General features: G+C 45.5%; 5 protein-coding genes, 2 long non-coding RNA genes and 2 pseudogenes across 7 annotated transcripts; 4 read left to right on the top strand and 5 right to left on the bottom strand.

The window, feature by feature from the left end:
* The first annotated feature begins 9010 nt into the window (after window positions 1–9010).
* On the top strand, window positions 9011–12570 carry LOC120693382 (protein EARLY HEADING DATE 2-like). The gene is made up of 4 exons (XM_039976807.1): window positions 9011–9506; window positions 9645–9903; window positions 9967–10140; window positions 11635–12570. Exons 1-4 carry the CDS (start codon window positions 9317–9319, stop codon window positions 12359–12361), a joined length of 1350 nt encoding a protein of 449 aa, XP_039832741.1. The 5' UTR covers window positions 9011–9316; the 3' UTR covers window positions 12362–12570.
* Window positions 12571–30518: 17948 nt separating this feature from the next.
* LOC120690527 lies at window positions 30519–31600 on the bottom strand. Its single transcript, XR_005681796.1, has 2 exons — window positions 31463–31600; window positions 30519–31293 (listed from the first exon to the last, which is right to left on the bottom strand). It is a non-coding gene; the product is annotated as an uncharacterized LOC120690527 (long non-coding RNA).
* Window positions 31601–32846: 1246 nt separating this feature from the next.
* On the bottom strand, window positions 32847–38176 carry LOC120690525 (annotated as a pseudogene).
* Window positions 38177–39249: 1073 nt separating this feature from the next.
* Window positions 39250–40791, bottom strand: LOC120688934. The gene is made up of 6 exons (XM_039971279.1): window positions 40607–40791; window positions 40273–40527; window positions 40002–40192; window positions 39727–39920; window positions 39512–39647; window positions 39250–39359 (listed from the first exon to the last, which is right to left on the bottom strand). The coding sequence occupies exons 1-6, from the start codon at window positions 40789–40791 to the stop codon at window positions 39250–39252; spliced, it is 1071 nt and encodes a 356-aa protein (XP_039827213.1).
* Window positions 40792–43084: 2293 nt separating this feature from the next.
* LOC120693270 lies at window positions 43085–56449 on the bottom strand. Its single transcript, XM_039976685.1, has 18 exons — window positions 56192–56449; window positions 56027–56092; window positions 55741–55914; window positions 54357–54431; window positions 54151–54277; window positions 54009–54073; window positions 53813–53886; window positions 53581–53690; window positions 47515–47552; window positions 47111–47261; window positions 46849–47019; window positions 46115–46189; window positions 45871–45980; window positions 45281–45356; window positions 45154–45200; window positions 43922–44161; window positions 43683–43817; window positions 43085–43592 (listed from the first exon to the last, which is right to left on the bottom strand). The coding sequence occupies exons 1-18, from the start codon at window positions 56420–56422 to the stop codon at window positions 43455–43457; spliced, it is 2103 nt and encodes a 700-aa protein (XP_039832619.1). The 5' UTR covers window positions 56423–56449; the 3' UTR covers window positions 43085–43454.
* A 1516-nt stretch (window positions 56450–57965) lies between these two features.
* LOC120688933 lies at window positions 57966–58436 on the top strand. The gene has a single exon (XM_039971278.1). It carries the CDS (start codon window positions 57966–57968, stop codon window positions 58434–58436), a length of 471 nt encoding a protein of 156 aa, XP_039827212.1.
* Window positions 58437–62115: 3679 nt separating this feature from the next.
* LOC120687634 lies at window positions 62116–64142 on the top strand. The gene is made up of 2 exons (XR_005680792.1): window positions 62116–62758; window positions 63620–64142. It is a non-coding gene; the product is annotated as an uncharacterized LOC120687634 (long non-coding RNA).
* Window positions 64143–66046: 1904 nt separating this feature from the next.
* On the bottom strand, window positions 66047–67064 carry LOC120688932 (annotated as a pseudogene).
* Window positions 67065–67727: 663 nt separating this feature from the next.
* Window positions 67728–68558, top strand: LOC120688931 (BTB/POZ and MATH domain-containing protein 2-like). Its single transcript, XM_039971277.1, has one exon. It carries the CDS (start codon window positions 67728–67730, stop codon window positions 68556–68558), a length of 831 nt encoding a protein of 276 aa, XP_039827211.1.
* Window positions 68559–70418: the final 1860 nt, after the last annotated feature.

Genomic DNA, 70418 nt, shown 5'->3' with positions numbered 1-70418 from the left:
CTTTTATCGCTAGTAACTAACCAGTTATTCAGAGATCTCAATATCTAGAAGAGCTGCATCTGATCCAACAAACCGGCAGCAGGAGTGCCCACACACTGCCAAAGGGAGGAATTAAGGGAAAGAAGGGGGCCCAAAATTCTCATCAGTGGGGCTAGTTTAGCACACCATCTTTGGGCCAAAAGCATGGATGGAATAAGAAAAGGTGACACGCACAAAAGAAGGAAAAGTTTAAAGCAGCAAGCAAGGAATTATAATTCCAGTATCAGCCCTCAAACCACAAAAGAAAAATAAAACATGCATGGGCAGGCTAAAAGAGCATGCAACAGAGATTCAGACAGATGGAGGAAAGAAACCTTGTTTAAGACTGATCAAGCCTGGAGAAAAGAGAGGCCTTAGAGAGGGACTAGAGACAACAACAATAAAGAGTGGATGTCTGGTCTCATCTGATCTGACTTTGAAGCCCTAGACAGCCTTTCTAAAACACCCCTACACTAGATACACTAGATACCTGCAAGTAAACAGAAAGTAGCCTTTGAACATCAGTCACAAGGTGTATGCAAACAAACTCTGAATGAACAGTCCTGGTGATGGGTGCTCAGAATAAATCAAAAATAAAATGGAGAGGTTCAATGAGTAGGTGTGCTCTGTGCTGGAACATATGCTTTCTGTGTAGGGTGAGCCTGATCCCTTGTGTGTGCAATGCATACTTGGTTTCGTCTCCCTCCTTTTTCAATATCTTCTCGTTTTGTTTTCTGTCTGGTCCTTGATATTATATTCCAATGGTCTTCTCTGACTACAATGCAGCGTTGCAACAAGAGGTCCAGCTGGGATTAACAATAGGATAAAGTAGGAAAAAATGTGTGCTACTTCAGTATGGCAATGTATTTATGCTAATTACTTAAAATCTGCACCAACCAGTTCATTCCACAAATAAAATATAAAAAACATAACACCAATCATACTGATCTTTATTATGTTACTGGCCTTTCTCCTGTGAAAGAGGGGAACAAATGTTTCAAAAAATTATTGCCTTTAACACATCTATCTGAATATTAGTTTGTGGTATGAGCTTGGTTGCTGAAAATGAAAGTTGGAGTTGGAGTGTTGGACTAATCCTATCTATGTAAAAGAGAGAAACTTGGAAACACTACGCAGACCATTTTTCTTCAGTAGCACCGTCATGTCCTCATCAGTTACCATAAAAAACATGCATGGGCAGGCTAAAAGAGCATGCGTGCATCAGACATACATTAATAAACCTTGTTTAAGACTGTGACCAAACTTGAAGAAAAAGAGTAGAGACAAGACTGGACGACTGATCTGACTTTCAAGCCCTAGATCACTACGGAAACAGTGGGTTTGCCGACCCAAAAACACTCGGCAAAGGATTTGCCGTGTGTTCCACACGGTAAACAGCACACGGCAAAGCTCGGCCGGCATACAGGGTGTTTGCCGTGGGCCCTTTTTCGGGCACACGGCAAAGGATTTTTTGGGCCCACGGCAAAATAAAGTTGCCCCATCGACCCAGCATGCCACGTGGGCAGTTTGCCGTGTGCCACGTGGTCAGGCACACGGCAAACAATGCCACCTTTGCCGTGTGCCACGTGGGCAGGCACACGGCAAAGAATGGCAGCTTTGCCGTGTGCCTTGCCATGGCACACGGCAAAATTAATTTTCAGATTTTTTTTGTTTAATCACAAATATTTCAGATTCCAATCAAATTAACATCACAGGTAGTTTACCATGAGGGGACACCTTATACACAACATCCCAACCTTGAGACGATTGTCGGTTTGACACGGGTATGATAGATAATAAACTTGTGTCGCCTGTTGAGCTACAACATACACATCGTCACCTGGGTACATGGATGACCGCTGAATTTCGACTAGCCCAATATTCGGGGTACGTCTCACAGCTTGAGGATCAAACCAATGACATTTGAATATGACAGGTTTTAGAGGTACGGATCCATGAAACGACAGTTCGTATATTTCTTCAAGTGTTCCGTAGTACTCGAGCCCATCATCTCCTGGCGTGAAAACTCTGGTATGTGTTGTTCTTCGATTGGGCCAAATCTACTCGTGCTTTGTTGTATGAAAGCGATATCCATTCACGTCATAAGCTCCAAACGACTTGACCCTATAGGCACAGCCATTGGCAACCTGCCGCAACTCGGCACTCATCGACGCATCGTTTTGTGCCTGCAAGTTCGTCATATTATTCGCACATACGAGCAACTTGTAATGCCATATACTACAAATGAGCAGAATTGGACATTATCTTCTGTTTGAACCAAGAAATGAAATCAGGACTTCCATTTCCCGCGCCCTGTCTAAGTAGGGTCTCAGTTTCATGGAGGCTAGGCGCCCTTGATCGACGCCAGAATTGCATATGAAATTCTCTGTACAAAAGACGAACAATAGGATTGGATGCAGAAAAGAGAAATGACTTGAGAACTAAATGAATGCTGAGAACTTACTCTATGTAGGGCAAAACTTCGAAAAGGTTGGTCAACACATATAGCATGATAGCACGCCACTCTTGAATATCCAAGGTCTTGATGGTTGCAACACTTGCACTTCCGAGTTGGCCTCGGAAAAGGCTCAGGGTGGAGTTAGATTCCGCAGTATTGTAATGAGGGAGTGGATTGTGGACGCCGGGAAGGTTGTCAGCATAGTATTTTGATGTGAAGTTTGATACCTCCTCCAGAATATATGCCTCTGCGATGGAAGCTTCAATTTTGCACTTATTTTTACATTTAGTTCTAAGTATCTTTTGATATCTCTTAATTGAATAGCACCAACGGTGCTGCATGGGCCCACCCATTCGTGCCTCGTACGGGAGGTGCAAAATCATATGCTGCATCGGATTGAAGAAGTCGGGTGGAAAAATCTTCTCCAGCTTACAGAGCAACACAGGCGCCATTCTTTCCATTTCTTCAACTACTTTTAGAGATAACTCCTTAGCACAAAGCTGGCGGAAGAAAAGCTCAACTCTGCCAGCACTTGCCAGATTTGATCAGGGAAGTAGCCTCGAACCATAACTGAAAGTTGCCGCTCGATCCATATATGGTAGTCATGACTCTTGAGCCCGTTGATTCGCATAGTGGTCTAGTTCACTCCCCTCCTCAGATTCGCCGCATACCCATCAGGGAACATCAAGGTTTAGAACCATTCTAGGACTTGTCTCCTCTGGGGCCTCGTCAGAACGAAATCGGCCTTAGGCTTTCTCCACGCCTTGCATGATCCGGGAGGCCTCATTTCTAGCTTTGGTCTATCGCATAACATTGCCTGATCCACTCTGGCCTTAACATTATTCTTTGTCTTATCTGAAATGTCCATGATTGTTCCGAACTATGCCTCGCCGACATTCTTTTCGGAGTGCATCATATCAATGTTATGTGGAAGAAGAAGGTCACCCATATAGGGGAGCCTGCACAAGCCCAACTTCTGCGCCCAAGCATGTTGCTCACCATATCCCACAAAACCCCCACCTTCAGCATTGATCACGAGACCATCTAATTGAGCATGAATGTCGGCACCCGTCATCATCTGCGGTGGATTGTCTTTAACTTCAACACCTTTTGTAAAGTTCTTCTTATCTCGTCTGAATGGATGGTCAAGAGATATGAATTGTCGATGTTTGTCGAACGAAGAATACTTGCCACCCTTCCGCAACCAAATGAACATCAATGTTGCCTTGCATACTGGACAAGGGAACTTCCCATGGACACACCAGCCACAAAATATCCCATACGCCGGCAGGTCATGCAGGGAATAGTGGTACCAAACATACATTCTGAAGTTTGCCTTTGTAGCTCGATCGTATGTCTAAACCCCATCGTCCCAAGTATGGAGCAAATCATCAATCAGGAGCTCCATGTACACACTCATATTATTTTCAGGGTGTCTTGGAATTATCAACGACAAGAATATGTTCTGTCGTTGAAAAATAGCGCCAGGTGGGAGATTCAGTGGGATAACGAACACAGGCCAACAAGTGTAAGGGGCAGCCGACATTCCATAGGGATTGAAGCCATCTGTCGCCAGCGCAACACGTACATTACGAGCCTCCAAAACATTGTGATGGTGAATCCCGTCGAAATGGGTCCATGATTGAGCATCGGATGGATGCACAAGCTTATCAGAATTGTAACGAGTTCCCATTTTGTGCCCTGTCATCTGCTTCGCGGATTCCTCGGTCATGAACAGACGTTGGATCCTTGGTATGGGCGGCAAGTACCGTAGGACTTTCACGGGGACCGCGAGCTGCCTCTTTTGACTATCACCAGAGTCTACCTCCACGAACCTAGAGGATTCGCACTTTGGACAGTACTTTGCTTCAGCGTGTTCTTTTCTAAATAAGATGCATCCCTTGGGACATGCATGTATCTGTTCATATTGCATCTTCAATGCACGAAGGAGTTTCTACGCCTCATACATGCTCTTTGGAAGAATGTGCCCTTCTGGAAGCATGCTGCCAATAACTTGTAACATAACATCAAAGGCGTCTCGACTCAAGGTAAACTGGGACTTCACAGCCATTAGGCGGCTAATGGCATCCAGCTGTGAAACCTTGGTATGACCGTGAAGGGGTTGCTGAGCTGCAGCCAACCTATCATAGTACACCTTCGTGGTTGCCTCTGGCTCCTCCTCCTCCCTACGTCCTTCATCAAAGTGTGCTTCATGAAAGTCATCTAACATGTCTGCAACCCCGGCATCAGTGTCATGTTCTTCGATGTGTTGCCTAACGACCTCGTTTCTCATACGATTGGCTTCGCCATGGTAGGTCCACCGGGTGTAGTCTCTCGTAAATCCATAATTGCAAAGATGATTTGTCATGACTTCGCGTGTTTGTCGACGCGTGTTCCCACATTTGTTGCACGGACACCAGGTGGTATTGCCTCTTTTTAGCTTTGCAAATACTCCGTCCAAGAAAGCCTCGGTCTTGTCAATCCACTTCCCGGACAACTGACCCCCACATTTCCATCCAGTATACATCTACGCACGGTTATCCATCCTCTATCATATCAATGAGTAATATAATATAAAAGATCATCCTTGCATCTACACGATGTCTACCATTTATAATAGGTTAAGATAGGTCCTAATCCCACCCGAGAGGATGCGTAGCTGGGGTTGGTTCTCATGCTCTACACCCATCTGAGGCAGAATTTCGGCAGCACCTCCCCGCTGTTCTCCAAATACACATCCCGAAAAAGGAGATTGTGTATCCGGAGAACAACGAGGAGATGATGCCGAGACTCCGTCTCGGATCGGCGTAGATCATGAGAACTAACTTCATCTACGCACCCTATCGGGCTGTCCAAAAAACATGGACAATTCGAAACAGATACGGTCATACATATGCAAAGATCTGCATATTTCGAACCATATCTCCTTCGAACGGGAGACGCCTAACTTGGTTAAAGGAGCTACGAACAAGAGACGGAGCGAGGGGCCTTTCGCGCGTGCTCACCTAGGGCTTGATGGCGGGCGAGGCGATGACGCGCATGTCGGTGCAGACGGATTGCGTCACGTCTCTACGACGGCGTGCCACTTGACACTAGGCTCTCCTGCAAAAAAAATGACTACAATTGTGTCACTTCAAAATGTCGGCAGCAACTACGATTCTCTACAATTCGGCAACCAATTGACAATCTCTATAATTCTACTCAGCAGATATGAATAGGATGAAGTAAATCTGCTAGGGCGACTAGGCCGAACCTTCCTCCCCGTGGGCAGGGACACAATGACGGCGGCCGCGACGACGATGGCTTCGACGCGGCGGAGAGGGCCGAGGTAGCCAGGCACGGCACGGCGAGGCGTCGGAGAGGCCGGCCGCGGCCGCCGCTGCGGTGGGCCGGGGCGGCGCGGAGGGTGGTGGGCAGGTACTGCGCGGTCGGGGCGCGCGGCGGGCCTTGCGCCGCGGGACGGCGTGGCGGGGTGGGCCGGGTGGAGGCGCGGCGGGTCGGTGGCACCGGCCTCCCGGCTGTGGCCCGCCTAGCCGTGCGCCGTGGGCGGGTGGCGGCGGCGCGGCGTGGGCAGCGGCTCGGCGTGGGCGCGGCGGGGCGGTGGCACCGGCCTCCCGCACGCACGGCGCAGGGACGACGGCCTGGCTGTGGCCCGCCTGGCTGTGCGTCGTGGGCGTGGGCGACGCCTCGGCGTGGCGGTGGCTCGGCGTGGGCGGGTGGCGGCGGCTCGGCGTGGGCTGGTGGCCGCGGCGAGGAAGCGAGCTAGCGGCGAGGAGGCGACGGCGGCATGGTGAGGCGAGGCGCGGGTGGAGGCAGCGCGGAGAGGCCGCGCGACGAGGCGGCGCGGGTGGGGGCGGGCGCGGGTGGAGGCGTGAGCGTGTGGCAGTGTGTGTGCGCGGTTGGGAGCCGCACAACAGCTAAGTCCCTAGGGACTTCTTTGCCGTGTGCCCCGATCCAAAGCACACGACAAAGGAGGGGTTTGCCGTGTGCCCCGATCCAAAGCACACGGCAAAGTTTTTTTACCCTAATTTGAGTTTTTATGAACTAATTAATTATTAAAGGTAGTTTTATAATATTTTATCGAATGAACATTAAAAATACGTTGCCAAAAACAATAAAAAACTCATGTTTCATGATTCTAAGAAAAAATTGTATTATTTCATGTGTTTCAAATTGTATCACCCAAAGCATATTTCCATAACGTTGAACCAAATATGATTTAACGTAATTTTAAAACTTCTTTTTTTTCCCAAAGTTCATAAACATTAAATGTTTGATGAGGTCTTCGAAAACATCCATAATTTCATGTACATATAGCTCAATTTTAATGTATACCAACATGATATAGTTTAATAGCAAAAAAATTGAAATTAATAAGTAGGTGCGAAAAATCACCAAAATTTTGCAATAAGAAAAAAAGCTGGGTATTGCATCTAGAAAAAGTTTTGAAGTGAAAACATTATTGGACCATCATTTTGACTCGAAATATGAACAGTTTCCTCTCGACACTATGGATCTTCACCGGATATGCTTCACTCAGTAAGGAGCGTATGTCAAACTTTCGCGAAACCTTCTCCATTTTTTATCATAGCCTCCGCACAGTAAAATATGATATCACGATCAATTTTATGATTTTTAGACTTTATATGTTATTTATAAAAATTTAAAACGATTCGCCCTCATGTTACCGGTCATGGTTCGGGAAAACAAAACTCAATATTTCCTCTCATTTCATGGATACGACCTCAGATTGGACTTAGCAACATGAATATGATTTTTTTTGATGAATTTTAATCTATTAATGAAATCATTAGCAGTTCAAATTGGACTTAATTCCAAAAAATATGTTTACTGAAAATAAATGACTAAATATAGCACAGAGATAAGAAAAAATATTATATGTTAACATCAAGTACCAAATGTAATAAGTGTATATCTGAAAAAATTTGGATTGCCAAATTATAGTTTTGAAAATTACTTTGCCGTGTGCTTGGGCAGAGACACATGGCAAAGTAAATATGCACACGGCAACACATTTGGTTTGCTAAGTGCCTTGTGGGACACACGGCAAATGTTATGGGATCCTGGCAGCCGTTACGTTTTCAAGTGTTTGCCGTGTGCTACGTGCACGACACACGGCAAAACCTGGAATTTGTCGTGTGTATTATCTTGCCGTGTGTTTTCTTGCCAAGCACACGGCAAACAAGCTAATTTGTCGTGTGCCCTTTGTTTGCCGTATGTTACTTCTTGGGCACACGGCAAATGATCTCTTTGCCGTGTGCCCGTTTTCTTGCTCACGGCAAACGTGAGACACACGGCAAATTAGCAGTTTCCCGTAGTGGATGACAGCCTTTTTAACACAAGATACACTATGCTGACTGCAAGTAAACAGAAAGTACGTAGTCTTAACTCTTAAAACATCAACTCAAAAGATATTTGTGCAAACAAAATCTGAATGAACAATACTGATAAAATCAACATCAGAGATTGGCAAAAAAAAATTAAAATTAAAAGAAGAGGATCAATCAATGAGTAGTGGGTGTGGTCTGGCTACCACTTTTGCTTTCTTTGTAGGGTGATCCCTTGTGTGTGCATGCAGCTCGATCTATGCCCTGCCCTCCTTTTTCTTTTAGCCCTTGCTATAATTCCAATGGTCTACACTCTGACTACACTGCAACAAGGCCAAGTAGAAAAAGGAACAATGTACTACCTCAGTATTGCCGATCAATTCATTTTGATGACTTCAATTCTGCAACAACCAGTTTAAAGTCCATGGAAGTATGATACAAAATGAAACATATAATATTATTCGTCCTCATCTTAGTATGTTAGTGGCCTTTCATCTTTTGCATGGAAGGAAAATCAGTGCCTTTGACATATGCATCTACATGATCATTAGCTTGTGGTGAAATGCTGAGTAAGTTCTGCAGATAGAAGTTGAACTAGCCAGTCCTCCTGTCTACCTATGTATATAGAACATAGACTATTTCTTCTTCGTTTTACCTCAATTTTGTACAGTCCAAGTCAGAAAGATAGTGACATGTAGCTAAGCAACCATACACAGAAATGAACTATTTTTCCCTCAGAAGATAGTATGTGGACACCGTGTCATATAAAAGCTCACCATGCATTTACTTAGAAAACTAAAAGGGGTGATGCTAGCTAAGCTTTTGTATGTCATCAGTAGCTTATATATGTAGTATATCAGGTTTTAATTTTTACCACATGATTTATTGTCTGCTAAACCAAACAAACATGCATGATGGGTAGTAACTTGCTGAGATGCAGTGATCAGTGATCTGTATGTGTGTATCAGTGTGTAGCTCAAGTTTTTTTTTCTTTTTTTTTTTACCACATGTTCATGCATGCATGCTTGCCGCACGCCATTGAGAAAAAGGGTGTAGAAATTAAAGGCAAAAGATGGCACGGCTGGATGGCTGTAGCTTTTTGGCCCTGACGGGACCTGCAGCAGAGTGGCACTCGATCGCAGCATCTCTACACGTAGGCCTTCTTATTCTGGCTGCTGGCTGCTGGCTGCAGCCTGCAGAGGGCAACGCCAAACCCACACACCACAGTACTACACCTCGCTCCTCTCTGACGCCTTTTTTTCCGATCCGATCCCCCTGCTGCTGCAACTGCAATAATAATCTGATTGCCCCCTCCTCCTCCTCCTGCTCGATCGAGATCTCTCTCCTCTCTCAAATATAATCACACTTAGCTCGGACACAGCAGCCAGCATTGAGCTGAGACCACGCACAGGGGGGTGAGAGAGAGAGATAGAGAGAGGAACTGCAGTCCAGACTGCTGCGCAAGAGAACACCAAGAAACAGACAAGTGATCATGATGCTCTCTGATCTTTCGTCCGACCACGAGGCCACTGGATCCAGCTCCCATGGCGGGGACATCGCCAGCTACGCCCTGAGCCCTCTCTTCCTCGCGCCGGCGGCCTCGGCCACCGCGCCGCCGCAGCAGCCGGAGGCGCCCAGGGCGGCGGGGGCAAAGAGGAAGAGAAGCCAGCCCGGCAACCCAGGTAACAATATATTGGCCGTGCATCTTTCTTGCGCGGTTCTTTCTTTCGCTGACCGTACCCTGGTCGGCTGTGTCGTCTACTCTTGTCTGACCACGGTGATCGATCGACGCGACGACGCGCGAATCAATTATATTGAAGACCCCGGCGCGGAGGTGATCGCTCTGTCGCCGCGGACGCTGGTGGCGACGAACCGGTTCGTGTGCGAGATCTGCAACAAGGGCTTCCAGCGCGACCAGAACCTGCAGCTGCACCGCCGGGGGCACAACCTCCCCTGGAAGCTCCGCCAGCGGAGCCTCCCGTCCGGCGCCGGCAGCAGGCAGGGCGACGCCGCAGCGCCGCCGCGCAAGCGCGTCTACGTCTGCCCCGAGCCCACCTGCGTCCACCACGACCCTGCAAGGTAAATTGTGGACAGCTAAGTTGTGAAGCCGACGACGACGAGAAGCTAATATAAATTGTGCAGGGCGCTGGGGGATCTGACCGGGATCAAGAAGCACTTCTCGCGGAAGCACGGCGAGAAGCGGTGGCGGTGCGAGCGCTGCGGGAAGCGCTACGCCGTGCAGTCGGACTGGAAGGCGCACGTCAAGGGCTGCGGCACGCGCGAGTACCGCTGCGACTGCGGCATCCTCTTCACTAGGTACTGTATGAGTAGTATGACTGCTCCTGTGTGCGTGGTTCTTGTGAGCCATGGACACCACCCTCATCTCATGAGCTTGGTACTAATTAATGTTCATTCTTGCCCCGATCAAAGCTAAGTGCCGTCCTTGTATATGCTGTCGTTCTTTGGAAGAAATTACAGTCCCTTTCTTGTTGGATCGATGATCTTCAGCTAGGTAGAGCTTGAGTTGTGGTTTTTATTTATGTGTACTTTTGACAAATAAATTAAATCATGTGGTTATGCACAATCTTGGCTACTCTGGGTTCAGGTTAACCATTTCCTTTTTTTTAGCAATGGTTACCATATTCTTGAAGGTTTTCTAAAATTTAGATCTGAATTCTGAAGTTATATATTAGCACCAATTCTTGGGGTTCATGTCTTTTTGAAGAAAATTTCTCGGGGTTCATATGTGGTGGTTCTTGAACTTCTGTTTGTAATGCCACCAACGTAACCGCATGCGACTTCATTGAGAATTTTAAGGCTTTCATGCCATAAACCTCTGCACGATTACACCTCAAGTACATATCTTGCTACTGTTTTTACACACAAAAGGCCACCATATATGAACCCCAGGCAAATAATACATTATACATGAGTGGTAATCTTTTCCAACAGCTCCAATTTTGAAAAATGCAACTGTGGGGAAATAAAGGTGATAAAATAATACCACCATCATATTAGACCATGTTTTCAAAATGCTAAGTATAGTACTGTGTTGGCCACTCATCATAAAATAACTGTGGGGAAAAGTTAGAACTCTTGCTGCGAGGGAACTTGCAGTGCCATTCATACTTTTGTCAAAAAAAATAAAATCCCTGGTCAAAGCAGCAAGCAAGCGATATATACGCTTACATATTTGGAAACCTCCAGCCTGCAACTGCTTTATGGTTGTAGTGCACACATTTCCTTCAAACAAACTAATTTGAACCTGCCCATACCCATCGAAGCAATTCAGGAATGAACACAGAAATACTGCAACCTGCTGCTGCAGTGCTCTGCAGTAGGATCGTTTTCACATTCCCATTTCCTGTTGCACATGCACTTCCTACTACACTGGAGAGTGAAGCTGAAGGTCCCCCACAATCGATAACATGCATGCATGTTCATCTGCAGGTCTTCAAGTCTAAGATGAACAACAGTTCATCACATCCTATGTGGCTATATGTTACACAAGATAGAAGAGACTACTCTTTGATTTACCAGCTAGTGCGTTTAATTACCCTACACGTACACGCACGCCCTGACCTAGTGATGATCACAAAGGAAACTGGCAAAGGAACCTTAGCTTGCTAATCATAGGACTCAACTTTTTCGTCGCCAATGTTAAATGTAACTTTTACATGCATGGATTGCATTTGAGTACGCACGCATGTGCACATCAATATTAATTATTAACCAAAACTAATCGTTGACTCTTTTCCTCTGATCCTTTTGTTTAACACGCGTACACATTATTGGTCTGGTGTCGTGCAGGAAGGACAGCCTGCTCACGCACAGGGCCTTCTGCGATGCCCTAGCCGAGGAGAGCGCGCGGCTTCTTGCGGCGGCCGCTGCAAGCAACGGCAGCGCCATCACCACCACCAACAGCAGCAACGGTGGCAACAGCAGCAGCGACCTCCTCTTCTCCAGCAGCATCACCACGGCAACGCCGCTGCTCCTCCCGTTCCCCAACCCGCCTCCTCCTGCCGCGGCGGCGCAAAACCCTAACGCCTTGTACTTCCTGCACCAAGAGCAGGCGCAGCAGCAGCTGCTGGCTCCCTTCCTGCAGCCGAGGATGGTGCAGCCCTCGCCGTACCTGCTTGACCTCCAAGCGGACGCCGCCACCATCGCCACCGCCGGTGGCGGCGGCATCGTCGTCGCTGCCGACGCGGTCAACTTCGGCGGCCTCGCCCCGGACGGCTCGGTGGCTCTGCGCGGCGGCGGCCACCGGCGCCTCACCAGGGACTTCCTCGGCGTCGATGGCGGCGGTCAGGTCGAGGAGCTGCAGCTGCCGCTCTACGCAACGACGGCTGCTGCCGCCGCCGTCCCCCGAGCTGCCAGCTGCGCCACCGACATCACCAGCAGGCAGTGCCTCGGCGAGCGGCTGCCGCCGGTCAACGAGACGTGGAGCCACAACTTCCAGACCGTACCTACTTCAACTTCAAGTAGCCACGCGCTCGAACTGCAATACTCCATGTCCATGAAGCCAAACTATAAGTGATGTAGCGATCGTCGAGCGTGTCAACTTGTGCACGTACGCGTTGCTGTTAATTAATTTCTTGATCTGCATTATTTCCTTGTTTAATTAATTCTCGTCGTCTAGGGTAATATATATAAGGTGAATTCGACCTTGGGAAACTTTTGATCAGTGTACCTTATCGAATTATTTATGCTGGGTTTTATATTAATTAAGATTTGTTTCTCGTTACAGTTATGGTAATACATTGAAGAATCTTGTGTCTTCTTCTATGTTGGATTGGATATGAACTCCATCACATTCTAGTGTGCAATAAGCATGCATGCTAGCTTTCAGATCATAAGTCGGAAGCACAAGCAAATTTTGCATGTCACAAATCAAGATTTGTGTGTGTGTGTGTGTGTGTGTGTGTGTGTGTGTGTGTGTGTGTGTGTGTGTGTGTGTGTGTGAGTGTGTGTTGCTTGGAACTAAACTTTTGGGTCCTGCTATATTGGAAAAATCTAATTAATAATATACTACCTCCATCTCAAAATATGACAACTTTTAGATTTGCCCAAACAGTTAAAATTGAAAAGGTTTGACTTGAAGAAAACCTAAAAATAGCTATATTTTGGGATCAAAGTGGTATATATGTCATAAACTACTGCTTTGCCACTCCCGCCACTAATGATTACAAGGGCCCAGCCGTCATCCTAACATCAAAGTTACTGGTCATCACATTATCATAATAATAATAATGTGACGGTTGATGACACCCTGATTCGGGTGCAACTACATGTCTCACCTTTGTATAAGGTTTCTTTTAAAAAAACTTTGTATAACATGTCAACCAACAAAGTATCTACTATAGTTTGATGGAATGTTGTTATTATTCATCTTAGATTAGAAACTGGGGCAGTTGGATTCCACAGCATCTACGTACGTCAGTAAGACAAAATGTGGTAAAATGTTTTTTTTAATCCATGCTATAGAGTATACTATATATTATAGTGACAAAATAGTTGTAGCTTTTTGAAATAGACTCCAAGATATGTACACTAATACTACTACAGAAAATCTTATTTGTGCTGGCTCTTAACTCTCTTTTTTTCCTTAATTAGGGAGAATGGCAACAACTAACTATATATGCTTTTTAATTAACAAGGAAAGAGAGTTTGCACACAACACAAGTGACCCTTAGCCGCAATGGTCACAAGAGAGGCGTCCCGCCAAACAAGCAACACTCGGACCTAATTCATAGTTTCATAGTGAACTATACATTGAATAATATTATTGTATAGAACGACTCAAATTCATACTAGTGAACGACATTGAATATATTGTATATGTTCCCTTGACGTGCACCACCCTTATTTGAACACCGACTTCGCCCCCGTTAATTTATACTCCCTCCATCCTGAAATGTAGCGCATTCTAGAGTTTAAATTCTGTACTCAAATGTAAGGCATTCTACGTTGAGAATGGATCAAATCATTTTAATTTTACATTGTTTTCGGGTTTTTTCCAATAAAAAGATGTGCATGCAGCCATGTAGGGGGAGGTGCATGTGGGAAAGGTGCATGAGAAAGAGCATGGTACTTTAATTAGCACAAATTTAATTACTCAAATAGAGTCACAATGTTTAACAATTAGGGGTAGGAGAGTCTTTTCTCCATATCCATAATCAGTTGGATAAATCCTAGAATGACCTACATTTCAGGACGGAGGGAGTACTCATTTAAGCTTTCCATTGTGCGTGTGGCTCCTAATTCGTACCAGAGTTAGCTACATAGAAAAAACCCATATTTTCTAGACCCGGAAGCGACCCTCGAGCTACCCACACTCATGTTTTTCTTTTTCTGAATAGGAGAGCTGCACGTCACTGTATTAAGACGAAAAGATGGGCGGCCATAGTGGCCACGTATTTAATTCCTTTTGACCCTTTGCTATCTAAAATTATGGTAAATTGTGTAGACATCTAAACAACTGCTTCAAACTAAAAAAAAAATCAACTAGAAACCTATAATATAATGTTATATATATGAAATTTATCTCCATCCAAGTCCATACAAAAAAAAATCCAAACGAGATGAAATTCATATTAGCAGCATGGAAAAGTATCTGTGCTTGCTCCAATTTTAATGGTACTGATAAGTGTTTCTTTTGGACGCAATTTTATTATTTTACTTAAATACACACATTAGAATCGATGAACAAGAATCATAGCATTGCTACAGAAATGGTTATTAGTACCGGGCAGGAATCCCCGGATAATACCGGCTTCCCGCCCGGTACCGCCTGGTTGGTACTAAGTGGACGTGCACTTGGTACCGGTTATGCAGTCCGGTACTAATTGTCAAGTTTAGGACCGGTTGGTAACACCAACCAATATTAAACTGCTCGTCACGTAGGGTGTCAAGTTTAGGACCGGTTGGTAACACCAACCAATATTAAACTGCTCGTCACGTAGGGTGTCTGGTGCAACATATATTAGTACCGGTACCAAATGTGTTCTCTCGGTCCAATACTAAATTTGTCAGTTAGTACCGGCTGAAAATGAGCCCGGTACTAACATCGTCCACGGATGAACATGAAGTTTTCTAGCAGCGTAGTCAAGGCCAATCTCAGTGGAAGTTTCATGGGTACAGTTACCTAGACTAAGAACTACGTAACTATGCTAGATGAGTTTCATGGTGATGAAACTCTCCTCAAATACCATGAAACTCTATCGTTCTCTCTTCTTGTCATATTAGCAAAATTGATGATATTTAATACTATGAAATCATCCAGAAAACTCCCATTGAGACTGGCCTAACAGCACACACCGATGAGTTTGCATATGCATGAGATTTTATCTGTTGCAGTATTTATGTGCTAGCATGAGAGTGCATACCGTGCATGCATATGGAACTACGAGCTGGGCTGGGGACCATATATATTTATCTTGATATATATACACATGGAGAGAGAGATATGTATACATGTATATATGCAATCCCGAGATAGGGCCTAGCACAGTTTGAGAAAGATGCATGAGGTGGACCGGTAGTGGAAGAAGGAAAAGGACCTGTGCGAAATGTGTGCAGGCTTCTTTATTGTCGTGCGTTGACACGCATCATGCTCCTGCCTGTAGGGTCGAGATGTCGGGCTAGAGGGGACGAATAGTCCTTTCTAAAACTAATTGCGCCGGTTAACCGAAATTTATGCGGAATTGAAATTATTCGCTTAGCCAAGACTTCACCCCTCTAACTATGACTCTAAGGCACCTCCAAAAAGATCCTACACAAAGCAAATGGAGTGCCAAGCTAGCAAGAGCTTTCCTAACAATTCTAATGCAAAGCCACACAAACCTAAGCACTAGTACTTCACAAACCGGGGGAGCTCCTACACAATTCTAATGAGTAAAAGCACAAAACCAAACATAAGCTCACTAGATGCTCAAGGACAAGGATACACAATCCAAACCCAAGAGCTCAACTTGCTTAGCTACACAATCTAAGCAAGAGCAACTAATTAAGCTACACAAGCTAACTAGTTACACTAGGATCTCTACTTCTAGCTACACAAGCAAGAAGATGATTAGCAAGCTACACAAGCTAACTAATCACTAGAGAGCAACTACACAAGCACAAGATATATATGAATGTAAATACAAGGCTTGTGACTTGAAGAATGCAAACCACCGAGAAGAGTAGACAAAATTGACACGGTGATTTTTATCCCGAGATTCACTTGGTCGCCACCAAGCTAATCCTCGTTGAGACAAGCTCCAAGGTTGTCGCCGATCCTGTTGCTAGTGGTGACTCTCAAGTCACACTCTCCCACGTGGAGTGCTCACACCAAGCTCTAGCACATGATACGCCCGGACCACTTGTTGCTCTTCACGTCTCGCTCAACTAGAGTTGCTCTTCGCGGTTCCCGCGGGGTGAGCACAATACCCCTCACAATCTCTTTTTCGGAGCACCGCACAATCTTCTTGCGGGCTTCAATGGAGCCTCTTGCCACCAAGCCGTCTAGGAGGTGGCAACCTCTGAGAATAACAAGCACACCGGCTTGCAACACGATCACCTAGTGCCACTCGATGCAATCTCTCAAAGCAATCGCACTAGAATCGCTCTCTCACTCGATCGGATGATTACTATCAAGTTAGAGTGAGTAGAGGGCTCTCAAGCACTCTCACACAAGGACACCAAGTCCCCAAGGTGCTCATGAAGTGCCCCGACCCAAAGATCAAGGCTAAACCATGTATTAATTACTGAATAAAGTCTCCGGCATAATACATGTTACATCAAGTGGAGTCCAGAGTCATACAGAGCTTTATTCAACATGTACACGAGGGATAAAGCGACAACACAGAGCTACACAGATCAACCATAGGATAACGACTAGCATGACGGCATGGAGGACTAGCTCTTCATCCATCACGGCTCCACTCGATCAGCTTGGGTGCGGACACGATCTACTCGTAGTCTTCCGGCACAAAGTCAGGATCATCTGGAGAAAAATCAACAAGGGTTGAGTACAAAAGTACTCAGCAAGCTCCACCTCGCCCTACGGGAGGGGAAATGACATGCACGACGCACATTGAGCACAATGCATTAGCAATGCAACTAATGGTATGCAACTCTTCCCGACACAACCCACAGTAGGTAGCTCACTAGTTGTCAGGACCACACCGTAGCCTGCCCATACCGTGGGCACGGACCATTCGAATGGATTATACACTCTGCAGAGGTCGTACACTGTACCCATATGCTCGACTGCCCGAACGGACAACCGACATAGCCGACACCCAGCCGTGGTCACGCCCCAGCCCGGCCGCACAAACCCTCGGGCCCTGACCCCAATGGTCTATACCCGTAAACCATACCTGCGACCGTCAGGCTAACCAGTGGGATTAGGCTAAGTTCGGCCCATACCAGAACCTGTGGTCGTACTAAAGTAATCTAGGTGAGATGTCAAAACAACTCGGTCCTTATGGTTCACTAGGGCAGCAATCATCCCTCAACATGTCAACTCGAGCCTACCACCACGGTAGCACTCACCTGCCAGTCTATCACCACGGTAGCGCCGGCTCCAGCACACCCAGCTGCCCTGGTCTTAGCCAGATCCCTTCGTATCCTAGCCTTAGCTCTGGATATGCATGACTACTCAGATGCATGCATGAGCACACTCAATCACTCAAGTACTGGTATATGTATTCGATCCTAGACCCAGGCTACAGCAAAATGTCCTCACATGGATGCAACCGCTCACGTAGGGGTCGATGAAACTTGCCTTCGCTTGCGTACGCGTCGTCGGCGGCGGCTTCCTGCTCGTGGTACGGGTCTTCTGGCTCCTTGGCAGGCTCCTCCTCGGTCACTCCATGGTCTATGGGTGAAAACGGCACAACCGGCAAACAAACACAAGCAAGCAATAAAATAAGCTCAAATGGAGATGAAAATAGGAGGAACAGATAGTATATGATTTGAGGAGAGTTTAGGAAAAAGAGTTATGTGAAAACGAGTTGATATGAAGGAGATATTGAGTTTACAATATTGATTGGTAGAATGATTTCGATTAAGTGCTCACGGCCTGGTGGGTGTTTTGGGCCTTTATTAGTGTTGTGGAGTTAATGGTCGGGGAGCTGTCTGCCATCTCACCATGGCGCGGAACAGCTCGAGGAAGAGGGTCAACTGTTGGAGCTTCATCTCGTGAGTGAGCTGGGTTCGTAAGGAGTGGTTCAGCTAGCGGAGCGAAGCGGCTCGGTGTGCTTGGGCTGGTGACGGGGCTCGTCACGGCCTCGCTCCTTTTATAGGCGAGGAGAGCAGCAGCGGCGTCGCGCAGGGACGGGCGACGGCGTGGGCCACGGCAGCTCGTCGTCAATGCGAACAGTGGCAGCGCTGAAGGCGCGAGCGTCGAGGCGGCAAAGCCGGCGAGGACGCTGCAGCGGCGTGGGCGAGGTGGGGACGCGGAGGTGGGTGGCACGGCGTGGTGCCGGCGGCAATGCGCGGTCCCGTCGTGGGGCCGGCGTGTCGCGCGTGCTCGAGCGAGAGCGAGCGCGGGTGGGGACGGCAGGGAGGGGTGTCGGCTTCTTTTATAGACGAGGTGAGGCGGTTCGCGCGGCGGAGAAAAACAATCTCGGCCGGCACTGTGCGCGACGACCCCGATTTACGGCGAGGTAGGTGCTGCCATATTTGCATGACGGGTTATTTAATATTGTGAGCACTCTTGCCGGCTTCCAGGAAATGGAGTGAGTGCTGCCATGACGGGTCATTTCAAGGTCAATGGTGGGGGTACTCTGTGGCTTCCAGGGGATGATGAAGTTATGGCGAAGGAGGTAGGCGCTGTCATGATTGTCTGGGAATTATGGCGTGGTACGGTGACTCGAGAGGCTTCTATGGGAAGAGACAAGATGATTTTTGTCGTAGGTGCAAGCATGCATATGCTGGTTACTGGAGGGAACGAATGTACTAACGCAAGGCAAGAGTATAAACTAGTTTGCCTTGTAATTATGTAATACTTCATATGACATTAGTATTATTTTACGTTACTAGTTTAATTACAACATAAGTTTTATTTTAGTGATTGCTGGAAATTGAGGTGGCCCTACTAAGTTGAGGATCTACACCAACTCACTTCAGAGTCGGTCAGCTTCTAGTTACTTAGTGTACCGGGTCTTTTTTATGGCAGAGCCGCCTTTTGCTTCCGGGAGGCAGAGCCTACCAACAGATGAAGCTGGCTTCCGGGTGGCAGAGCCAACCTTCGATGAAGCCCAGACCCTTTTGTGATCCCGGGTGACAGAGCCAACCTTCGATGGATCACAACTTATACACTAAGTACTAAACTTAACCGGGAGACTAACACTTATAAAGACGCTTACCTTATTGGAGCAACAAAGGAACACACACCTAGCACACTCTACCAATGCTCACTTCTGCCATGCCCTTGGATGTGTGTGGGATGGAGTGGAGTAGTATGGAATGGCAAGGGGTGGCACCCTCCTTATATAGGCGCCCATACCCTCTTGGATGAGTGACACATGTCACACTCTAGGAGGTTCCCTACAAATATCTAAGTTCCCTACAAATATCTATTTCTAGAAAATTCTAAATTTTACCATGACAAGAAAATATCTAAGCTTCATGTCTTCTTATGATTCTTGTGGAACATTCTAGAACCTTGTCATGGTGAACAAAATTATGCCATGGTTTATCCTTATTTTTATAGAACCTTCTAGAAGTTTGCATTGTATATTTCAACACTCCCCCTTAATAGTGATGAAAACTGGGATGTTACAGCTCAGCAGCGTCAAATGGCCGACCACACCCTCTATTTATAGAGGGAGGCCTCAAACTAGCCGTTACACTCAAATCCCGTGAAAGCAGAGCTTTCACGGACCGTCCGCCTCACAGAGACCGGACCGTCCGCCTCACAGAGACCGGACCGTCCGCCATTCAAAACCAACGGCTAGAAAAACAATGATTATGTGTCAGAGTCGACCGTTAGAGCCCTTAGCGGACTGTCCGCGCCCTAGGGGCGGACCGTCCGCCGTTCAAACACTCCGAACACTCATAGAGACAGCGTCTCTGGGCAAACTGAAAGTTGAGGGGCGGACCGTCCGCCCCCCATTGGCGGACCGTCCGCCCTTCACTTCGTGCAAACCACCAGAACCTACAAGGTTTCTATCCCAGAAATTTCAGTAGGAGGCGGACTGTCTGCTCCCAAGGGCTGGACCGTCCGCACTACCAAGTTTCTGCGCTCGTTTCAGTTTTTAAAGGCAGACCGTCCGCCCCCATGGACCGGACGGTCCACAGTTTATTTTGGACCACCAACAGAACCAAAAACAGTTCTGTTCGAGCTCAAACGAGACAACGGCGGACCGTCCGCCCCCCCTGGAGCGGACCGTCCGCAGGTATATTTCCAGCAGAAATGTACCTCGGTGAAACGGCCATAACACTTAACTCCGATGTCCAAATTAGGCGATCTTGAAATATATGGAAAGTTAATTCATAGGGCTACACAACTCAACTGAATACTTGATCCAAAACACAATGGATCAAAGCAGTATTCCACTCCAAGAGACAACCTAGTTTCCGGAGAACACCGAAAAACCTTTCTTGCTTCCAAAAGTTGATCAACATCAACTCCAACACCTTCTCCTTTTGCAAATGTGCCAACAACACCAAGTGAACAACACCATGTGCATGTGTATTAGCATTTTCACAATCATTTTCAAAGGATTTTTACTTGATCTCATCACGCCACTCGATCCTAGCAACATCGCAATGTTAGATAGCTCAAGTGCACTAGATGACCGATATGCAAACAAGTTTGCCCCTCTTGATAGTACAGCCATCTATCCTAAATCCGGTCATGCACTTCTCTACACAATCTTTGACCGGTGAAATGAAATGCCCTACAAGTCATACCTTTGCCTTGCACATTCCATTTCATCTTCCCAAATATTGATGCCACACAAGCACCAAACTCCATCAAGCCTTTTGATCATCATCTTGAGTCAACACTTGGCTTGATCTTCCTTGAATGATATGATCTACTCCATATCATCACATGACCTCTTTGGTCCATCGATCTTGACCTTGCTCGCTCTTCACCGTTACCTCGGTCCATCGGTGCCAAGTATTGCTCAAGCTTTACCGCCACGCGGTCCCTCACTTCAAAGCCTTGACTTTCCCTTTCACCATTGCAACCGATCCATCAAGCCAAGCCTTGTCTTGATCTTCTCCACTTTGGTCACATGACTCCATGTCAAGTCTCATATGCAATGAGTTCCTCCATCACACTATATGAGCATAGCATCAACCCTTAGCAATTTCTCCTCCATGGCACATGTTGCTCATACTAGTGTCTTTGTGTGGACTAATCACCTGTGTATCTCAACATAAACACTTATTAGTCCACCTAAGTTGTCACTCAATTACCAAAACCAAACAATGGCCTTTTAATCTCTCTCTTTTTGGTAATTGATGACAAATCTATAAAGATATGGAAATTAAGTATTAATTCCAAGTTAGCACTTCATACAAGTATAAATTGCTAACTTGGTTTGGATTTTATGTTGCTTATCCACCATTAAGACTACTTGTGAAAGATTGGATAAGAACCATAAAAATCCAACTTGGTAGTGATAACTCCCCCTACATATGTGCTCAAGAGATTTGGTTTTAAACTCACACACATGCATAAATATGAAATTTGTGGGATTTTTATCACTACTAAGTGAAGCTAAGATATATAGGATAAACCTTTGAAGCGTGATACCAATTTGAGTTGCATCCTTGAAGTTCATTCCTTAGCATCAATGAGTAACTAGACATGCATAAAAAACTCAAGATACCTCATGAGATCAACATTATTAGCAAGGCTCTTGATTCACTTGTAAAAATAACATGTCTAGCTACAATCTATGCATGCTAGTTATCAAATCATCAATCAAGTTCTATGACTAGCATATATCACACACAAGCATTGCATATATAAATTTTAAAACTTATGCAAATGCAAGCAAGCACATGAATATGCACATATCAAATGCAAACAACCAAGTTCATGAACTTGCTCCCTCTACTTGTGTACTCCTCTTGTCCAAGAATATTGATCCTCCTCAATATTGCTCCTCTTGATCCATGTCCATGCTCGCACTCTCGTCTCATCTCCCCCTTTGTCATCCAAGGATAATTCATATCTTTGTTCATTCCTCTCCCCCTTTGTCATCAATGACCATAAAAAGGGCCGAAACCACATGAAATTTGCCATGTGAAGATCAATGGCTACCACTTGAAGTTGTACCTCTTGTACTTGTAGGGTTACCACTTGAATACCCCTTGTAGGAAATCATATGAAGCATTTGTGGTTTGATACAAAGAGTTGGACTTGGGTAGATGGTTGAGTCTTGAATCTTCATTTTTTATGGACACTTTCAATTTGATTGGAATTGACACCACTTGTAACAACAACATGTGGAAGCATGAAGACCACTTTGAAATGCCACATGTAGGACACTAGTAGGATCCTTGACCTTGATACCTTGTAGTGGGGCTCCCCCCTATGTCAAAGTGTTTGTCAATCCATTTGAATCTTGAGCTCTTCTTGATGAGGGTAGTTTTCTTGATTTGAATTGATCACTTAAAGTTGATGATCACTTGTGGAACCACCATTTGATAGACTAGATATCATTTGAATGAAATACCACTTGTATGATCATGTATACCATGAATATAGTACCACTTGTAGGAATGATGATGGACCACTTGATGAATTTGACAAATATAACCAATTCTTGAACTAGATTATTTCCATGAGCTTCTTTTTCTTTGACTTGATCTAGATTACTTGCCCAAATGATCTAACTCGGTTTGAACCAATGACAAGCTTCTTCACGCCTTATTCTAAGGGTTATCTTGACAATGTTGAGTTAAAGACTTGAATGCTCATTTTCTAGATCAACTACTTGGGTTTACTAGCTCATGAACATGTCATATGTTACCACCAGATCATATCAATCATAGAAGCAATAGTGGCACCATATAAACATTTAAAATCATTTTATTTTTCATGAATGATCACAATATATGACTATATGCACTAATCATGTTCTTAGCAATATAATGAATGCATACGTCAAGCAATTTCACCTTGCTATGTTGGAGTAGAGGATAATCATTAGATTCCAATTTAGCTCTCCAACTAGCATCATGAAGTCCAATTATAATAGCTTGGTGAAGACAAAGAATGCCAATATGAGTACCATGCTTTCACCCATATGAATTGAGAATTATTTATGATCAAGTGCACTATTTTATTGTGGTTGGCTTGCTTCTTCTTTTTTATATTTGCTTGCTTGAGAGAATACCACTTGAATATACTTGAACTATCATGAATCTCTCTATGTTGGGTGTTGCTTGCTTTTCTTGATCAACCCATTTGATAGTTTCAACTAAGCATCTCCAATGACTCTAAATTACCACTTCCATGTCGGCCTTCCAAACACCTTGCTTGTCCATCTCACTATTGGGCGGCCCGGCCCCTCTCCAAGGAGAAGTGATCTCTCCAAGAACCATTCTTGACACTCACTTGAATGACTTTGATTGATTGATCAAACTATGGACTTGTCATGATGAGAAATCTTCAAATCTTTCCTTAAGTCCTTTTCTTTCTACTTGAGCTTGGTCTTGATCTTCCAATTGAGTGCCAAATGTGTGACAAGTACACACCACAATCAAATGGCCTTGTACCTAATACTTGTTATGCTTCTAGCTTCTCTCAAAACCAAACCTAGATTCCTCAACCACTTGTAAAGATGATTCCAACTTAAGGACCTTTCAATTTAAGTGACTCAAGATCAATCTAATATTTGTCACTTTTCTGGCAGATTTTGTACTTCTCAAAGAATACATCAAATCTCTTAAAGTACAAGTTGAATTGCCACGAAATTTTGTGGAGATGTGTGACACTAAGTCATATAGTAGCCATAAAAATTTGAGCTTCAATGCATTTTTAGATTGCTACCAGATTTCACATCTTCACTCATGGGTGTATGCTGAAAACTGCTGCACATGCATTGACAAGATCCACTCCAAAACCGAAGTATCCCTCATCATATTCTCATGAAACTTGTATAGCAACTAGTACAATAAGTGTAGGGCACGCATACCGAAGTTCAAGCCAATCCAAATAGATTTGATCATCCAACTATGGCTATCTTCTCAGCTTACTCAGATTTTCAATAAAGGACAGATTTTGAGCAATTGAGCTATACTTCATCAAATTGAATCAAACTTGATGCCAACTTATTTGAATACTCTCACAAGACATATATTCAATCATATCACATACTAAATATTATCTCATGATCATATCCATTCAAACTTCTTATAACAAACAACAAGAGCACATATATCCAATTCAAACATCTCATGTGCACCCAAATGAATGTGATCAACTAGAGATATACCTTTGTAGCTCATGATAAATCTAGCTGCCAGGATCCACCTGAAAACAGCAGGAGCGGACTGTCCGCAGTCCATGGGCGGACCGTCCGCAATCTAACTTTAACATGAGTCCCGAACTAAAACCGCGTCTGGTAGATTTTTTCAGCATTGGCGGACTGTCCACTGACCCTTGGTGGACTGTCCGTGCCTTGCTCAGTGGGCACACCACCGAAGCTAACCGGTTGCACCGATGACCCGCGGACCGTCCGCGGTCCCTTGGCGGACCGTCCGATGCATATTTTTGAGGTTGAAACATCTTTCTGCAGAGCCTCTGGTGCCAAATCTCATGAACGGTGGATCGTCCGCCGCTTACCCGCGGACCGTCCGCGCTACCAAATTTCAGTCTGTCCAGAATTTTGTCAATATTCACCATTCCAACTTCAATTTGGGATCATTGCTCATATAAAAATCTAAAAATCTCAAAACTTGCATGAAAACCTTCCAAAAACTCATATGAGCAAGTTTCAACAAAAAATCAAAAATAAATCAAATTAAATCATGAAAACTCATAAATGGCTCAAAAGTGCTCCAAAAATTCAGAAAATAGAAACAAAGAATGCATGAAAGAACCATATGCCATATGTGCTAGTTTTCAAGCCACATTTGAGAAGTCAATGACATTTAACTCATTTTCCAATATGTAAAATGATTTTTCCTCCAAAAGCAAGGTTCAACACAAATAAGTTTGCAAACCAACAAACATATTCAATGAACCACCCACAATAAGACAATTGTGCTTATGTGTTGAAACCACTTTGGACTTCATTAGCTTGACATGGCATTTGGATGAGAAAAGCACTAGGCTTTAATCACTTGACTCAGTCATAAGATCAAAAATATGAATATCATTTGAATCAAGCCTCCAATGCCTTTGGTACCTACACACATTCATCCACGTTTTGATGGTACCCAAACTTGGTTGGGTCCTCTCAAGTTAGGAGCAACATACTTAGACAATGCCTTAGTATGAATAGCGGGATGTTTCGCAATAGTAACAAATGAGGTACCATTACCATTCTTTCTAAGCATAATATTTTCATTAATTGAAATAGGCTTAGAATTTTTACCTAGGGGACATGAATAAGTCATGTGTCCCCTTTCCCGGTATAAGTAGCATCTTCTCTTTTATTGAGCCTTTTCTTTCTTACTCATTTGATGTTTCTCATTGCCTTGCTTCTCATTGTTTGCTTGAACCTTCTTCTCAAGTTTGTTTGGGCAACCCGAAGCTAGGTGACCCAATGTTGCACAACTATGGCACTTGATGTGAGCATGTGGATTCTTCTCTTGAATATTGTTCTTGCTCAACATCTTGGCATCTTGAATATGAGTTGGATGCCTTGCTCTTACCTTGCCACCCCTTCTTGTTCTCTTCTTCATCATCTTCAAGTCATCAACTTGATCATCATGGTTGATCTTGACTTGAGGTTGGGGTGACTTCTCTTGCTTAACTCTTGGCTTTGGTTGAGGCTTCTCTTTGTTTGGGCAACCATTTGCAAGATGTCCCCTTTCATGACACTGATAGCACATGAAATAAGATAGCTTTAATTATTGTTGCTTTTCCATCTTTTCTTTTTTCTTCTTCCTCTTTCTCTCTTCCTTGGTCAATCCACCCTTGAAACCAAGCCCATGCTCCTTGCCATAGTGTCGTTGATTCTTCAATATATGCTCAAAGGTGACTTTGGAGTTGTAGCACCTTTCTATCTTGGCAAACAAATTCTTCACTTCTCTTTTAAACTTATTGTTCTCCTTTAAAAGGTTAGTCTCACAAGACATAGAAGTAGAACAAGCATCTAATTGTGAAAAACATGGCATAGATAATAAATCATCACATGAGGTGGATACATACTTCTTGCCTACATCACAAGGGTTAGCAACATTTTGCAATCGATCCTTTAACCCATGTGATGAGCTCTCACTAGTTTTAATTCCTTTACTGGTGAGCTTGTTAGTGAGTAAAGCAAGGTCTAGTATCAAGTTCTCATGAGCAACACTAAACTCCTCATGAGTCAATTTTAACTCCTCATGTGAACAACTCATGACATAAAGTAGATGTTTTTGTTGTTCACATGTGTCTTTGAGAAAAGAGTTTTCTTTTTCCAATTTGATTGTTTTGGCTAACACTTTCTCAAATAATTTGGTCATGCTAGCATATCTACTCAAGAGCTCATCATATGATGAATTAAGATCAATCACATTGCAATTTGATACATTTGTGTCACCTTGTGACATGAAGCAATGTGACGATGGAGATGAGCTTGACGTAGCAATATCATCCGTAAATGAATCAACTTGACCATCAAGTGTGCTTGGAGTAGAATCATTATTTGCAACACTTGAATTGTCATTATCAACTTTGTCAAGTGAACTTGTTATAGACTGATCATCATCATCATCATCACTTGACCATGAGGTGGAGCAATCTTCCACAACCACAATGTCGTGGATATGCTCATCATCCTCATGCACTCCCTCCTTGGGCTTATCATCATCATCGGAGGAGGAGGCCGCCCCATATTTCTCATTGAGATAACTCCAAATCTCGTGGGCGGTTTTCATATCCATGATCTCACCAAGTATGCAATCATGAAAAGATCTAAATAATATATTAGCAGCTTAGATGTCTAGATCTAGGCATTTCTCTTGTGTTTGAGTTAGATTTCCTTCATCCAATACATGAGAAAAATATACATCTACCATCCACCACATTTGAGGGCAAATAAACTTAAAACTGTATATCATCCAATTTTTCCACCGTGCAAAGTGTGTGCCATCAAAAATGTGTGGACACTCAACATCTAGCCCATAAGTCGTCATCCTCTCGGGTCGGTAAGGATCACAAATGAGAGACCTCGGCTCTGATACCACTTGTAGGGTCGAGATGGCAGACTAGAGGGGGGTGAATAGTCCTTTCTAAAACTAATTGCGCCGGCTAACCGAAACTTATGCGGAATTAAAACTATTCGCTTAGTCAATACTTCACCCCTCTAACTATGAATCTAAGGCACCTCCAAAAAAATCCTACACAAAGCAAATAGAGTGCCAAGCTAGCAAGAGCTCTCATAACAATTCTAATGCCAAGCCACACAAGTTTAAGCACTAGTACTTCACAAACCGGGGGAGCTCCTACACAATTCTAATGAGCAAAAGCACAAAGCCAAACCTAAGCTCACTAGATGCTCAAGGACAAGGATACACAATCCAAACCCAAGAGCTTAACTTGCTTAGCTACACAATCTAAGCAAGAGAAACTAATTAAGCTACACAAGCTAACTAGTTACACTAGGATCTCTACTTCTAGCTACACAAGCAAGAAGATGATTAGCAAGCTACACAAGCTAACTAATCACTAGAGAGCAACTACACAAGCACTATATATATATATATATATATATATGTGTGTGTGTGTGTGTGTGTGTGTGAATGTAAATACAAGGCTTGTGACTTGAAGAATGCAAACCACCAAGAAAAGTAGACAAAATTGACACGGTGATTTTTATCCCGAGGTTCACTTGGTCGCTACCAAGCTAATCCCCGTTGAGACAAGCTCCAAGGTTGCCGCCGATCCTCTTGCTAGTGGTGACTCTCAGGTCACACTCTCCCATGTGGAGTGCTCACACCAAGCTCTAGCACATGATACACCCGGACCACTTGTTGCTCTTCACGTCTCGCTCAACTAGAGTTGCTCTTCGCAGCTCCAGCGGGGTGAGCACAATACCCCTCATAATTTCTTTTCCGGAGCACCACACAATCTTCTTGTGGGCTTCAACGGAGCCTCTTGCTACCAAGCCGTCTAGGAGGTGGCAACCTCCAAGAGTTACAAGCACACTGGCTTGCAACACGATCACCTAGTGCCACTCAATGCAATCTCTCAAATCAATCGCACTAGAATCGCTCTCTCACTTGATCGGATGATTACTATCAAGTTAGAGTGAGTAGAGGGCTCTCAAGCACTCTCACACAAGGACACCAAGTCCCCAAGGTGCTCAGCAGCCTCAAATGGCCGGCCACACTCTCACACATGTGTCAGAGTCGACCGTTAGAGCCCTTGGCAGACTGTCCGCGCCCTAGGGGCGGACCGTCTGCCGTTCAAACACTCCGAACACTCAGAGAGACAGCGTCTCTAGGCAAACTGAAAGTTGAGGGGCGGACCGTCCGCCCTTCACTTCGTGCAAACCACCAGAACCTACAAGATTTCTGTTGCAGAAATTTCAGTAGGAGGCGGACTGTCCGCTCCCAAGGGCCAGACCGTCCGCAGTACAATTTGGACACCCAAGACAGAACTACCAAGTTTCTGCGCCCGTTTCAGCTTTTAAAGGCGGACCGTCCGCCCCCATGGACCGGACGGTCCGCAGTTCATTTTGGACCACCAACAGAGCCAAAAACAGTTCTGTTCGAGCTCAAACGAGACAATGGCGGACCGTCCGTCCCCCCTGGAGCGAACCGTCCGCAGGTATATTTCCAGCAGAAATGTATCTCGGTGAAACAGCCATAACTTTTAGCTCCGATGTCCAAATTAGGTGATCTTGGACTATATGGAAAGTTAATTCAGAAGGCTACACAACCCAACTGAATATTTGATCCAAAACACAATGGATCACAGCAGTATTCCACTCCAAGAGACAACCTAGTTTCCGGAGAACACCGAAAAACCTTTCTTGCTTCCCAAAGTTGATCAACATCAACTCAAACATTCTCCTTTTGCAAATATGCCAACAATACCAAGTGAACAACACCATGTGCATGTGTGTTAGAATTTTCACAATCATTTTCAAAGGATTTTTACTTGATCTCACCACGCCACTCGATCCTAGCAACATCGCAATGTTAGATAGCTCAAGTGGCACTAGATGGCCGATATGCAAACAAGTTTGCCCCTCTTGATAGTACGGCCATCTATCCTAAATCCGGTCATGCACTTCTCTACACAGCCTTTGACCGGTGAAATGAAATGCCCTACAAGTCATAACTTTGCCTTGCGCATTCCATTTCATCTTCCCAAATATTGATGCCACACAAGCACCAAACTCCATCAAGCCTTTTGATCATCATCATGAGTCAACACTTGGCTTGATCTTCCTTAAATGATATGATCTACTCCATATCATCACATGACCTCTTTGGTCCATCGATCTTGACCTTGCTCTCTCTTCACCGTTACCTCGGTCCATCGGTGCCAAGTCTTGCTCAAGCTTTACCGCCACGCGGTCCCTCGCTTCAAAGCCTTGACTTGCCCTTCACTATTGCAACCGATCCATCAAGCCATGCCTTGTCTTGATCTTCTCCAATTTAGTCACATGACTCCATGTCATGTCTCATATGCAATGAGTTCCTCCATCACACTATATGAGCATAGCATCAACCCTTAACAATTTCTTCTCCATGGCACATGTTGCTCATACTAGTGTCTTTGTGTGGACTAATCACCTGTGTATCTCAACATAAATACTTATTAATCCACCTAAGTTGTCACTCAATTACCGAAACCAAACAAGAGCCTTTCACTGCCACCACCCTTCTCCGATCCTCAGTTACTTCGTTCCTCCAAAGCATGCATTACTATACTGAATATATACTGTCAAATCTCCACAATCTCGCTCCTATAATAAATACCAAGTGGTTACATCACTTGGTAATTATGGTATAAATTTATCCACGGACAGGTGGAACTTGCTCAATTAATTGCTAAAAATTTCAAAAGAAATGATCTTTTTTCAAAGGAAACAAGAGGAATGGCAAGTGTACAAACTCACTTTGTTGCGTATTTGACCATTTGACCAATGTCTGATGAATGTACTTGATGCTGCTTACTACTACTGCCAGCATGCATTTTGCATGTATGGACCTAACTGGCTTTGCGAAAGATAGGCACGCAAAAGGATGGAAAGCCTAATACGCCAGAATATTCTCGAGGACTGATGTGGACAAAGGGTATAAAGTCAGCACGGAATAAACCTAGGGATTGGGTTTATATCCATCCCAAGAGCAGGCATGCTGAACCCGCAGGCTTTTGAGGAAAAGCCATGGGGGTTTTGCATGTGAGATGCAGAGCAGGGAATGACTTAGTACGCCCAATATCCCAATTGCCCCCCTCCTTTATCTGCTTTATCTCCTCTCCTCCGCTTTGTTTGCCTTCTTTATTCCCGGCCGGCCTCTTTGCCCTTTGCAATCAAACTAGCTCCAGGCATTAACAAAAAGCTAGCAATCCCTTCTTTTGGACTGCCCTCAGCTAGATGCAGATAGATGGAAACAATTATCTATTCTGCTAGATGCTACATTTCCAGTCTTCCATTGACAGATTGTATATGTAATGTCAGCAGAACTTGATTGTTTATTAAGTGCAGCAGCATCACTAGAGTTCAAAAAATAGTTGGGCTGCAAAGGCAAAAAAAAAAGATAGATAGATGCAGAGTTCCTGGCAGTTAAGCAGAGAGATGCACCAAGTTCAGTCTTCAGGGGTGGTGGTGGTACACTACTGTACCTTGTTGCAGATCCACCACTCCAGGTTTTCAGATGGATGATGGGTCAGATAGGACATGAGACCATCTACCAGCCATCAATCATCCAACAATCATAGACCGGCCACTCGTCACTGACGCTGCTAGCTAGCTGCAGCCTCATCAACGGCATCAAGGTGTTGTGTTGTGGCCTGGCAACCAGTCGAGGCACGCAAAGATCCCGGCACCAGAATTTGGGGAGGTGGTCCACCAAGAGGCCAATGACCGGCCACCAGCTCCACACATGTTCTTGCATCATCACCGGCGGCCGCCGCGCGATCCCCGATGGGTTGATGGATGGATGCTCAAAGCGTGTGATGGGCGTCGCTGTGCCTCGAGATCCATCCATCCGAAATCTGCTCAGCTCCTCCCAAGGTTTCCCCTGAAAGGGACACCCATGGCCACGGGCGACACCAGTGCAGCAGTAGCCAGCCAGCCCTACTTGGCCATTGCAGATTGTCTCCTCCTGTCGCGTCGAATAATGCAAAGCCTTTAAGTTCAAAAAAAAATAATGCAAAGCCTGCACAACATGTTTTGATGAAATAGAAAGAGGTAAAAAATAATATAGACATCAATGTAGTAACATTGCTGAAATAGTAAAAGTTTCTCAGCAACAGGAGTTCAAGGGAAGTAGCAGTGCAGGACTGAGGGAGAAGTACCAGAGGTAGAAAATGGCTCTAAAATTTTGTTGATGTAGCGCTAGTTGGGTGGAGCATCTTTACCTTCACATGCTTGTATGCTATTTTCAGTCAGCGAAAAGCTTAGACCAACAACAACAACAATAACATAGCGTTTTTTTCACAAGAAAGTTGGGGTAGGCTAGAGATGAAACCCGAAAGAAATAAATTCAAGGTTCAAGCACATTGATAGCTAGTCTCCAAACGCTCCTATCCAAAGCTATCTCTTTAGAGATATTCCAATCCTTAAGGTCTCTCTTAACCGACTCATCCCACGTCAGTTTAGGTCTACCTCTACTCCTCTTTACATTATCGACCCGCTCAAGAACCCCATTACGCACCGGTGCCTCATGAGGCTTTCGTTGGACATATCCAAACCATCTCAGCCGATACTGGGTAAGTTTCTCCTCAATTGGTGCCACCCCGACCCTATCCCGAAAAACTTCGTTCCGGACTCTATCCCTCCTTGTGTGCCCGCAAAACCACCGCAACATCCGCATCTCTGCTACACTCAGTTGCTGAACATGTCGCCTTTTTGTAGGCCAACATTCAGCACCGTATAACATCGCCGGACAAATTGCTGTCCTATAGAATTTGCCTTTTTAGCTTTTGTGACACCCTCTTGTCACAAAGGATGCCACAAGCTTGCCGTCATTTCAACCAGTCAGCTAAAATTCTATGCCTAACATCTTCATCAATGTCGTCATCCTTTTGTAGCACCGATCCTAAATACCGAAAAGTATCCTTCTGGACCACCACTTGCCCATCTAGACTAATGTCTCCCCCCTCATGCCTAGTCGCGTTGAAATCGCACATCATGTACTCGGTCTTGGTCCTACTAAGTCTGAACTCTTTCGACTCTAACGTGCGCCTCCACAGCTCTAACTTCCTATTAACTCCTGTCATACTCTCATCAACTAGCACCACATCATCAGCAAAGAGCATACACCAAGGTATCTCACCTTGTATATCCCTTGTGACCTCATCCATCACCTCATCTCACCTTGTAAAAAGCTTAGACCAACTGCAACTAAATTGAAATGAAGACAAAGTAGCATGTTCTGATTTCAAACTTCCAAATAGCTGCCACAAAACCATTAAGGCACCATTGATCTAGTCAAGCAGAAGCAGTTGAACTGCTGCATTATTCTAAGCAGGCCCTTAGCTCTGTACAGGAAGTAGCATTTAGATATGTTGTAGTATCAATCAATCATATAGGAAAATGAAGTATATAAAAGTAGTTATTTTTCACTTAAAAACATATGATGGCTAATGAACTTATAGTCACTCCCGTAGAAATTAGATACAATTTTACTTAAAGAATGTCATAAAAAGCATTGTCATTCAGAAACTGAGCACCATGAAAGACTTCAACTTATATCCAACTTATTTCATTGATCTAATATAGCAATATGGTAAGAATGCCAGTGATATCTCTTCCTTCATGTACAATCATTTTTTTGCAAGCAAGACAGGTACACTCATTTCACAAGCAAATGAATAATGCTGTTTCTTTCATGTAGATATGAATAAATACAACACAGTGTAAATGATCGGACGACCAAGAATTTGTACTTGAATTGAAGATATGAAGTGGCTACTTTGGAAGTGGGGTATTTGCAAGCCTCCAAGAATAAGGCTCCAGGACTCCCAGAAGTCGGGACCCTGCCACCTCACCAGCAGGGACAGCAGCTGAGATTTCTTCGAGGTTTTCTTTGCTTAGCTTTACCTTTACAGCACCAATGTCATCAAGGTTCTTCACTTTTATTGTTCCTAGATTCAAAAATCAGTTATATAATATAACTTGGGTGCATAATCAGATATAACTTTGATGGTATTTAGAAAAAAATATAGCTCATCAGGCTATTCCATGAACAACAGTAATATTTTTTCCCTATATGAAGCATAGGGGCATTTAAACTAACTAAACATCAAATGAACTAGACTAAATGCTATAACAGCTATATGTGCAAGCTATCTCGGAACTATACTAAAGAAGTTAACTTTTCATGTTATTTTAGTCATTTAGTGGCATAAACATAGTTCCGTAAGGGAACAAGGTGGATGAGAAGAACATATTCTTAAAAGAAAAGAATGCTCCACAGAATTTGATCCTGGAGTCATGACACTTATTGAAGTGGAGAACATCAGTAAGTTTGCAACAGCCAAGGTGATGCAACTTTCAGAGTCTCAATGTCATTGAGGAAATCGCTTTTCCAGTGAAATGACAGGGCTGACATAAAGATAGATGACACATTGTGGCATGTACAAAAGAACACAATAATACAAAAAGAAATTCATGTTAGTCAAATAATGCAGAGTTAGGCATTACTGTTGTTTTGGAGGACGATGGTAAAGCATGACAAAATGAAGAAAAGATCGTTCAAATTATTCTTCAGAAATTCATGTTAGTCAAATAATGCAGAATTAGGCATTACTGTTGCTTTGCAGGTCCATGTAAAGCATGACAAAATGAAGAAAATATTGTTCAAATTATTCTTCACTTCATGCATCTAAAGAAAAATGCAAGGCAACTGTGTAATTTAGAAGAAAACAGGCAGGCCTAACTGTCAAGACATTGCTCAAGTTGGCTCCCTCCTTCCAGTGTCTGATGGCAGATCTTTGCTAGATTTACATGATTCTGCTAAATATATGCATTGTCTAAAAAAATTAAGAAAAGAAGAACAAAGGTTCGCAGATTGTTGTTCAGTTCAATCAGCCTTTTTTTTTTCTTTGAGGAAGTAGTTCAATCAACCTTTCTGAGGTAGAAATGAATATTGCGCACCACTAACTATTCAGCACTGCTATATATTGGTCTGTTCAGGGAACATATGAACATTTATTTTTAAATTTTTATGTGCACCATAAATTCATCTACTTCCCACAGAGTAGAAAAAAACTTCATATTCATCTAAAATAAATGATTTCAGCTTTTTATAAATAGGTCCTGATCATTTGCCCCCAAAACTTGGTCTGCTTAGCTCAAACAACGCCATATGATGGTTATTTATTTCCACTTCGATGTACTTTTACATCTTGTAGCTGATCCAAGCATCATATGTTTTAAAAAATCATTTACAGAAAGGGGGAAATGTTTTACATCACATAGCTGATCCAAGAATCATATATGCAGGCAGAGTATTTCTTTTTCCTGTGATGTGAAAGGTTTGATGAATCCTGCTCGTAGAGATATCAAGATATATTACCAGGGATTGCGACCACATCTTCTCCTTGATGAAGAACCCAGGAGAGAGCAAGTTGAGCAGGGGTGCACCCATACTTCTTGGACAACATTTCAATTCGTGTATACAAAACTTTATTCTTCTCCAAGTTCTCCCCAGTATACCTAGGATGTTTAGCCTGAAAAAAAGGCAGAGACATTAAGTCACATAAAACAACACCAATAACTTTGTGCGTGAAAAATGATTATGCTAGAGTAAATCTCATTTTACCAATAAACTTTCTGACGGTACACTCTCTACAGCTGCCCTGCCAGCAAAGAAACCACGGGCAAGTGGGCTGTATGGAACTATTCTGATACCAAGCTCCCTGAATACAAATAAAACATTTTATGACAAATACAAAGGCATGATATAGAGGCTCAACGAACCAACAGTAAGAAAGATGAAGCATAAATTAAATAGGAAGTGCAGTATATAATAAAGAGAGAAATTGAACACCCTTTAAACACTACAATAGTGTCCACACTGAAAAATAGTAAATCCTTAAAATGCATAAATTGAAATAGTCAATATTGTTCCAGACTGATGGGTTCAATACAGAGTTTTCATCACTGTTAAATCAAGAGGCAACATTAAGTAATATGTAAACTGGGGTGAGATGATTGTGAAATTGATGAGAGATAATAATAAGCTTTTGTTCAAGTCATGTATATAATGTCATCAGATCTATATACTTTTGACATATAAGTATTAAATGCATAAAAAATCATTTATGTTTCATCTAACCATGAAACTCGTATTAGTGAACATAAATCTGATAGGCACAGTATTAGTGTGGATTCTTAACCTGACCAAAGCAAGAAAAGTTTTTTATTGCTCCTCACATTTTAAAGATTCCTTTTTTAATCAATAGAAGCAATTTTCCAACAAAACATGCTGTGAGTAATAGAACTTCATCACTGTCACATGCATCATACATGATACACAGACATTCCATAAGAACCAATCATCCTAATCAAGGCTCCAAGCAGAGTTGAACGGGAAAAAAGATTGTATCAAAGGCTAAAACATAAAACTTTCATGACAAATCAAATGCTAAAAGGTTTTGGAAGTGAAATAGATAGCATTGTTAGATTTAGATTTGATAAGAAGTGGATGAACCTGCAGACTGGTATTATATCTTCCTCTATATCTCTGGTCTATAGCGACCACTCCAACTGCACTGCACTAATTGGATGAACCGCATGTGCGCGACGAATGGTATCAGCACTAGCCTCTGACAACCCAACATATTTCACTTTCCCTTCTTCGACCAACTTTTTGAGTTCCCCCATCTACACCCATTGATGATGTCAGGAAGAACAGATGAAAGGCAAACTGGTAAACTACAAAACATGGTTCACAATCAACAGATACACACAGTTTCCTCTATAGGCACTGACTGATCAATGCGATGCTGGTAGTAGAGATCGATGTAATCAACAGCAAGGCGCTGAAGACTTGCTTCACAACATGCTCGAACATAATCTGGAGTGCCCTTCACACGCATGCCACTGACATCGAATCCAGCAATGACAAATTTAGTGGCAACTTGTACCTTCTCACGGGGAAAATGCTTAAGTGCCTGCTTAAAAAAATACCTTCATATGAAACTGATGAAATTATATAATTTGTGTACCAAAATGTGTTTTAAGTATATACAGAGAAACATGACCACCGATATATGGGCCAGCGTGCTCCATGCCATATGGAATAGGGACATAAGTGACCCAAGAGTCAGAGAAGCCCAGGGTTGCAAGTTACAACATTGGAATACTAGCTCATTGGCATTAGAAAGGGTCATCATATAAACCAAACAGCTGCTGAGGAATCTCTCATACAAGAAGTAGGGTCTCAAATGAAGATATTTTTAGAAGACAATATGAGCGGAAGGTAAGGATTTTTAAGCGCCCATTATGTTGGAGAAAAGGATTTTTTAGCCTTAAACAAATGTGCTCTTCTGATTCAAAAGAATATATAAAGGAGATTCAAATTTCAGTAGAAGAAGGGCAAGTATGTGTCTGCTAAGGGCAGGCAGATTTGGTTTCTGAAGAGCACTGATGGTTTTGTTAAATAATTACTTTCAGAGAGAATAATATAGACCTTACCTTCTGATTTGACTCATCTAAGCTAAATGTATTCAAAGGGGCTGCATATCAAGCCACAGTAATTTATCATATGAAATGACATGCAAACAAAGGTTGTAATTTAAGTACGGCCTGGGACTTCACTTCAGCTGTTTAGCATCATCTATGAATTTTTACTAAGGCAGGGGAGGGTGGGGGGATTCTCTGCGCCCCTGCAAAAACAAAAACAAGTATTTCCCTGTGATCTGATACAATTTGAGAATGGTGATAATGGCAGTTCTAGTGTTGGAGGACTGACATCGGGAGTGAGCAGTGACAAAAGAAAGCATGGTGCATTTTGCACACTCTGCAACTTGTGGTCATCATAATCCACAGAAATGTCAGGCAGGATGGTATGTCATTTGAAGTTTTTTATATAAAAATGTTCACCAGTTATATAAAGTTTGCGATCATCTCTCGAGTTCATATCGCTCTGAACTAGGTCAATGGAGAAAGTATAGTGTAGTTTTGAGTAGTTTTGAGTTGAGAAAGGTGATAATATAAGATGTTTCATATTTCCATATATTTTCAGTTTTCACCTGAATGTCCAATTTTAGAATTCACCAACATCTTTTGTTTACAATGCACCAATTCACGTCCTAAACATAATATCCTTGAAACAATAAAGATCTTAAAAATTCCCAAATTTCTTAGCCGACAGGACATGCCCAAATTCGACATCCTTCTCAAATTCCATCATCCTTCAGCCAAATTGGACATACACAAATCGATGGGCTGATTCAGAAAGATTTTACCTTTCCAAGCAGGACCTCGTTGGTGTGTGGCCCGTAGGCATCTGCAGTGTCGAAGAAGGTGATACCGGCCTCAAAAGCGTGCCTGATGATAGCGATTCCGGTTTCCTCAGGGACTGGGGCGTTGTAGACTCCAGTGAGGCCCATGCACCCGAACCCAAGCTTTGGACACCTGCATTCACATTGCGCATCTTCAATTGTTCGAACCCACTAGCAAAGACCTGACCATTGCAAGAAAACCACAATTCCTAACTAGGAAATCGCATCTTTTGTCTCTGTTTCTCTTGCAAGATCGCATCTTTCTTCGTTGCCTTTTTCAAGATTTGTGATTAAGTGCGGGGGTCAAACCAGAATCTTCATATGAAAACGGAACTGCAGGTTTCTTCTTCCACTGTCGAAAGATTGGAGACCAAATCAAGAATCTCAAGAACGATAGGGTTTGCAATCGGTTACCTCGAGGCCCTGCGAGCCGAGCTTCACCCTGGGCATTTCGCTCCGTTCCATCTTCAGATTCGCGCATGGGCAGGAGCCGCCGAGGGAAGGGAAATTGCGTTGACTGTCTGGCGAGTCCGCGAGTGGCAAACAGGAGTGGAGTTCAGAGACTGCACAGGTTTGTCTCCTCTTTTGTTTAGATCTCAAAACGCAAAATATAAATTTTTATAAATCACTTATATGATATACTAAATATAATCAAAAAATAAATCGCATTATATAAATGGACTGTAAATCACGAGACGAATCTAATGAGCCTAATTAGGACGTGATTATATACTAAATTACTACAATAATACTACAGTAAACATGCTCTACTGATTGATTAATTAGGCTCATTAGATTCGTCTCGCAGTTTACAGGCGAGATCTGTAATTAGTTTTGTGATTAGTCTACATTTAATACTTAAAATATTGAAGATTTCATTCTAAAAACACAAAAATACAAAATACAAAATGTTCTAAACACATAGTTTTGGTCCATTTGATCGAAGATCAAGCGTTCGGAGCTTCGTATGAGCCGCAATTAGAAGTCAGTTTTTATATAGAACAACTCACTGGACGGAATTCTCGAGTAAAACTACAAACTCCTGCTCTATTCTTGCTTAAAAGATGAGCGAAACTGCATTACAAGAAACAGATATCTTACTTCTATTACTAAATCGAGTAGGCACGTTGCTCCCAAACTTAAAATACTCGCCAGAGACATACAAGTACTACTCGATCACTGAAGGAAATTCATTCCTTACAATATCAAACAAATACTCAGTACAAAAACAAATTAAATTTGTACAAACACAAGAGTATTTCGGGCTCCAAAAGCCTATTACGTATACATCATCTTACAACAAAATATGATTAAAGCTCAGAATAAAGGCACACTACTCCAAACCGCTAACAATCCTATCAGCTATTGGCGAGACCTCTAAAAGGTACTCCTCGAACTGCCTCTCCTCGCAGTCAGGGTTCATGCCCTCGCCAAGCGGATCCAGGATCGATTGTGGCGAGTAGGATTTAACCAACCCGAGTACATGCGACACGTACTGACGGGTGGTCGCCAGATATACCTCATAATGCCCTGGGGAACCCTCCCACCAGAGAGAGTGGCGCTTCTGCATCATCTTCGGCTATATCCACCATGTCCACAACAGTTTGGGCTGTAACCTTCAACTCGTCGAGTTATTGTTGCAGCGCTGTGTTGGAGTCTGACAAGTTCTTCACTTGTTGTAGCATCTGAAGCATTTCCTTGTCAGAATCCGCCTTGATCTTCTGTAACTTTTTAATCTCATCTGCGTTACGGTATATAAAAATCTTTAAATCGAGTACCATACTCTCCTGAATCTTTAATGATTTCTGGAGCACTGTGTATTTGGTTAACAAATTATTATAAATACCAAAGTGCATAAAAATAGTCGACTGTTTCACAAAGGCAGACACTAACCTCTTTTCTCCTTGGGGCTCTTCTTGTGCTTCTCCACCAGAGCAACCTTCTCGGCTGTGAGCTTGGACACGTGATCTTTCAGAGCGAGTAGCTCCGTGTTGTCCTGGGGCTTACTGCTCCCTTGCTCTGCCAGCTCCTGGATATACAAAAAACAAAGATCAGTATTTAACTACTCGATCTACTAAAATTAAGTACTCGATTATACGATTACTTACCGCCAGAAGCTTCTGACACTCAGTCACACGAACTTGCACAAGATCCATGTTTTCCTGTGCAAGTTTAATCCTGTCCACTGGTGGCGGGGCACTCGCCGAAGGGACGGCGGAGGTACTCGCCCCCACCACCAGCGACGCCTCAACATGCGGCGTAGCCGCAACTTCCCTCACATGATCCTCTTGATGATGAGGACCTAGGGGAAAATCTTTCGAGTAAAAAGGCCGAGCGAATGGAAGAAAATCCAAATTCGGAGGAGAAGGCACAATGGGCTCACTTGCATGGATCTCCTCCTGCTGCCTCCGCTCCTCCTCCGCACCGGGTAACGACGAACCCAGTAGCATGGAATCCGCCACTTCCTCCGCAGATCGAGTGTCCACATCAGGGACACCCTCGGGAACATTATTGGTGGGCTTGGGGGCTGCGGACGTGTCGCTGCGAGAACCCCCAGGCCCCAGGCTCGCCTTACTACAAGAAGATGTCGAAGATTAAGTACTCGACATGAAGCCAAAAACATTAAGTACGAAAACAAGTATGAAAATACTTACATGGGTGCCTTCTTTAATGGTAGCTTCTTTGGTGCCGTCAGCTTTGGCAAGGGCTCAACGATCAGCGCCTTGCTTGCTCCAGCGCCCTTCTCCCCCTGGGTGGCACCACCACCCTTAGAACTACCCGCCGACGCAGTTGTCTTCTGCGAAGTAGTCTGGGTCCCCTTTGATGGGTCCACCGGGATGGAAGGGTCTTTTGTTCCCACCCTAGCATCATCCCCAGATGTTGTAGTTCGCGACACCTTGTCTGTCGGACTGGAAAAGCAAAACAGCTTGAGAAAAAGCAACTCGATGAAACTCAGAAAGTAGTCGAGTACAAAATAACTTGACTCACCTGGTCTCGCCAGGCTGAGACGAAGCTCGGCGCTTCCGCGCAGCGGAGCGAAGCCCCTTGGGATGATCAGCCCTAGCACCTTCGCTCAGACTGGGGCTCCGTTCCCTGCTCTCCTCCTTTCCAGCTGACCCCCCAGCTTTTGCACGACCAAACTCACTATCAGAACTATCTATATAACTTTCCATAGATAGAGATTCTTCATGATCTAGTTTTGGGGGTGCATGAGCGCTTGGAAGAAGATGGAAAGGGCGAAAAATGCCTGGCAAAGGAGGGCTGCTTCTATATACATCCACGTCCTCCTGACCAGAAGAGATGTCAGATTTTACTATCTACAAAATCAAAGTACTCGAAATACAAGTCGACTACTTTATACATACCTGTCTTGGAGGATTCGACACCGAAAAGGTATCGGGTATATGGGGCACATGCTCCACCTTCTCAAACAGACGCTATACCCGACGCAGAGCTTCCCTGTTTGAGATCTCTTTGGTAGACTACAACGATGGGTCGCTTGTTCCTCGATACTCGAAACCAAAGGTTTCCTGGGCGTGGAGAGGCTGGATCCTGCGCTTCATCCAATCAAAAACTACTGCCTCTCCAGTTATCCGGTCATGCTTCAGATCGGCAATCCACCCGAGTAGATCTAGGATCTGGCTACCATCTATCAATTTCTTCTTCCACCCAGGCCTAATAACTGGGGGCCCGGGGCAATCACTGGAAGAGTGTTTTCGTGGTTTCCGATATAAAACCATTTTTGCTTCCATTCGATTACTTTGCTTGATAGCTTATAGGGGATATACACCTTGTCCATTCCCTGCTTAAGCTGAATACCCGCACCCCCGATTACATCCAGCTTTTGAGAGTTGGGTTGGGGTTTGAGGTGGAAGAGATGGCAGAAAAGTTCAAAGGACCTCGATGCCCAGAAAAGCTTCGCACAAATGCACGAAGATAGAAAGATGAACAAAAGAATTGGGGGTGAGATGATGCAGCTGGATTCCGTAATAATACAGAAGTCCGGAAAAGAAATTCGAGTCTTGGCGTACCTCGGAGTGCCGGCCCTTTGGAGTCTTGGTGGCTTGCCGGCAAGTCTACGACCCTCTGGCTTGGTGTGGAGCGGCGTGGACGTCTTTGTGCGGAGGACGTGGAGACTCCATCCTTCATGGAGAAGCTTCTTAGTGGAAAGTGGGACAAAGGTAACGTGGTGACTTGGCAAGCCTTGGTGGCGAGTCAAGAAGAGCCCCGGAAGAGAATTGGTGGCCGAGAAGCAATACTCTCGATATAGTGCTTCAACAACGTGAACTAGGGGTGGTTTAGTGCCTACCGATACCACGGGATAAATCTTCGTGTCGAGAGTTTGCTTCCTCTCATCCCTCTTTTACATTTCCGTATTTTATTCTTGCAACTTGTGTCACCTTACTTTCTTAGACTAGCATCAAGCTAGGATTAGCTATAGATTGCGAACTCTTTTGGGATGAGTGTTTCACACTAGATGAACCATTTTTTCACATCTAGATAGTACGTTTAGTTTAAATATTGTGCAAACTAGTTGGAGCCATAGATTAAGATTTTAGATTGCCTAATTCACCCCCCTCCCCTCTTTTAAACTACGAGCACCCGATTCCTTTCAAACTAGAAGCTGACCCTGTATATTTTGGAAGACCTCTAGAGCTGATGAGGGTACTAATGGCCTGTTTGGGAGCATTCCACTCTAAAAAACTAGCTCCCAAACACGCCCTAAATACAAGTGGCAATGTGAGTTCTCCGTTTCAGTGGGATCAGATGTCTTCATCGACTGCCACAACGCCATGTTCTGGTACTAGCAGTTCTATGCACGACATTCTAAGGGTGCAATCAACACGTACACTTCTATCGTGCTTCTGTTACAAATCATGAAGAGTTGTGATAATATGATGAACCAATTTTAATTACGAATGCTACTGGAAGCCCCAAATATCATTTGTGTAGGCATTGCAATTAATGCTATTTTTTAGTACAAAGTTTCAGTATCTCGCTAAAATTTGTTGGCACCTCCTAATACTTGCACTGTTTCAAAATGGAAGTTATTTTAGTTTTTTTCCTAAGTCAAACTACTCTAGTTTTAACCAAGTTTATACAAGAAAATGCACTAGCATCTATAGCACAGAATCAGTTTTGTTAAAACTAGTAAACTACCATGGAATATATTCTATCAGTGCATTTGTTTTGTACTCTTTACATCGCTATCAAAGCACACACGCAATCGAAGATTTAAACCTGGAATTTTTTACCTAAAATTAATTTAGTATAACGAAACCTTTGTCTTACAAAAGTAATATCATCACATTATATGTTAGTATGGCTATAACTTTATTGCTACAAACATTATAGTATGGAAGAAAGAGACAAATGTTAGTGTGGGAGACATGTCTTATATATGTTATGAATAGCACTTGTATTCACCATGAGGGCTCTAGGCCCGAATATATACATGTACAGGTATTAGGAAATATGCACAAAACCCCTTATACAATGGGGAAACTACAAAGTGTACATATACATCTAACAATATATTTGAACACGCCTTATATTTTGGGATAGAGGGAGTATTTTGTATGTTAATATATTTTACTATGAATTTGGTCAAACTTAGAGAAGTTGACTTAGGACAAAACTAAAACGACTCACACAGTGGAATAAAACGTGTATCTCCTAAGGACTATAAAAGAAGCTCTCTGGTTTTATGGTGACTGCCCACATGCCTCTTCTGATTTTCAGCGCAGCAAGTAGCAAAAAGAAGTACTGGGCACAGTTCACATGCATATTAGGTTGGAACTTTTTACTTAGTTACTTGTTAACAGCAACACATCCGTCAAGCAAGAAGCTCAGTCACTCTTTGTATTAACACTTCCTTTGTTCCTCCAACCTTCGCTTTCTTTGCACCGAGGAAACACTTTAGATCAGCCACCGTCAGTAAACGCAGCTCACCCCTCCTATGATGATCCATCACCTGAATAAATTCATAATGAAGCTATCAAAAGCAGCAGATTATCTATCTTTAGGTAATATAAAAGGAAAATGCGAAATAAATGGCTGTCACCTTTGCTATCAACTCTTCACTGGCAACATCTGGCTTTGCTTTTGTCCTTGTTGAATTTAAGAGATCCTTGTCAACTGCTTTTGCCTTCGACTTTGAAACCTTTTTCTTAAGGTCATCATTCTGGTTATTTCTCGCCTGAAGGAATACAATCCAAATTGTAGTTCATTGATCAAATCAAAAGATATATAATTATATAGTTACAGAAGATTATTTTTACAATAGGAATCTTGATTGATCACCTTTATAGCAAATTCATTGTTGACAACTTCTGGCATTATTTTCTGTTTAGTTACAGCAGTCAACATATTCGTGTCCAGATCTTGCTTTGCCTTTCTCTTTGCTTCTGCAGTTACCTCATCCTTGGCATCAACCGAATTCGATTTTGTGTTCATTACCTTTGTGGTAAGCACATCTTTCTCAATGTCTGGTATTGCTTTCATCACTTCTTGGATACTTGGTGTTGATGTGTAGCCTTTACTGTGCTGAAAGGTAACATGGAATTTAGCCCTACAGAACTAGTAACCATGCTGGGCTCTAAATATCTAATTCATGCTAGTCAAGAAGCAAAACGTTTATAAAGCAAGATATTTGATTACAAAACACTTTTGAGTAATCAAAAATGGCTTTTCTGCAAATTTAATTCCAAAATTAGCTTCGGAACAATTGTGAAGAGTGGACTTGAGACATCCAAAACGTTGGAGGAACAACCTACGGGAAAAAGGAGCAAAAGAAATCCAGAATTCCCTTTTCATGTTATCTGTATGCAAGGCTAAGAAACAAATGCAAGCTGCCACTCTTGAGTCTTGTAATTGCCATTCTGGAGCTCACACATTACTACAAGTGACTAACCAGCAAACCAGAAGGTGAGGTGGTTAATGGAGGCAAGACACACCCATGTTACTATGAATTTTACAATATTGAAGCACATATTATTCATAGCACCACCATTATTTAAACGAGAAAGCTGGCAAAATTGGATCAACCCGCATGGCTGCATGCATGCACCACAAATGTGAATGATATTTGGATCGATTGCCTTCCTTCTCTTCGTATTCTTGCAACAGATTAGCTCTTCCTTATATCTACAAGAACAAGAGATCCCACCCTATCTCTTCCTTTCCCAATTTCCAGCTACATTCCAGAAATTAAGGAAAGCCTTAAAATTTAAATTTTACTCAATATTCTGACTGGATGATCATTAGTAACACAAAAATGAACTAGAAAGGACAAAGCCAAGAAACGGAATCATTGGTCTCCATCACTTCCCTTATTGACTACATTGAGTTGCATGGATTCTAAATTACAAGATACCGATGAGCCTATGTTGCCTTCTAGCTCAGATGTTTTCAAGAGATATAAGTGTTTTTTAACCTTTTTTTATCAAGGTTTCATATTTTTCTATTTGCAATTTATATTATCTGTTATAACTAACAGCATTTCTGATAACATATAAAAAGATAAAACGACTTATCTTCCTTCTTGTGTCCAAATTCTTTGTTTCTAAATAATCTTGTTGGGCTGCATGGTAAATACGGAAGATTAGATACTTTGTCCTACAATGATATGAGAAGACAGAACAGTTTCGATATTAATTATACTTTTCGTAATTCCTCCACCTCCTTGACTTCTGGCCTTCAGTAACCCTGCATGATTTCTTCCAAGATTTTCAGAAACCTGTAATGATGATCGAGACATGCTGCTTAAAATTCATGCTTCCTAATGCACATTGGGACTGTTACAAGCTCTAAGGTTACTTCGACATAGAATTGGAGAAGTTGATTTATGGATAAAATCAAATTCAAAATGTTTCTTATTTGTTTACAAAATACAGTCTAGCACTACTGTACAAGCATTATGTGGGAATGTGAGGGAATCATTCAGATGGACAGCAAGTTTGATGTACAAACAGGAGAAACTACAAGAATTGACTGCATTCCAAAATGCAGACAAACCCTGTTCTGAAAGAGGAAGAAAGGATTATAGCAAACTAACAACCTTAACCAAAAAAAGACACTTTTAAATCCTAACGCCACTGCTGCCACACGAACAGTCATGTTACAGTCATATGCCACTGTCTGGGCCCGCATATGGCAGCAATTCATTTGGCAAATAATATTTGGTCATGTAAGTTATTCCTCTGGCTAAGAGCTAAGCCATACTTTTTTTTTGGACACGAGCTAAGCCATACCTGATTGACTGGCATGTGAAGAATCGCATTTGATGAACTAACAGGATTAGCATGATTTGCTACAGCATCAGGATGACTTGATTTGTTTGAATTATCAGCATCAGGATGTTCTAATGCAACAATGGTTAGAGGTAAAAATGTATTTTATTAATGGAACAAAAAAGTATTCAGAAAAAATGAATCAACAATGCGATCAAGGTTGATTTGCACGCATTTATAATTGTAATAAACTGACAATACTTGCCTGATGAATATCCCAATTTCCTTTTTTCTGATGGTTTTCTTCTGCTGAATGAAGGCTTCAACCGAGTAACTTGTGCTGCATAAGATTTTAGTAATGAAGAAATAGACGTCCTAAGTATGGAACACAATATTACTGCATAGCTATATTCTGATTTTGTAGGAGTTAGCTTGTATCTCCCTCTTCAGATCATTGAAAGATTGGAGAAAAGATAGGACAACTTTTAATAGGAAAACTGGTCTTCAGCGAGCTTATTATATTGGCATGGCATGCTGGATATTTGGCCGCAGAGATAGGACTCTGACAATGTGCCTCCTAACAAGCATCTTTGGAAAAGAATGTTGGATTTGGATATGGTTCTCCTAAAAAACAGTTTCTATAAAGTTTTCAGCACATGCAAAAAGCTGGCAAAAATTTGAAACACATTGGTTGAAGAGTAGTCTTAACTGTTGTTATATCAAATAGAGCAGTTAAGTACTCAAGTCCTGAGTTGTTTACCCTCCAAAATTAGGCCCTGCTGAACAAATACCCTAGTCGCATATGACTTTATTCAGTAGATTCCTCCCCTACTGTTCCCTTAAAACAAAGGAACAAAGATAAACAAAACCAACCCTTCTTAGATAGGACCTGCATACTGAACTGTTGCCAATGAGAAACATCATCAATTAACTTGACCTAACTTATTTGTATCACTTTATGATAAGAAAAATCCGGAGGTGAGCAAAATCTGGTCTTACATTTATATAAACTGTTTGGAGCAACCAGTTGTGATTGGAAACCATCACTGATAGGACTTGCGCCACTGAGGTTGTCATTATCACCCGGTGAATGGCCTATCTTGTGCACTTCAATATTCCACGATTTTGCCCTCAACGAAGAAAGGACAGCAGGTTTTGGGGTGCGAAAGTCTTGTAGAAGAAAAAAATATATATGCATTTAGCTGATGACGAAACAAAAATTTCAGTCATGCAAACATGTAAGTCCTTCCAGAAAATGTACCTAGAATAAGTGATTGACCTTTGTACATAACATTTGTATGACCTAAATCAAAATTCTCGATATTATCATTTTTTGAACTGTGTATTGTCAGGTTACTTGCAGCCTTATCCCAAGTAGGCAGAGTTGAAGAGCTGTTCAGTAGAACCTGTTCCTGTAAACAACATAGTTCAATAAGAGCATTAACTTTGTATGCTCCCTATGCATAGCAAAATAGAAAGAAATAAAGGCTATCATAGTTAAGCAAGAGCATTAACTTTAAGACAAATGAAGAAAGGAAGCCATTGATAGCAGCAAAGATATGTTTTGGCATAACATGCAAATATGTTTAGCTCCCACCATATGATGAAGAAAAAGAACTCAAACTGATACAATGAGTTACAAAAGACCAACTTCTCGAAGTGTACCTTAATTGTTAGTTTATTATGCCCGAAGAAATTCCAAGCTGAAATTGGGAGAAAGGCTAATTAGGATTCAACAAGCTACCATTCCAGCGCGTATAAATATTATTTCCCATAATCATTAAAGCGTAAATGAGAGCAGTATGGCTCGGAAAGATTGATTGATTAGGATGTAGGCAAGGATGACCTAGGGTTTATAGAAACACCCAACAAACAGGAGATCCTTGCCTAATCAGACGCACACCTATCCCAATACCATCAGGGCCGGCGCATGGTGTACAGGCCCATGCGGCCAGGCGAGACTAGAGCTCATGAGTACAAAACCCCTTGCTAACACGCCCCCGCAGTCTGATCGTCAGTGGAACGAACGTTCAGACTGGACCTGAATTCCGTGAAGACATAATACGGCAGTCCCTTGTGAAGATGTCGGCGTACTGTGAAGACGTAGAAGCGTGGAGTACGCGAAGATCACCAACTGCAACACGCTCCCGCACAAAGTGAATATCGATCTCGATGTGCTTGGTACGTTGATGTTGAACTGGGTTGGAGGTCATGTAGACTGCGCTGATATTGTCACAATACACCAATGTGGCACGGCGCAGGGGAGAATGTAACTCACAGAGAAGCTGGCGCAGCCAGGAAGCCTCGGCAACAACGTTGGCGACGGCGCGATATTCTGCCTCGGCATTGGAGCGAGAAACTGTGTTCTGACGCTTGGATGACCAGGAGATAAGATTATCCCCGAGGAACACTGCATAGCCTGAGGTAGACTTGCGAGTGTCCGGGCAGCCGGCCCAGTCAGAATCAGAATACACCACCAGATCATCCTGTCGACAAGGACGCAGAACCAGCCCCAGGTGTAGGGTACCTCGAATGTAGCGAAGAATGCGCTTCAGCGCAGCCAAGTGAGGTTTCCGAGGATCATGCATATGAAGACAGACCTGCTGAACCGCATAAGCAATGTCAGGGCGAGTGAATGTCAGATACTGCAGTGCACCAGCCAGACTCCGAAAATCCGATGCATCCTGAACAGGCGATCCAGTATCGGCAGACGTCTTCGGATTGGTGTCGACGGGGGTGGAACATGTTATATTGTGATCCAAATTCTATACAAGAAAAAGGCCAACTTCGGACGGAGCGAAGCGGAGGCCCGTCACCGGGAGGCTTGGGCCCGTCGCTGGGAGGCTTGGGCCGGTACGGCACATATACCATAGATTAGGGTTTTACTCCACAGTTCATTATTCCTCTTGTAAGCCATCGTTAGGCGTTGTAAACACACCCGATATAGTGGAGTTCTTGCTGGCTGGCGCCCGTGGTTTTACCCTTCGCATTGGAGGGATTTTCCACGTTAAATCTCGTGTCTTCCTGCGGTTTGATCTTTCTGTTCTTCGTCGTTTGTTTCGCCGTCGCTTCTAACAGAACAGGGCTTGCACTGTGCCATGCCAGCCCGATCCAAGATGTCCAGCATGTACTGGTGCTAAGACAGAAGCAGGCAGTCATCACGCCGCAGAACACGCATGCCCAGGAAGTGATGCAACTCGCCAAGGTCCTTCATGGAGAACTCACTCTGAAGGGTAGAGATGGTGTGCTGGAGCACAGCCGTAGATGATGCCGTGAGAACAATATCATCCACGTACAGAAGCAGGTAGATGGTGTCGCTGCCACGGTGGTAGACAAACAGCGAGGTGTCAGTCTTGGCGTTGACGAAGCCAAGAGAAACCAGGTAGGAGGCGAAGCGACTGTACCATGCCCGAGGTGCCTGCTTGAGACCGTAGAGAGACTTGTTGAGGCGGCAAACAAAGTCAGGATGTGCGGAGTCCTCAAACCCGGCAGACTGGGAAGCATAGACGGTCTCGGTCAGGGTGCCGTGGAGGAAGGCGTTCTTCACGTCGAGCTGGTGAACAGCCCACCCACGGGACAGAGCAAGCGAGAGCACTGTACGGACCATGGCGGGCTTCACCACCGGGCTGAAGGTCTCGTCGAAGTCGATGCCCGGACGCTGAGTGAAGCCACGAAGCACCGATCGAGCCTTGTAGCGCTCGAGAGTTCCATCAGCGTGGAACTTGTGCTTGTAGATCCACTTGCCGGAGACGATGTTCGCGCGAGGTGGGCGCGGTACGAGTTCCCAGGTGTTGTTCTCTAGAAGGGCCGAGTGTTCCGCCTCCATAGCAGCCCGCCAATTGGGATCGGCGAGGGCGCTGCGGAACGTCCGAGGAACTGGAGACAGGGGTGCCGCCTGGTACGCGGACGGGAAGCGAAGCCCGAACTTGGCACGAGTAGTCATCCCGTGGTCGTTCACGACCGGAGGGACGGGAACAGCGCCCTTGGGGAGGGTGGGCGCGCTGGTCGGCGGAGGAGCCACCGTGGAGGCACGACGCGAGTAGACGCGTAGTGGAGCTGCGCGTGGCGCGGGTGTCGAGGACGGCGCCGTGTACGGCGCGGGCAAAGACGGGGCCGCGCATGGCGTGGATGGTTGCGAGGCCACGTGTGGCGCGGGAGATGTCGTCGAAGTCGGAGCCGCGCGTGGCGCGGGTGAAGACGGTGCCGCGCGTGGTGCTGGCGCAGGCGATGCCGCGCATGGCGCTGGCACAGGCGACGCCGCGCGTGGCGCGACCTGAGCGACGGCGGCGATCCAGTCCACAGCTGGAGAGAAGGACCTGCGCCAGCAGTGGTGCTGGGCGCAGGAACGACACGGTCCGGCGCACAAGGGGCGACGGGAAGACCTGCAAGGAACAGAGGTGACGAGCTAATGGGGCTGGGCACCAAGTTAGTGAAATCCTCCAAGAAACCATAGTCCGCTACAGGTTGGGTTTGTTCGGCAAAGGGAAAGGTGAACTCGTCGAACACGACGTGGCGCGAGATCAAATTCCGATTGGACTGAAGATCAAGGCAACGGTATCCCTTGTGGTGATCGGAATACCCCAGGAAAACACAACGGGATGAGCGTGGTGCAAGTTTGTGGGGAGCTGTAGCGGACATGTTAGCGTAGCAAAGACAACCGAAGACGCGCAAATGGGCATATGATGGGTCGGTGCCGAGGAGGGCATGGTGAGGGGTGCCGAAGTGCAGCGTCTTGGTAGGGAGGATGTTGAACAGGAGGGTCGCCGTATGCAGCGCTTCGACCCAGTAGGACGGTTTGAGCGAGGCCTGGATTAACAAGGAGCAAATCACATTGTTAATAGAACGAATGGTGCGCTCGGCTTTACCGTATGCGGGGACGTGTAAGGGTAGGACATCCGAAGGTGGATGCCGTGGGTGAGGAAGAACGTGCGGGCGCTGGAATTGTCGAATTCGCGGCCGTTGTCGCACTGAACTGCCTTAATCGTGTCGCCGAATTGAGTTTTCACATAAGCGAAAAAGTGAGACAGCGTAGAGAAAGTGTCAGATTTGAGCCGTAGGGGAAACGTCCAAAGATAGTGTGAATAATCGTCAAGAACGACCAAATAATATTTAAAACCTGAGACACTAGCAACGGGTGATGTCCAGAGGTCACAATGTATGAGGTCGAACTTATGTGAAGCACGAAACGAAGACACACGAAATGGAAGACGTACATGCCGGCCTAACTGACATGCATGACACAGCGAGGAGCTAGCAGTTCTAGTACACCCAGGAAGCGCTAACTTGGAGAGAGCCTCGTGACCAGGGTGCCCGAGGCGTCGATGCCAAAGCGTCGGCGTGGAGATGGCGACAAGGGAGTGAGCTGCAGGTAGCTAGAGAGGATACAACGGCCCGGAGCTATTGCACCTGATGATCACGTTCTTGGATCCTTCACAGAACACCTAGAGGGGTCAAATTCAACTGAACAATTATTATCAATGGTAAACTGACAAACAGATGTAAGGTTCTTGATAAGTTTAGGTGAAACAAGAACATTATTAAGGTGTAGAGGCCCGGGAAAGTGGGCGCCGCCAGAGAAAGTGACAGGAATAAGAGAACCGTCACCGACAATAATTGAAGCAGGAAGAGATGACTTAGGGTAGCTGGAATGTGAAAGAGTGCGAGGATCGGGAGTCATATGGGAGGAGGCACCTGTGTCGAAGAACCACTCATTATTTTGCGGCTGGCTCAGCATCATAGTGCTGAACGTGGAGGCGAGTGATTGTTGATCCCACGACGGCGTTCCTGAGAGGGGGTTGTACTGGGCCTGCGCAGGAGCGGCAGCCCAGGTGGCGCCCTGGGGGACCTGGCGGCGGCCCAAGTGGAGCGGGGACCGGCTGGGCCACAAAGGCCTGTTGCGGCCCAGGGCGGATGGACCGGTGCGGCGCCATAGGAGGCCGCGGGCAGGGATACATCTGTATTGTCCCGGCCCACGGATTGTACAGCGAAGGCCAGGGAGCCCTGCCGGGCGTGCCGCTGGCACCGGGTCCGCCGGTGCCGGAGGGGCTGCCGCCGTTGGCAGCGCTCGTGCTGGCGGGGGAGGGGGGGTTGGTCTTCTGCTGGGTGCGGCCACTGCGCCTGCCGCGGCCGCCCTTCTTCTCCTTGGAGGGCTTGCCGGAGCCCACGCCCCCGGAGGTCGAGCCCCCGCCGGAGGGTGTCCGCGGTGGTCCGCCGGAGGAGGGAGCGAAGCCGCCCGCGTGCTGGCCGGCGGTCGAAGCGATGAGTGCGGTGGACGGGGTGGAGGAGCGGTTCGCGAGGTTGAGCTCCTCCATGAGCAGATCCGCACACACGTCGTCGAAGGTGGGGAAGGTCCGAGCATGCCGGAGATGCAGACGGAGGGCGGTGTAGCATGGTTGAGGCCGCGGATCACATTCAGGACGAGAGTCCTGTCGGTGACGTGTTCGCCCAGATCCCGCAGCTTGGCCACCATCTGCTTGAACGTCCTGCAGTAATCGGCGATGGAAAGATCACCTTGCACGAACTGCCGGAACTGGGCGTCGAGGTATAGGACCCGTGTCTCCCGGTTGCCGAGAAACTGGGTCTCAAGGGCAAGCCAGGCGGCACGGGTGGTGGTGTCGCGCTCCATGGCGGTGTCGGCGAGGTCGTTGGAGACGGTGTCGTTAGATCCAAGACTTGACGACGCAATCCATGCATGTCCAGTCCGGGAAGATGCACGCCGGGGGGGTCGCGGAGGACGTGATCCTCCAAGGAGAACTTGCCGGCGGTGAGGAGGAACTGATCGTGCCACCGCGCGTAGTTTCCGCCATTGAGGTCGAGGAGGATGGGGATGAGGCTGCGGATGTTTTGGACAGCCACCGCCTGAGTGTGCATGTTCAAGACGGTGGCGGCCTTGTGCATCAACATGGCCTGGTGAAGATCGGAACCGTGGTCAGCCTTAGCGTCCTTGGCGTCCGCGTCGTCCTCGGCTTCATCATCGGAGGCGGGGGCGTCGGCGGCGGCGCGCGCGTTGGCCGCGCGCTTGAGAGCGCCGCGGGCACGGGTGGCAGCGGCGTCGCGTTCCTTGGAGGCGACGGCAGCCTCGCGCTCAGCAGCCTGGGCGAGTTCCAGGACGGCGGCGCGTGCGGCTGCGCGTGCCTTGGCGCGATCAGCATGACGCTGTTCCTCAGCAGCGAGGCGATCGGCTTCGAAGGTGCCGTCATCGGCGGTGTGATCGGGTGGGATGGTTCCGGCCATCTGGACGCAACAACGGCGGGAAGCCGGTGCGGGGCGCAACCAAGGGAGGGCGCGCTAGGGCAGCGGAAAGGGAATCGGGGCAAGGACCCGGACTCGTGATACCATGAAAGCAGTATGGCTCGGAAAGATTGATTATGTGAGGCATGAGTTACATATATAGGCAAGGATGACCTAGGGTTTATAGAAACACCCAACAAACAGGAGATCCTTGCCTAATCAGACGCACACCTATCCTAATACCATCAGGGCCGGCGCATGGTGTACAGGCTCATGCGGCCAGGCGAGACTAGAGCCCATGAGTACAAAACCCCTTGCTAACAGTAAAGATACCCAATGGTTTCTACCAATAATAACAACAGAAAAAGTAGGAAATGTTTTGCATCTTTAGTATGTCATTGTCTGTATCAGTGTACACAAATCTAAACAACCAGATGCATGAAGACGGATGAAAGTTCACATGGACTAATTTCACAAAAGGAAGCAACAACATAAACTTACCTTTCAATAATTCTACGAAGGAATGCAAGGCAGACATTGCCTTAGATACTCTTACAGATTTTAAGGCTGGTTGAAGCCCTGAACCTTGGAGAACTAACGAAGAAGGCCACCTACTTATAAATTAAAGAAAGCAAATCAAACACATATTTAGATAAATTGGAGAAGTGGAAATGTTCAGCATACTAATATCATCAGTGCAACAATGCAAAGAGGATATTAAAAAATTGATAACCATTTCATTTCCGATGAAGCTCCATCTGTAAGTTTGACGGCTACATGATAACTGTAGTTTGTATCTAACCCATGCTGCAGAGCATAAATTATGCAAAAATGAGGGGGGAAAAGAGTCATCCAGAAATCTACTCTTAAAAAGTAGCATAATATTAAATAAGAACAAAGACCAGAAGTTAAGGGTAATAATGTGTCACCTTACATAAGCAAAGCTCCATTAACTTGTCCAAGCACTGTTCTGAGGGGAGCATCTTGCTATATCCTACAAAAGAGGAAAACAAATCTTAAAAAAAACGAATATAGTTCCAACAAGTAAAATAAATGAAAAATCAAAACTACCAATCACATGGCCTTCCTGAAGTGCAGGGAGAGTTGTACAGACTGTTAGAAAGTTATTGATGTCCAAAACTACTTCATTGCTGTGCTGAAACATTTCCATGATTTTGGGGCTAGCAACATCAGAGATCTAGCAGCAACAAATAGAATTCGTTAGCAGGAACTAGTTTTCTTCTCTAAGTGGAAAGGAAAGGAAAACTGAAGGGTACCTTATGACTAGTGTACCGAAATGCATCAGGTGAGACAACAAATTCAAAATCATCATTCCTACCCAATCGGACTTCCTGTAGCAATTTGACCAGAAAATATAATAACCACAATTATGTGACTACCAGCAACATAATATTGCGAAAGGGTGCCTAGCCGGATTGGTTAGGTGGCCTCAGTGGCACTCCTCAGATCCTGGGTTCGACTCCCGGTGGGAGCGAATTTCAGGCCTAGGTTCAAAAAATCTCCTCGCCTGCCTATACGCCAAAGCACATGGAAATAGGTCCCGGCACACCCCCGGCCCGCTCTCACACGGGTTACGGTATGGGTTACGGCACCCCTGTGTAAGGGTGGGGCAGGGGTTCGGGGGTTTTCTCGACCTGCGTGAGAGGTCTTCTTCTTACATTAATGCCCGGGGGGCGGCTTGCCCCTCACAGGTCGAGTGTTTTTTTCATAATATCAAAAGCTTATGCTTATAGTATAAAATACCAAAAGGTATAAGCAATCTACGCAAAGCATTTAACAAATGAGTAGCAGCAAACAACTGAAGGGAATGTAACAGAGAGAACAAATTATGTAACACTAAAGAAGGCATCCTGTTTTTCTAATTCATATTTCTAAAACTGTCTGCTCCATTATTTTGAAACTTTTATAATTGAACCACGAGTAACTTGTATATATCTAGTGACCATATAAGTCTTCTAGTTTCTGAATAAGAGGATATTATAGCATTTGCATGTCAATGCTCAACTGGAATCGGATGGCAACTACAGGTTCATGATCATGACATTGCACCAAAAAGTACAGAGTTATGCAGAGAAGAATATTACTCAAATAATCAAAGATAAACAGTCACTTCAATTTTAAAGTTTAGAGACTATCAATGTTTCTGAACAGTCTATGATTTATTTTTTCACTAAAAGTTCGTTAGCTCAAGCTGCATCAGAGTTTCAATATACTAGCTAACCCCAAATGGGCGTGTGGACACATACTGTACTGTGATCATTCAGCTGTTGCACGTGTGGTTCAGTGGTATGCATGGTCACCTGCATCCTGACTCACGCGCGCTGCATAGTTAACCATTTCTAATCCATTATGCTTGTGGTATAGTCAATGCAAAAAACCTGGGCTTGTGCACAAGCTGAACTGTGATCATCCAGCTCATTTGCACGTGCTTCAGTGGTTTGGTCATGTGCACTGCATTATTAACCATTTCTAACCATTTTTTTGCTTCATAAACTTCGAGTGACTATGCTGACAAGTGATATCCCAATATGAATGCAAATTTCCAAACATGGAGCAGCCCTATGACATCTATTTGTCCAAATAGAAATATGCAACAATGCCATTATTCAGGCCTCCAGAAAAGGGTGAAAAATTCGTTACCACATTCAGCGCGGGCAGATCAGTCCTCTCATCACTCTGATGAAACTTGGAGTCCACGTAAATACTCTCTCCCAGACACGTCCATCCATGTTCAAGCATCATGGAGTGCAGCTCGCACTCGACGGCTTTCGCGACCAGCTCACCCGAGCACACGAGCTCCTCCTCCTCGCCCACCTACGAGGCCAAGCAGCGGTAAATCGTTACAAACGGAGCGCAAAAGAGTGTCCGTCGTATTGCGGAGAAACGTCGAGCAGATGAGGGGCGCGGGAGTACAGGACGCGCTCACCGTGGTGCCAGGGAACGTGGCCGCGACCTCGGAGACCGCCTCGGCCGCCTCGCGGGACTGGCATCCCTGCAACAACGACCGGGAGAACGGTGGGTTGAAAACACGTCGCCACGAACGAAAGCGTCATGCCTGAGGTGCGGGAGCGGAGCGGTGGGGGTGCGATACCTGGAAGACGAGGAGCGCGTCGGCGGGGAGCTGGGGGAGGCACGCGAGGCGGTGGCGGCGGGAGAGCCTGCAGCAGAGGATCTCGAGGTCGAGGGCGGAGATGGGGGCGGCGGCGGCGGCGGCGGCGGACAGCGAGAGCTGGCGGAGGAGGAACGGCGGCAGCGGGGAGGAGGATGATGCGGAGGCGGAGGCGGAGGCGGCGGCGCGGACGAGGACCTTGTTGCGGAACATGGCCTTCTGCACCCGCTCCGCTTCGTCCCGGCCTCCCGGCCCGACCTTCGGCGCTGGTTTCTGCCGTGTAGGATCGTGCCTGCGCCGACGCTTTAGGCATCCTGGTTCTACAGTACACCCAACTCGGTAGTCCAAAACTCGAAAAGCTTCTGATATAGGCCCTAGTCCCTGTGCTAATTGTAGTCTATGAGCTAAAATAAAAAATCCCTCCCTATTTGGTTTGAGAGACTATAAGGACTAAAAATCATTCATTACAGTGATAAAAAGACCCAAATAACCCTGGCATGCATGCACAGCAGAGCGGCCATTCCGCATGCCGCATGGGCCATTCCGCATGCATAGCAGCACGGGTGCCCTCGCGCGTGGACCAAGGGGGAGGGGTAGGGTGGAATCTGGGTCTAAAAGTCCCAAAAAGCTTCTTTTGAGAGACTTTTCAAGTTTTAGCCCGCAACAGACTTTTAGCCCCCAAAAAATTCCTCCTGTTTGGGTTTTTAGTCCCAAAAGTCCCAGAGACTTATGAAAAAGTCCCTGCAACCAAACAGGGTTATAGTGTCATGCTCCTTCTGCTTATGTAATACTAGGCATATAATCAGATTTGCAAGTAGGATATTGTGTTTACTTTATCAAAAATAGTCATTTCTACTGAGCTATATATGGAGCAACGGAATAAGTCTATTCTACTCCCTTATCTACTGATACTAGTCTACTCAACCCTATTTATCGCCTATAAATCGGGTATTCTACACTTAAACTATCCAAAATCGTCGAAATAACCCACTAGTGTGGTTTTAGAGGTGATTTTGCTGATATGGCATTACATATGGACAATGACATAGCAAATATATCTTTTAAAATTTACTCACTCTTTAAACTATCGATTTTCGTCTGCATAACCCTACACTTTTGGATTCTAATGTCTTCCGAACCTCAATGCTCGACCTCCTGTCGGGCAACCCGCCACCATCGTGGGGGCGTTGCTGCCCGACACGCTTCCTCTAAGAGCAGAGCTAGACTAGCCTAACGTATAGGGTCACTCCATAGACTGACTATGCAGATTAGATCAAGTCTTTCATGTTACATGCTGCATTGTAGAAAAAATAGAATGACGAGGCTATGACCCTAGTGATCGTGATCCTACCCTTTCCTCCGCCACTATCTTGTTCTAAGGTCGCCGACCGTCGGATCCACCCGACAACCATCCAGCCCTGACTCATAACCTGACGGCGACGACGGGGCTGATTCCGGCGAGCCCCGGCGATGGAGACTCGCAAGGATTTTGCACGAACACGGTACACGGTACCCAGCAGCACGTGCGGTGCGGGTCAGGCCATTTAATCCGACGGAACGGCCTGAGGTCGGGCCCCGTTCAACTGTAGTGTCCCCACCCGTCATCCGGTCGCTCTTTGCCTTGCCTGCTAGATACATCCGTTTGGCTTCTTCCGTTCCTCGTCCCCACCCCAGTTCGTCTTGCCCGTTGCCCCCAATTCCCAAACGGCTAGAAACCCTCTCCGCCCCGCCGCCACCTCGTCCTCCTCCGCCCGCCATGCCGCCGCCGGAATCCGACCCAGCGGGCGACGGCACCAGCGCAGAATCGCGCATAGCTATCATTGGCGCCGCAGCGACGGGTAGCGAGCTGCTCGAAATCGAGCGGTACTCGCACACCAGGGATCTGCTCCCCACCGGCCATGCTGTCATCCTCCCCCCTTTCAGCGTCGGGGGCCACTCCTGGCGGCTCGCGTACTACCCCAACAACGAGATAAACGAGTTCGCCGACTTCATAACCATCTCCATCTTGCACCTGCAAGAGCTCGGCCCCAGATCCGCGGCTTCTGCGGTCGTCCGCGCGCGGGTCACGCTCAGCTTGCTCGACCAGGCCGGGGAACCGGTCCCGTCGCGGATACAAACTACATGGATGCATGATTTCTCCGAAATTCCTGGCATCTCCTTCCATGATTTCATCAACAGGGCCTGGCTGGAGGAATCTGATTATTATTTGCCATATTTACTTCGTTGACTGCCTCCAGATTATTTTTATCCCTCTAAAAGGGTATTGTTTTGTCGCAATGCGTAACAAATTGGTTATCATTATGGTTTTGTATGATTATTAGATTATGCTAGGAGCATGTGGTTAAAAAAAACTATTTACCTAAAATCTAGACGGTTGTTTGGAGGGGAGCATTATTTGGATATGACTTTTGCAGGAACTATATGAGCGAAATTCCTTTGTTGTGAACACAATCAAACAAGTGTCAAGCTTTTATCATGGCAAATGCTGAAGTGAAGCAAATATAACGTTGATACACCTCGCGCTTTGGAAGAACCATTTTGCAAAGGGATGGTAATGTGATGTAACATTGGTTGACGTGAATTGACACTGTTTTGGTGACCAGTGAACTTGATACATTCCAGAAGATGCTCACCTGACTTCTTACATAATCATTCATTTTGTCGTCGCCACATGGAAGGGGTTGTATTCTGTCAACCTTTTATGTGAACTCAATCTTTTGTTTTACGGTGGTGGTATGGTATATCCTGGGCAGCTTGGCAAGTGCACATAATATTCGCTGTGTTCGCTTGGCTTGTCAGCCAACCAGCCAACAGAAATATTCTCTTATACTAAATCAGCATCAGCCACTAGCTACCAGCCAGTCAGTAGTACTATTCTCTCATAATAAATCAGCACCCGTCATCAATCACAGCCAAATGAACATAACGAATAAAGTTTGTTTTGTGCAAAAATTATCTTTGCAGTGAAGGCCCCAGCCTCCAAAGAATCTGGCAGCCCTCGTGATGCCGAATTCCTCTTCGTCCAGGCCTAAGACAACGTAGGATGCCACGCGGCGGAGGCACTTGGCCAAAGGGGCGGACCCAGTTCCGGCCCATGACTAGGGCTAAATTTGGAGATGTACATGAGCCTCTAGTTATTAGGCTTTTTAAGTGAACTGAATCTCTAGATTTTAGACCAAAACTAAGAAGTGGTAGTGGAGATTATTGGGCTGCAACTAGGGCCATGGCCTGGGTGGCCCTAGTGACAGGCCCACCACTGCTTGGCCATGTGCACAACATAACCTAACCTCCTTCATGTTCTTGTAGCTGCATCCTTCCCCACTTCTGAGGGTAGCAGCAACGTCGGCGTCCGAGAAGGTTGTGAGAGGGTTGGTGTTAGAATATCACATAGGACTAGGGCACCGATAAAAGGCCACTCCGTTCATTTGGCTTGTCAAGCCAATCAATCAGCAGTGATTTTCTCTCACATCAAATTAGCACCAGCCACCAATCAGTTATTAGTATTTTTTTCTGATAACAAATCAGCACTATCTACCAGCCACAGCCAAACAAACAGAGTGATGACATGCATGCATGGAGAGGCGAGCAGCAGCGGAGGAGAATGAAGTGGTGATCGAGCGGTCAGATTGGCGCCGACGCTGACCGCTGACGTGAGGAAAGGGAGAAGACTGTGAGTCGCGAGCGGTAGAACGGTTTCAAATTCTAAGTCTGAACCTACTATAATTGTGAGGAGGAATTTGGATTCTGCTTGACACTCCAGATACATAAGTTGGCACATTTTGATACTATGAACGGGGGCTTCGTAGATTTACCATCCATATATTGTTGGCACGTTGATTTCCTTAATATTATTCCCCTATTAATTTTTACTTTTTCTATTTTCCATTTGATATGTACCTGAAGTGATAAATCTACCCTTTTCACCTCTAATCTAGTTTGATTGATTGGGTTGGGCCACACCACCCATAATTCGATCTTTGGGAATATAACTATCAAAAGAGACAAACAATTTGCAAGAGCATAGCCGCATGGTACCTAAAATAGATCCTAAATGATCTAGATACATAGGATAATTTTTAGCCCCCACATTTTAGCCCTAAATGAGCCCTCATGGATTGAGCTAATTTTGGACTAAAGTGAATTACCTTTCTATAAGGATCACCGGGGTGTCCGACCCTAAAGGGGGTGAATAGTGTCGCTAATCGCTTTCTATCCTAGGGCTCAGTCTATTTGCATAAGATAAACCTAACACGTCCTACACATGCTTGTTATGACTAAAATTTATCTATGCTACTCTCTACTTACCCCTAAAAGACTAGCAACATATAACCAATCCTAATCAAACTAACTAGAAAAGTAAAGGCACGCAAGATAGAGTAAATGCGGAAACGTAATACGGTAAGTAAAGAGGTGAGGGAGAGAATATGCAAACTCCCGTGAAGACACCAAAGACACACGATTTAACGTGGTTCGGTTAGGACATCAAGTTCCTCTCTACATCCACGGCCACTTGTCCAACAAGAACAAGTGTGATGCCGAGTCTCTCCGCTTGATCACCGTTTTGCGTTCGCCACCAAGGCTCCTGGCAAGCAAAGGCTAAGTGACCCCAAGTCACCAAGACAAGGCCACCGTCACCGTCTCTCTCGAAGCGTCACCCACGGCACTGTCTTCACTATCGGAGTTTCTCACCAAGAGGGGTCTCCTTCCCCGCACAAAGTGTCGTTGTCTCTCCACACCAAGTCGGAGGGTCACACGACGAGTACACAAGATGCTTGCCGCAGCAAGGCTTCTCTCAAGGGAGCTCTCGCAAGAACTAATCCCTATTATAAGCATTAAGCACTCTCACAAGTGTGCTTAAGCCTATATGATGTACAATGAAGCTCTATAGTGGTTGGAGGTGTTCTTCAAGTGTAGTAGGCTTCAGCAACTCCAGCACTCGCAAATGACCCGGCCTTGGGGGTATATATAGGCCACACACCTCAAAAGAACCGTTGGGATAGGCTGACAAAAACTCTTAACATCGGTTAAACCGACGCTCCAGTTTTGCCAACACCGGATTAACCGGTGAGTGTACTTTCCCTTCTACTAGCCGTTATAGTCTTCCAACGGCTACTTGATCAATCGACCGACGCTCTCAAAACTAACGTCGGTTTAACCGGTGAGTGCAAGTTCAGAAACCCCCCCGAAAAATGGAGTCTCTGGACAACTGCACCGACGCTCACTTTTTCTTTATCGTCGGTTTAACCGGTGCCTGTAAAACTCCAGCTGCTTCTTCGGCCTCCAAGTCCATTACACCGGTGAGTGTAAAACACTCAACGCCGGTTAATCCGGTGCCAAACCCTAACTCGCAGCTTTTGTGTTCATTGCACCGATGAGTGCAATTTGCTCATCATCGGTTTAACCGGTGATAGCAAATTGTCTTCGTCTTGATCTTTTCGACTTGGATTTCTTCACGGTCCCGGAACCACCGTAGGGGCAGCCCTTCGGGCCTAGCTATGCCTATCTTCTCTTTGTCATTATTTGAACCTAAAAGTCTGAATGGTCATCTTAACAATCATATTAGTCTAAGTCTTGTGTGTGTCATCAATCACCAAAACATTATATTGAAATATGGCATGAGAAGCCATTTTCGCTGCACCTTCAAATCCTTAGCTCCTCTCTAAAGAGATGCCTAATAGAGCTAATTTACATGGGGCGCACAAAGAAAAGTGGGTATGCGAAAAGTGGGTATGCATGTAGTAGAAATAAGAGAGGGGTAGGCATCTCTATCTCTATAATACCAATTATGGGCCAAAATCTGCAACTTCATTGGGCCACGTCGTCTAAAATTATAGATCGTTGGATCTTCCATCTATGGTTAATACGAGAGCATAGGAACGGGTCGTCCCTCGCCCTTTCTCCTCCACTCTTTGCTCGACGGCGTCCTCCTCGCGCCTCGCTAGCGGCCGGTGGCGCGTCCGCTCTTCTTCCGCGCCCTCCGATGGACGCAACCGCATCCCTGTCCCGTCCATGGAATTGGCTGACTCCACCGCTGCTTGGCCTCCTCATCCTCCCGCCGCGCTCCCGCTCCAGCTTCCATGGCTCGACGAGAGCAAGCTATGTGCTTCGCGCAACCCTGGCGGTCGCACGATCGGTCAAGATGGCGATGGGGAACATTGCTGTGTTCGTGAGCCTGACACTGCTTCACCGCCCCCGCCAGAACCGACGACTTCAACGCGACCACGATGCTCCGGCAGCCCTCGTCACCCTCCGTGCTGGGCTTCTGTGGTGTCGGAGCTTACCACGCCGCTGCTGCTCACTGGTCGTCAACTCCATTTGCCTGCGGACGACCAGATAGCCGTGACGCCTGCCCAGCCGCAGGTTGTAGCACCGTTGCCTCCACTGTAGGGTCGACGAAGTGGGAGCTTGCGCGCTATCGCCACCACCACCTCCACGCATCCAGTTCCAATCCAGCTCCAGGTTCTGTAGTCTCCAGCACCTTTTCGTGAGACCGTAGGCTTCAGCACTACAACCAAGCTGGTTCGGCAAGGATGTGTTGCTAGCACAAAGGTAAATTTTCTTTCCCCTTCATTTGCTTCCATGCCCATTTACTGTTTGATGAAATGTCGATGTAGTATATAATTTTAATTGAGCAGGAGCAAAGCATGTTTTACCAGAGCAGTTGTTGATCTTGTTCCTGATGCTAAGTGACAATTGACAAATGAAGCAATTATTATTGTGTGCCAACGATCAGTTTTCATCCATCTCTTCAATTTCAAGCAAAATTTTTATATATCTGTCTCTTTGACCTGATGTTGGCATGCTACTGGGCTTCTCAGTGTTCACCGCCATGCTCAGAATAATTAAGTACAAAATCATTACTTTGCTAGGCTCATTCTATTGCTTGCTCAATCTGATAAGAAGTACCAATTCAAAATCTTGAGGTGTTGTTACATGGCATGGACTATGCTGACGAGTGAAAGATAATTGTTCTATAGTTGACATACAACTATGGAGCCACATAATGTAGGGCAATGCATATGTCCATATCAAATTTCAACAAAGTAAAATCAACATGATATTAGCATTGACAAAATTAGTACAAAGGTACTAATCAGCAAGCTACCATTGCATGCTTTGGATTGCAAAACCAAAGCACTGTAAAGTAGCCTGGACCTACTTCTATAAAAATTGTCAAGAATTCTGGATTTCGGATCAGAAAACTTTCCCAATATTTTTTTTGGTTTCTTTTCCTTCAATTAATACTGCTGCTACAATCCCTAATTTTGGTGTGGCCTCACACGCTGGGTCGACCTCGATGTATCTGCAAAATGTACCTTCACTCACAGGAGATACATACTAGGTGCTTAATGGCTGTCTATGAGACCTCATTTTTTATGATTCTAACCAAATGATTGTGTTGCACTGCAGGTTGCTGGAGATGGCAAATATAGCAATGAGTTCGAGTCCTATGTGTTGTATCAAGATCTATCGGGTGTCACCAGGTTCAAGTAAAATTACAGGCTAATCCACTGGTAATTTCCTGCCAATCAATTGTTCAAGATAGCTTTTGCATTTCGCCCTTTGTTGTTTCCTGGCATATAACAGAGGACCTGTAAAAGGAAAAACAACTAACAAAAAATGTGAAATGTCTCTCTTAACAAAATCCCTACTTATTAGGATCTATATATATTAGCCCACAAGATTTTGGTGGCTCAAGTTAGCTGAGGAGACGAAGGAGCATAAGTCCAAGGGAGAGGCTCGACTCCACAAACCATGACTTTTGAGACTGACAATTTGCAACTTTGCAAGACCAATTACTCTCTTTTTAATCTTCTCTTAAGATTCTCAGAGATGGTCATAATTCCATGGACGAATTATTACCACAAGCAACATTATGATTCCACTCCTACCTCATTTACTTTCATTATCAATTGTTCTGTCCCTGGTATTGTAGTTTTCTCTCTTACTCCTGTTTTTATTGGTTCCTTCTGTAATTGTTCGTTTTTCATGAAGTACACTAATCCACACAATGAATTACACGGATGCTCAGAGAGGCCTGCTATTCGTTTTTCATGAAGTACACTAATCCACACAATGAATTACACGGATGCTTAGAGAGGCCTGCTATTTCTTCAGAGTGTTGATGTACATGAATACAACTGAAAAGATATTTCTTAAAACATTTGGCTTCTATGTTATTTTGATTATAATAAACATGCACTTCAGAAATCACTTAGTTTACCAATATCTCAATTTAGATTGTAACATACAAATCTAAAAAGGCTGGTATGCTGCAACGAGGGCGCGGCAAAGCCGCGCCGTGTTTCTAGTTAACACATGAATCAAAACGGCTCAGCTTAGGGTGTGTTTGTTTCCATCAGCATTTTTAGCTTCGGTCACATCAAAAGAAATCTTACCATTTAGGAGTATTAAATAAAATTTATTTATAAAACCTTTTTTGACAAATGAGTGCTAATTTGCCAGACGAATCTAATGAGCCTAATTAATTCATAATTTGATACAGTGATACTACAGTAACTATCCGCTAATTATGGATTAATATGCCTTATTAAATTTGTCTCGTAGTTTAGCCCAAGGATTCTGCAGTTAGTTTTGTAATCTGACTTCATTTAATACTAATAAATATCAAGATTTTCTTTGATGTGATATAGTCTAAAATTTAACTTCTAAAACCAAACAACCACTTGGGCTAATCCTTAAACTTCCAATTCAAAATTAAACTTTAACCTTTAAAATTACTCTCAGCTTTTTTTTTTGAGAAAGCCGGGATGGATTTTATTTATTCATGGTAAAGATTACATCAGCAGCCTTACAAACACACCCCTGAAGAAAATAGAAATTACATCGTGGTCCTTGTAAAAGCCTCCCGATTGCCGTCTTCGCCGGAGCCCAGAGCTCGCGCTCGTCGACGCGAACAACGTCAAGGTTGCACCTCAACGAAGAAACTTTTTTTGATGCTCCATGAGTCAGCACACCAGCGTGTGCATGTAGATCGATGAACGCTCTAGCAAATCTTCATCGACGCTGGCGACTGACCTCCAGACAGCGACGAAGTCCAACAACATCGGTGCCCCCGATGGATTTCATCAACATCGATCGTAGCAACCGCTCGGTTGTCCTCCAACTCCCGTGAAGAACAAAACCAAGAACTGGTCGATTCCAATCGATGAATAGAAGACCCAAAAAAGGATCCCAAACCACCAACCCGGCTCAAGTTGGTGTAGAACATACCTCACAAGAGCTTCACCAGGAACTGCGTCGTCACCGCCACAACCGCCGGAGGAGCCTCGGAGGGACAAAAGCGCCGGTAGATGGCACATCACGGCCACCAACCGGAAAGCAAACTACCACCAGCGGAGCCGGCAGCAGGAACCCTAATCTATTGAGAAAACTAAAACTAGTAGAAAACTACCTATAAACAGGACCGCGCCCGCTTCTCAAGCCGATTCCCAGCTCTTCAACGCCGGCGAGGCCGTCGGAGAGGAGGAATCGGCGAGGAACGGGCGCGGGATCATGAATCGCCCGACTCCGCCGCTCTGAACTGTAGATGGGGAATATAAGAGTCGAGAGAGAAGCAAATTACTCTCAGCTAATATTCCAAACAGCTCTATCCTACTGAGGCCTGGCCCATCCGAGCGAGCTCAACACATTTTTTTCTCTCTCCGTCCTTTCGTGAGTCTTTGACATGTATGCCGTTAAGAAAGTTCGTCGCGCCGCGTATGCCACTGAAAAGTTGAGTGGATCGTTTGTGCCATCGCGCGAATTTCTTTTGACATGTGTGCCACTTTTGATGGATGGAGACTTAACGGAGGCTAACGGAGGTACAAAATGACCCTAATGCCCTTCTGCTTTTCTGGAGAGGTCCGGCCCTACTCCACGGGAGCTGATGAACGGAGGTGCTGGCGGCGGCGGATCGCCCTCGTTGTTCCTGCACTCGGAGATCTGGTCGTCATCGCTGCTGTCAACAAGGCCCAGCACTGTGCGCAGCCCCTTCTGTGCCATGTCCTCGTGAACGCCGGGCCTCCCCCGCTCGGCGATGAGCATCAGCGGCCGGTCCGCGTCGGTCGCTCTGGCGAGCCCCCGGAACCACGGCGCCCGCGTCCATCAGTGCGGCGCGGCCCTCCGCACAGGCGGCCATGTTGCAGAGCACCATGAGCGCCAACCTGCAGATGGGCGCCGGCTCGGCGATGTCGAACGCGACGGAGAGCAGGTCCTGGACGCGCCCGAGGCGTGCGGCAGCTGGCGCGGCCCCCGCGTTTGTGGCTGCAGCCTGCAGGCGCGGCCCCCCGCGGCGGCTGCCGCAGCCCCACGCACCTGCGGCAGCGGGCGACCCCGGGCGCTGCCCCCCGCGGCGCGCGGCCTGCGGGCGCGCCTCCCCGTGGCGGCGGGCGGCCCCACGCGCGGCCCCACGCGCGGCTCCCGGCGGCGCGCGGCCTGTGGGCGCGCCTCCCCGCGGCTCTGGGCGGCCCGTGCGCGGCCTCGGGTGCGGCTCCCCGCGGCACGGGCGCTGAAAGTGGCCGACGGCTCCCCGCGGCGCGGGCACTGAAAGTGGCCTGGGTGCACACGCGAGAGAGGAGAGCGAGAGAGAGAGAGAGGAAGAAGCGCGGCGGCGGGGCGGGGCGCCCTGGCGTAGCCGGCGCGCCCTCGCGGTGGCGGCGCGACCTGGCGGTGGCGGCGCGACCTGGCGGCGGCGGTACGACCGGGCGGCGGCGGCGCGACCTGGCGGCGGTGCGCCCTGGCGTAGGCGGCGCGCCCTCGCGACGGCGGCAGCAGATCGGGAGGAGGGCGGCGGCGGCGCTCGAACGAGCGGCTCGGTGGGAGGGAACACGGGCGAACAGAATCCAGCGCCCATGTTTACTATACACCAAGGGGCATAATGGTCATTTGCCTTGGTGGGTCCCACTTGTAAGGGCTCTAACTCTATTAAATTCTAACAGAATATGGATGGAATGGCACATATGTCAAAAGAAATTCGCACGATAGCACAGATGATCCACTCAATTTTTCAATAACATACACGATACGCGGCACGACGAACTTTCTTAATGCAATACATACGTGTCAAAGACTCTCCTTTCGTTCGCCCTCGTCGAGTTGCCGACCCCCAACCCGAAAACCCTCGTTACAACGTACCCCCCCCCCCCCCCCCCCCCCCCCCCCCCCACCGCCCCCGCCCCGCGCGCGCGAAAACCCTCGCTGCCGGCTGCCACTCCACCTCTCGCATCGCATCCCGTCGCCATGACGACTCCAGTATGCGCCGCCCTAGATGCCAACAGTTCCCTCTCCGCCTCGGCTATCGTTGCCGACGCCGTCACTGGCAGCCATCTGCTACACGTCGAGGGCTACTCGCGCACCAAGGGGATTCCCAATGGCAAGTGCATCAGATGATCTCGCCCTTTCAAGGTTGGAGGCTGCTCCTGGTGCATCTCGTACTATCCTAATGGCCGCCCCAACTACGCTGAGTTCTTATCCATCTTTCTCACACTCGAGACTGTCGCCCAGCCCGTGAAGGCGCATGTCCAGTTCAGCCTGCTCAATCAGGCCAGCAGACCAGGGCCTTCGCACACCCGAACCATCTTCACCTCCGAGTATACCGACCGTGCCTCCGGGTATATACGGCTTTGATGAATTCATCGAGAGGGAGTTCTTAGAGAAATCGGAGTACCTCAAGGACGACAGCATCAAGATCAAGTGCGACGTCTTTATTTCCATGGAGATCCATACGGAGGACAGGACTGCTGCACCTCCATTCGTCGTGGTCCCGCCGTCTGACATGCACATGCATTTCAGTAACCTCCTTGCAACCGAAGATGGTGCCGATGTCAAATTCGAAGTTGATGGGGAGACATTCAGAGCACACAGATACATTCTTGCCGCGCGTTCCCCTGTCTTCAAGGCCGAGCTTTTGGGAGCGATGAGAGAGAGCACTGGGGATTCTATACAGATTGATGATATGTTAGTTCAGGTGTTCAAGACCTTTCTACACTTCATCTACAACGACTCGCTGCCAGAGATGGATGAGCAAGAAGAGGCTCTGATGGCTCAGCATTTGCTGGAAGCAGCGGACTGGTATGACATGCAGAGGCTCAAGCTGATTTGTGAGGATAAGTTGTGCAACCACCTAGAAGTGAGCACCGTCGCAACCACACTTGCGTTGGCCGAACAGCACAACTGCCAGGGACTGAAGGAGGCTTGCATTGAGTTCCTGATATCTCCTGATGCACTGGAAGCTGTCTTGGCAACCGAAGGCTTTGAGCATCTAACTAAAAGCCGTCCAGCTCTTGTGAAAGAGTTAATGTCCAAGCTTGGTACCCGTTTGTACAAGAGAAGAAAGTTAAAAGCATGAGCCTAAATGTTTTTTGCAGTCACCATTGGAACTATCCAGAAACACGTTAGCGGATAAGCCTCTATCAAGTACTAGTTTAGTTTGTTATATGTGTAGCCTGATCCTCAGAAGTATGCGATTTATCTCTGCTTGTTTTTTGTTCGGTAGTGGTATCCTTAGAGAGTTCTAGCTGCGATGTAAGGAACAATTAGTCCAATACCATATGCAGTTATTAAGTTATAATCCTGTATAGTACCGTCGAAATACCGTATAATCAATTGATCTTTCGTACCATGCTGGAAGCCAATTCAATTTCAGGTTGCACTGAGATTAATTCTACTTTTTAGCTGCTTGAATGCATCGGCTCATTGCAAATGTTCATAGAGTCTTAGGGAGGACTAGGAACTATTTTGCGCCACAGCTGATGGACTTTGTATGAAAGATCTGGAAAGTTATTCAGACTTGCTTGAAGTGACAGTTATGCACAGGTTAGTTGAATTGCTCTATGATCCTAGCACCTGTTCATGTCCTGAAGTATTATTAGTATCTCTAGCAAATAAATGCATAGGATGCTAGTGTTTTTGTAGGTCCACGGTGGATCATGAATCTTTTGCTACTTGTTATTTGCATGAACAGATGGAGTCTTTTGATAAGGAAGATTGCGCCAATTTGGGAATGCCACAATTTGCCTGTGCTAAACGCATATAAAGCCAATTATCCCTGACATCTTGTCTCCAGCACACACTTCTCAGCTATCAAATTTGTTGCAGAATATATTTAAACATGTATTAGCCATGAAACATGTTAACACTCGGATGCAGCTATCAATTTGATATTTGTTTTTGTGTTGTTTACATCATCATTGTTTGGTTTCACAATTCGAGCAGCCCATGTACATGAATTATATTTTCTTGCGCTTACTTTGAGCATCTGACTAAAAAGCTGCCATGCTCATGTAAAGGAGTTAGCAACAAGGCTTGCTACCTGTTTGCACAAGAGAAAAAAAATGAAGGTTTCATTAGTGATAGTTGCAACATACAGGAAGAATTAGTAGCTAAGCTCTCAATTTGTCACGTCCATAATAATCCAAGACTTCAAGTAGTTATATATGTAGTCCTGTCCTCAAAAGCACACAAGATACCTCTGCCTTTTTTTGGTTGGTAGTCCTCAAAGTTTCTGGTGAGACATTCAGGGTGCACAGATACATTCTTGCAGCACATTCTTTGGTCTTGAGCGAGCTTTTGGGAGCGATGTGAGAGCACCACCGCAGGAGATTGCATACAGATTGACATATGATAGTTCGGGTGTTCAAGGCTAAAAGACCAGATCGGGTGTTCTAGCCTAGGAGGGGGAGGGAGTGAATTAGACAACTTAAAACTTAGACCTATGGTTTCAACTAAATTGCACAATATTAAACTAAAATATGCTATCTATATATGCAACTAAGATTGTTCTAGTATGAAACCCCTATCCCAAAAGAGTTTAGCAACCTATAGCTTTTCCTATCAAGAAACTACTCTATGAAAGTACAGGCACACAAATTGCTAGTATGAAATGCGGAAGCATAAAGAGAGGGATAGTAGAAAGCAAACTCTTGACGCGGGTGTTTATCCCGTGGTTCGGTTACCCACAAAGGCACACCTACATCCACATTGTTGTAGCACTCACTAAGAGTATTGCAACTCGGCCACCAAGTCTCTTTCGTGAACACAATCACGGTCACCTTAGCCCCGGGTTCCACTAAGGAGCTTCTCCATAAAGGATGGGTCTCTACGTCCCCCGCACAAAGTTATTGTCGCCGCTCCACACCAAGTCGGAGGGTCGATGACGTGCCGGCGAGCCTTCAAAGCTCTAAGGTGCCGGCACACCAAAATCTTCTTT

This window comes from Panicum virgatum, chromosome 9N, assembly GCF_016808335.1.
Source record: "Panicum virgatum strain AP13 chromosome 9N, P.virgatum_v5, whole genome shotgun sequence".
Classification (NCBI taxonomy): Eukaryota; Viridiplantae; Streptophyta; class Magnoliopsida; order Poales; family Poaceae; genus Panicum; species Panicum virgatum.
This window is presented reverse-complemented; position numbering and strand designations above follow the sequence as displayed.

Coding starts and splice junctions, on each gene's coding strand:
- LOC120693382 (XM_039976807.1), top strand. CDS start 9,317: ATGATGCTCTCTGATCTTTCGTCCGACCACGAGGCCACTGGATCCAGC. Junction 9,507..9,644: donor AAGCCAGCCCGGCAACCCAG/GTAACAATATAT, acceptor ATTATATTGAAG/ACCCCGGCGCGGAGGTGATC. Junction 9,904..9,966: donor GTCCACCACGACCCTGCAAG/GTAAATTGTGGA, acceptor TAAATTGTGCAG/GGCGCTGGGGGATCTGACCG.
- LOC120688934 (XM_039971279.1), bottom strand. CDS start 40,791: ATGGAAAGTTATATAGATAGTTCTGATAGTGAGTTTGGTCGTGCAAAA. Junction 40,528..40,606: donor TCTCAGCCTGGCGAGACCAG/GTGAGTCAAGTT, acceptor TTGCTTTTCCAG/TCCGACAGACAAGGTGTCGC. Junction 40,193..40,272: donor CCATTAAAGAAGGCACCCAT/GTAAGTATTTTC, acceptor ATCTTCTTGTAG/TAAGGCGAGCCTGGGGCCTG.
- LOC120693270 (XM_039976685.1), bottom strand. CDS start 56,422: ATGTTCCGCAACAAGGTCCTCGTCCGCGCCGCCGCCTCCGCCTCCGCC. Junction 54,432..55,740: donor ATCTGCCCGCGCTGAATGTG/GTAACGAATTTT, acceptor AAATTGCTACAG/GAAGTCCGATTGGGTAGGAA. Junction 54,074..54,150: donor TCAGGAAGGCCATGTGATTG/GTAGTTTTGATT, acceptor CCTCTTTTGTAG/GATATAGCAAGATGCTCCCC.
- LOC120688933 (XM_039971278.1), top strand. CDS start 57,966: ATGCCGCCGCCGGAATCCGACCCAGCGGGCGACGGCACCAGCGCAGAA.
- LOC120688931 (XM_039971277.1), top strand. CDS start 67,728: ATGTCCAGTTCAGCCTGCTCAATCAGGCCAGCAGACCAGGGCCTTCGC.